The sequence below is a fragment of the Citrus clementina genome, unplaced genomic scaffold (genome assembly GCF_000493195.1).
Source record: "Citrus clementina cultivar Clemenules unplaced genomic scaffold, Citrus_clementina_v1.0 scaffold_6, whole genome shotgun sequence".
In the NCBI taxonomy this organism is placed as follows: Eukaryota; Viridiplantae; Streptophyta; class Magnoliopsida; order Sapindales; family Rutaceae; genus Citrus; species Citrus x clementina.
This window is the reverse complement of record NW_006262139.1, coordinates 13,983,500-14,052,263: the sequence shown is the minus strand read 5'-3', so window position 1 is coordinate 14,052,263 and position 68,764 is coordinate 13,983,500. Positions and strand designations below refer to the sequence as shown.

The 68,764-nt window shown below is 33.9% G+C and overlaps 1 non-coding gene across 1 annotated transcript; it reads right to left on the bottom strand.

The window, feature by feature from the left end:
• Nucleotides 1-35,093: 35,093 nt before the first annotated feature.
• On the bottom strand, nt 35,094-35,197 carry LOC112097558. The gene has a single exon (XR_002905089.1). It is a non-coding gene; the product is annotated as a small nucleolar RNA R71 (small nucleolar RNA).
• Between the last annotated feature and the right edge of the window lie 33,567 nt (nt 35,198-68,764).

Below are 68,764 nucleotides of genomic sequence, written 5' to 3'. Positions count from 1 at the left end.
GATGCTTCAGCACTCTTGAAAACATCACTTACTTTTAAAAAAAACAACTTAAGGTGTAAATAAGGATTTTCGGATGGTATTAGCCTAAAGGACTAAAGAGAACGTAATTTTGATGATAACAAACATATGTCTTAGGTGATTTGAAAAATATTGTATTTCACATTTAACTAATTCTTGAAGTATAACATCTATGATTAAGTGAATCACGTGAAATCAAGTTCAAGCTCTCAACAGACAATAGCATGATCAAGAATAAAGTTTAGAGCTCAACAGATTCATTATTACAACAATTCTTGTAAAGTTGGTAAGATTTAATATATGCATGGTTTAGCATTTGAGAAACTCAAGATTTTGATTAAATCACACTTTTCATAAACCAAAGGTTTAATAATTATAAGCCAAGTATTTTATGCAATTAATTTCTCTCTTCCATTTCAAGCCTTTTTTAGCTCACCTTTGATTAAATTACGACCATATATTGCATTAATTCATCTCTAGGATCAATTTTATTGGCTCAAACACTTCCATTTCACACAAAATCTTGAAAATTCAAATTTGGGTATTTAAGTTTGTTCTTGTTTTCAACAATGGTTTGTAGTGAAAAATCCAAGGGAAAAGATGTAGCCAAGAAGTGCAAGGAACATCATGGAGACAATCCAGAGTTCATATTAACCCATTTTCAACATCCACCTCTTCAGAAATGTTTTCATAAAAAGTTTATGTCGAGCCACCTTCACAGTGTCTTTTATCTCTTGTTTTATTTTGGTTCCCTGTTCTATTATGCACTACATTTTCATATGCATTGTTTTTTTAATTGTAGATTAAGAATGATTGCTGTTTGATATTTGGATGCTTTATATTTGGATGATGTTTTCTAGATTCTTTGAATGTTATAACTCTTTGGTTAATTACATGCTTAATTTTTTATATGTTTCTTGATTAATCATTGAGTGGTTATTTTTTGTCTAGGTATGAATTTATAGTAATTTTGATGATGAAGGGGGAGAAGTCATGCATTTTGGATCAGAGATAGGTAATATGTATTTTGATCTTGAAGTATTTGTGCATGGTTTTGAAACATTAAGGGGGAGTTTACAAATTGTTATAGACCATATATTCAAGGGGAGTTTGTTTTAAATTTGTTTTGTATATTGAGTCATGTATGCCATGTATTAAGGGAGAGTATAAATGTCAAAATACATGAGATGTTTGTCATTATAAAAAAAATGGAGATTATTAACCTAAAATGTTACAAATAATGTAATTTTGATGGTAACAAACATATGTCTTAAGTGATTTGAAAAATATTATATTTCACATTTCACTAGTTCTTGAAGGAAAATATTTATGATGAAGTGAATCTCGTGAAATCAAGTTCAAGACTCTCAACAGACAAAGACGCAATCAAGAATAAAGTTTAGAGCTCAACAGACTCATTATTGCAATAATTCTTCTAAAGCTAGTAAGGTTTAATATATGCATGATTTAGCATTTGAGAAGCTCAAGATTTTGTTTAATAAATCACATTTTTCATACATCAAAGGTTTAGCAATTAATTATAATTGCTAAACCTAAGTATTTTATGCAATTAGTTATTTTTCAAGATGTGGACTAAAATGAAAAAGTTTTGCAATCTTCGATTTTAATAAGTATTATTTTGAAATCTGGATTTAGACCTATTCACAAACCATTGAAATGTTTTGGGCCATATTTTAATTTATAAATATTTTGGGGCTAAAATGTAAATATTAAAAATAGACAAAGAGGTAGTGGCTAACTGCCTGAAGGCTAGCGGATAGCCGCCTAAGGAAAATTCATATTTTTAAATTTTGGACTAAATTGGAAAGGTTTTGAGAACTTTGAAATTTATAAGTATTATGTTAAATTTTGGAAAGGACTTCTTTGAAAAATATTATTAGCTTTGGGTCATATATAATTTTAGAAAATTTTGGAATAACAAGTATTATTTAAAAATTCTGAATTTGGGTATGGGTGAAAAATTTTATGACGTTTTAGACCATAGTACAATTATAGAAAGATTTGGGCAAAATTGTAATTTTATTAAACAGTGTTGCTTTACAAAATTCAAATTTTTATGATAACTTTCACTGAACTGAATCGGGGAGCCAGCTAATTAAGCGGCTAGCAGCTTGCTTGCTGGAATTTTCCTATAATGGCTAGTTTTTAGGCTAAATCTATATAAATTCAAATCAAACTTCAATTTTAACACTTTTGCTAGGAAAAACAAGTGTAAACAACATATTTTGAGCTTTTAATTAGCAAATCATCATAGATTAAATCTTCATTGAGCTATTATTTGTATATCCACTCTAAAAGAGAGTTGTTTGTTGTAATCTTCATTTCTTTATCAAATTTGTGAGAGTTTGAGTGTGAGAAACAATTAGGTTAAGAGATTGGGGGATAATCTCTTGTTGTAAAGGTCCATTGACACCTTGAAAGTCAATTGTAAACATTTGAAACCTTGGAAGGCTTGGATAGTGAAATCCTCAAGCTTGGTTGGCTTGTAGGCGAAGATTGCCGAACCATGCAAAAATCATTGTGTTTGCTCTCTTTTCCCTTACTCTTTTTATTATTGTGCTTTATTAAATTTATTATTTTTTATTTCATTAAGGCAATAAATTGAATTGTTGTGTGGTTTGTTTAGTTTAAGTTTTAAAATCTCAATTCACCCTCTCTTAGGTTGCGTAACTAGCATTTCAGATGGCAGCCCATTAAATTGCCCCACTGTTTGAATGATAACTCTATTAAATGAGAGTTATCATGACACTTTTAAACTTCAAATCAAGATTACTTAGAGAGTAAATGATGTGTTTTGTTGCATTTTAATAATAGTTTGCATCAACATCCATTTTAGTTTAATTTTAATGAAGTTTTTTTGAATTCGAATAATTATGTGCTTAAATCTTATGCATAATTGTAGGTAATTGGAAGCTCGAATTTCAAGGAAAGGATGCTGTTGCAATGAGCTTGCAAAAGGAACAAAAGAATATGGCTGCAGAATATTTAAAGCAAGTCTGGAACAGTGAAGATGTTGTAGTCATTGCTATAGCAACCTTGAAGCATTGATAGAAAAGATTTCGCGCGAGACACTTAATAGATTGCAATCTGGAGTTTCCTAATCTGGAAGATACGTGCCTTAGACTTTCGATTACTCTAATTTTCAACTATAAAAGAGGCACACACAAAAAGAAAAGAAGAGACCATCAACCAAGAACAAAAACCGAAAATAAATAAGAGAAAAAGAGAATTAAATTAAGTTCTAAACTAAGGGTTGCAACAAAGAGAATTTACAGAAATCAATCGGGAACTCAGTCCTTCTTATTCATCTTTTGTTTTCTTGTTTTTTATTTATTCACGGGGATATATTTGATGACTGAAACTCATTTAGTTATTGTTCTTTCGCAAATTATGAACTAATTTAATTGTGATTGAATGCTAAGCAATCTTAATAGTTCCTTGATTGAATTTATATGTGTTGCTGCATGTTTGCTATAACATTTTGTTTTGGTAATATTTATTTATATTCATTATTTCGGCTGTACACTCATTTAATGATACAAGTTAAGAAAGAGTCATAAAAGGGTATATTCTAGTGGAACATATCAGAGCAATACTTGGTTTTAGATTGGGTTTCCTGAGTTGAGTTTACCTTGTCTAAAAGGGTCATTCCTAATCTAGAATTAGTGATGAACTAGACATAGAGATTCACTTTATAGGGTAATTAGAAGCTAAGCATGTAATGTTATATCTTATGTTGGCATAACAATTGGTCACTGTTAAGTTACATATAGATATAAGACATCCAACATGCGACAGCTGAGGATATATAAGGATTTTACCCAGTACTGTAGCAATGCTGTAGCAACCGAGCCTAAGATTTGAAGAAATAGTTAAAACCATTAAGAGAGTTTAATAACTCAACCACTTCATTCCCATTAGTTTTACTCTTGTGTTTGACGTGAGAATTTTATTTATTGCATTTTAAAATTTAGTTAATTGTTTAGTTTCATCAATTTTTTTATTTTAATTTAGAACAACCACTGCACTATTATAGATTGTTGTAGCAAATTTGATAACATCAATCCCTATTGAGAGGATCTTAAATATTCATCATTATATTACTTGTTGTGACACTTGCACATTGACACCAATAGCATTTGAATTTACAATAACATTGAAGTATATGAAATATCACGAGTTTTAGCTCAAAATTATCAACTTGCACTTCCAGTCTAACTATTCCAGGGTTTATAGCTTGAGGAGTCAACAATGCATAATCTTTAATGGCTCTATCTCTATCATCCGTCATATGAATCATGTTGTTATTCCCTGATTGCCCATAAATAATTTGCCAATTTTGATCTTCTGACATCTTTGTGCATTAATTGGTTGTATTTCTTCTCGGGGGTTCAAATTCCCCATATCTTGTAAATCATCCATTGCTACGATAATTTTTTAATTTCATTGTTTTTTTCTTAATCTTCTTGCAGTTCTTTCAATTTCTGGATCAAACTGGAATTCAACAAGTTTATATTTGCGCATACAAGGGTTGCTGTCAACAAAATAAACAAATGAAAATTAACATTAAAACTTAACACCGTTTAAGATTAATTCCACAAATCACAATGAACAATCAATTCTTGACAACGGTGCTAAAAACTTGGTGTGTACATTTTCTATTACTATGGGTGTCAATATTCAAGTGTACACAACAAGTAATATACTCATGAGTATTCAGATCGTCTCCCTAGGGATTGATGTTATCAGATTTGCTACAACAATCTTTAACAATGTAGTTTTGTTCTAATTAAAATAAGACACCTTATGAGACTACTAAACTAATTAAAATAAAAATACAATAAATAAAATACAAATAAGAAAATTCTCATGCCAAACACAAGGATAAAACTAATAGGAAAGAAGTAGTTGAGTGAATAAATTCACTTAATGTCATTGACTATTTTCTCAATTATAGTACCGTTGCTACAACATCAACTACAGCACGGGGCATAATCCCTCATGTATCCTCAGTTATCTCCTGTTGGATATCTTATATCTAATGTAACCTAACAGTGACCAATTGTTACGCCAACACTAAATATAGCATTAAACGATCTACGTTTCATTTACCCTATAAGGTGAATCCTTATATCTAGTTCATTACTAATTTTAGATTAAGTATTGCCTTATTCAAGTTGAGATTAACTCAAATTGGGAAACTCAATCTAAAACCAAGTATTGTCTTAACTAGATCCACTAAGTCAGACATTTGTTATGCTTTTTCTTAGCTAGTATCCCTAAATGGGTGGTCAACTGAAATATAGAATTAAAATAAGCACAAAATGCTATAGCAAACACATAGCAATACTTGTATATCAGTCAAACGTCCATTAAGATCGTTTATCACTCAACTACAATAAAATTTACTTTATGATTTGTGAGAGAAAAACAAATAAAAGAGCTTCAGCCATTAAATATTTTCCCATGAATAAATAGAAAACAAGAAAAGAATAAGAAGAACTGATTGTCGATTGATCTTTGCGATTTCTCCTTTGATACAGCCTTTAATCTCTCTCTTGATTTCTATTTTCTTGTGTTTTCCTATCCGGTTTATTCATTTGGGTAACGACTATCTCTTTTTCTTTGTGTGTGTGCTACTTTTATAGCTTAGAATTAGAGCAACCAGAAGTCTAGGGCGTGTATCTTCCATTTTTGGAAACTCCATATCACAATCTTTTAGTTAATGCACGCGAAATCTTCTTTGTCGTTGCTTCAAGATTGCTATAGTAACGGTGTTACAGCAATGGTGCTACAACAATGGCTTTAGCATCTTCACTGTTTCTTACTTGTTTTAATTCTTCTGATTTTCAGTATAAAATACTTCTCGATCTTTTCAATTAACTTGAGCTACTTGTTGGTCTTTGTCTCATAATAGAACTGCATGGTCTTTGGCTCATAATAGAACTGCACATTAATTTGAAAACTTACAATAAGAATATTGGTGATAAAGAATATTATATCTATCGTAATTCATAATTTCTTTGTACCCCAACGTTTGTTGTGTTTAAGAATTCTAACATTTACGCACAAAGCTAGATGACGGCCAAGAAAATGTAATCACCACCCAAAGAAGAAAATTTGAAAAATACAAACACTGCCTTTGTGAACCACAACTGCACAATTAATGCAACAGTTGAATTTGGGCTGCACAAACTAACTGTGAATACAACTCTTGAGAGACCATGGAAACAAGTTAGAGTAGAGTCAAGTGGCCAGGCTACTATGTCCTCACTAATGCAGCTAAAGTTCATAACTTTACAGTTGAGAGTTTTATTCATGAAAAGAATGACATCCACAATTGGAGGTTTCATTCATTCGTGGCTTGATTGATGAATTTGTTTGTTTGTTCAATCTATATCTAAATAATTAAATAAATATATCAAATATCACATTTATTGATTTATAAATCATGCATCTCAATTATGTTTATTTAGTTGTAATATTTATGGGTAATGTCTTCGATCTATTAATTGTTAGTGTAAAGTTGCAAGTATTACCCCTCTAAATTTCTCAAAACACCTCCATTTGAAAAATAATTTAATAAATATTTCCAAAAGCACCTAACTTTTAAATATTCCCAGTCCATACAGATGGCCAATGGACATGGCAATAAGTGGCACGGCACAAGCACGAGCATTGCACGGCAAGCACACAGATTGGGCTGTATTGAGAATTTGAGTCATACAAATCAACTATGAATACCACTAATATGAGACCGTGGAAATAGCATAGTCGGACCATAATCATAGAGTCCTACTTGGGGGATCTCATTGATATTGAAGGATGGTTTGAACTCAATGGGACATTTACCCTGGATCGGGAGCTAAATACGCAAACCGAGGATCGGGAGCTTCCAAAAAGGGTAGAGTCAAGTGGCCAGGCTGCTATGTCCTCACTAATGCAGCTGAAGTTTGGAACTTTACAGTTGAGATTTTATTTATGGAAAGAGTGGAGTCCACAATTGGAGGTTTCATTCATTTTTGGCCTAATTGATGAATTTGTTTGTTTGTTCAATCTAGATCTAATTAAATAAATAAATACATCAAATATCACGTTTATTGATTTATAAATTATGCATCTCAATTATGTTTATTTAGTTGTAATATTTATGGGTAATGTGTTTGATATATTAATTGTTAATGTAAAGTTGCAAGTATCGCCCCTCTAAATTTCTCAAACCACCACTATTTGTCAAATAATTCAATAAATATTTCAAAAGGCACCTAACTTTTAAACATGCCCACTCCATACAGATGGCCAATGGACATGGCAATAAGTGGCATGGCACAGGCACGAGCATTGCACGGCAAGCACACAGGTTGGGCTATATTGAGAATTTGAGCAAAACAAATCAACTATAAATACCACTCATGGGAGACCATGGAAATAGTATGGTCGGAACATAATCATAGAGTCTTACTTGGGGGATCTCATTGATCTTGAGGGATGGTCAGAATTCAATGGGATGTTTACCTTGGACACTTTATACTACGCTAAATATGCAAACCGAGGATCAGGAGGTTCCGAAAAGGGTAGAGTCAAGTGGCCAGGCTGTTATGTCCTCACTAATGCAGCTGAAGTTCAGAGCTTTACAGTTGAGAGTTTTATTAATTAAAAGAGTGGCATCCACAGTTAGAGGTTTCATTCATTCGTGGCCTGATTGATGAATTTGTTTGTTTGTTCAATCTATATCTAAATAATTAAATAAATACATCAAATATCACGTTTATTGATTTATCAATTATGTATCTCAATTAAGTTTATTTAGTTGTAATATTTATGGGTAATGCCTTCTATATATTGATTGTTAATGTAAAGTTGCAGGCATCACCCTTCTAAATTTCTCAAACCACCCGTATTTGAAAAATAATTCAATAAATATTTCAAAAAGAACCTAACTTTTAAATATGCCCCCTATATACAGATGGCCAATGGACATGGCAATAAGTGGTACGGCATAAGCACGAGCATTGCACGGCAAGCACACAGGCTGGGCTGTATTGAGAATTTGAGCTATACAAATCAGCTATAAATACCACTCATGAGAGACCATGGAAATAGTATGGTCGGAACATAATCATAGAGTCGTTCTTGGGGGATCTCATCGATCTTGAGCGATAGTTTGAATTCAATGAGACATTTACCTTCAACATTCTGTACTAAGCTAAATACGCAAACCGAGGATCGGGAGCTTCCGAAAAGGGTTAAGTCAAGTGGCCAGACTGTTATGTCCTAATTAATGCAGCTGAAGTTCAGAGTTTTATAGTTGAGATTTTATTTATGGAAAGAGTGGAGTCCACAATTGGAGGTTTTATTCATTTGTGGCCTGATTGATGATTTGTTTGTTTGTTTGTTCAATCTATATCTAAATAATTAAATAAATACATCAAATATCACATTTATCGATTTATAAATTATGCATGTCAATTATGTTTATTTAGTTGTAAAATTTATGGGTAATACATTTGATATATTAATTTTAAATGTAAAGTTGCAAGTATTGCCCCTCTAAATTTCTCAAACCACCCCTATTTGTAAAATAATTCAATAAATATTTCAAAAAGCACCTAACTTTTAAATATGCCCACTCTGTACAAATGGCCAATGGACGGCAATAAGTGGCACGACACAGGCACGAGCATTACACGACAAGCACACAGGCTGGGCTGTATTGAGAATTTGAGCTATACAAATCAACTATGACTACCACTCGTGGGAGACCATGAAAATAGTGGTCGGAACATAATCATAGAGTCCTACTCGGGGGATCTCATTGATCTTGAGGGATGGTCTGAATTCAATGGAACATTTACCTTGAACACTCTGTACTAAGCTAAATACGTAAACTGAGGATCGGGAGCTTCCGAAAAGGGTATAGTCAACTAGCCATGCTGTTATGTCCCAACTAATGCAATTGAAGTTCAGAGCTTTACAGTTGAGAATTCTATTCATTGAAATTGTGGCATCTACAATTGGAGGTTTCATTCATTCGTGACCTGATTGATGAATTTGTTTGTTTGTTCAATCTATATCTAAATAATTAAGTAAATATGTCAAATATCATGTTTATTGATTTATAAATTATGCATCTCAATTATGTTTATTTAGTTGTAATGTTTATGGGTAATGTGTTGGATATATTGATTGTTAATATAAAGTTGCAAGTATCGCCCCTCTAAATTTCTCAAACCACTCCTATTTGTAAAATATTTCAATAAATATTTCAAAAAGCATCTAACGTTTAAATATGCCACTCTGTACAAATGGCCAATGGACATGGCAATAGGTGGCATGTCACAGGCACGAGTATTGCACGGCAAGCACACAGGCTGGGCTGTATTGAGAATTTGAGCCACACAAATCAACTATGAATACCACTCATGGGAGACCATAGAAATAGTATGGTCGGAACATAATGATAGAGTCCTACTTGGGGGATCTCATTGATCTTGAGGGATTGTCTGAATTCAATGAGACATCTAACTTGGACACTCTGTACTATGCTAAATACGCAAACTAAGGATGGGGAGCTTCCAAAAAGGGTAGAGTCAAGTGGCCATGTTGTTATGTCCTAACTAATGTAGCTGAAGTTCAGAGCTTCACAGTTGAGAATTTTATTCATTAAAGGTTTGGCATCTACAATTAGATGTTTTAATTCATTTGTGGCTTGATTGATGATTTGTTTATTTGTTTGTTCAATCTATATCTAAATAATTAAATAAATACATCAAATATCACATTTATCGATTTATAAATTATGCATGTCAATTATGTTTATTTATTTGTAAAATTTATGGGTAATGTGTTTGATATATTAATTTTTAATGTAAAGTTGCAAGTATCGCCCCTTTAATTTCTCAAACCACCCCTATTTGTAAAATAATTCAATAAATTTTTCAAAAAAACACCTAACTTTTAAGTATGCCCAATCTATACAAATGGCCAATGGACATGGCAATAAGTCGCACGACACAGGCACGAGCATTGCATGATAAGGACACAAGCTGGGCTGTATTGAGAATTTTAGCCACACAAATCAACTATGAATACCACTCATGGGAGACCATGGAAATAGTATGGTCGGAACATAATCATAGAGTCCTACTTGGGGGATCTCATTGATCTTGAGGGATGGTCTGAATTCAATGGGACATTTACCTTAGACACTTTGTACTAAGCTAAATATGCAAACCGAGGGTCGGGAGCTTCCGAAAAGGGTAGAGTCAACTAGCCATGCTGTTATGTCCCAACTAATGTAGCTGAAGTTCAGAGCATTACAGTTGAGAATTTTATTCATTGAAAGTGTGACATCTACAATTGGAGGTTTCATTCATTCGGGGCCTGATTAATGAATTTGTTTGTTTGTTCAATCTATATCTAAATAATCAAGTAAATACGTCAAATAACACGTTTATTGATTTATAAATTATGCATCTCAATTATTTTTATTTAGTTGTAATGTTTATGGGTAATGTGTTCGATATATTGATTGTTAATGTAAAGTTGCAAGGATCGCCCCTCTAAATTTCTCAAACCACCCATATTTGAAAAATAATTCAATAAATATTTCAAAAAACACCTAACTTTTAAATATGCCCACTCCATACAGGTTGCCAATGGACATGGCAATAAGTGGCACGGCACAGGCACGAGCATTGCATGGTAAGCATACAGGCTAGGCTGTATTGAGAATTTGAGCCATACAAATCAACGGTAAATACCACTCATGGGAGACCATGAAAATAGTATGGTCAGAACATAATGATAGAGTCCTACTTGGGGGATCTCATTGATCTTGAGGGATGGTCTGAATTCAATGGGACGTTTACCTTGGACACTCTGTGCTATGCTAAATTTGAAAACCGAGGATTGGGAGCTTCCAAAAAGGGTATAGTCAAGTGGCTAGTTACTATGTCCTCACTAATGCTGTTGATGTTCAAAGCTTTACAGTTGAGAGTTTTATTCATGGAAAGAGTGGCATCCACAATTAGAGGTTTCGTTCATTCGTGACCTAATTGATCAATGTGTTTGTTTATTCAATCTATATCGAAACAAGTAAAGAAATACATTAAATATCACGTTTATTGGTTGATGAATTTGTTTGTTTGTTCAATCTATATCTAAATAATTAAGTAAAATACGTCAAATATCACGTTTATTGATTTATAAATTATGCATCTCAATTATGTTTATTTAGTTGTAATATTTATGGGTAATGTGTTTGATATATTGATTGTTAATGTAAAGTTGCAAGTATCGCCCCTCTAAATTTCTCAAACCATCCCTATTTGAAAAATAATTCAATAAATATTTCAAAAAGTACCTAACTGTTAAATATGCCACTCCATACAAATGGCTAATGGACATGGCAATAATGGCATGTCACTTGCACGACAAGCATACAGGCTGGGCTGTATTGAATTTGAGACATACAAATCAACTGTAAATACCACTCATGGGAGACCATGGAAATAGTATGGTCGGAACATAATGATAGAGTCCTACTTGGGGGATCTCATTGATCTTGAGGGATGGTCTGAATTCAATGGGACGTTTACCTTGGACACTATGTGCTATGCTAAATTTGAAAATCGAGGATCGGGAGCTTCCAAAAAGGGTATAGTCAAGTGGCTAGTTACTATGTCCTCACTAATGCAGCTGAAGTTCAAAACTTTATAATTGAGAGTTTTATTCATGGAAAGAGTGGCATCCACAATTGGAGGTTTCGTTCTTTCGTGACCTAATTGATCAATGTGTTTTTTTATTCAATCTATATCGAAATAAGTAAAGAAATACATTAAATATCACGTTTATTGGTTGATGAATTTGTTTGTTTGTTCAATCTATATCTAAATAATTAAGTAAATATATCAAATATCACGTTTATTGATTTATAAATTATGAATCTCAATTATGTTTATTTAGTTGTAATATTTATGCGTAATGACTTTGATATATTAATTGTTAATATAAACTTACAAGTATCGCCCCTCTAAATTTCTCAAACCACCCCTATTTGAAAAATAATTCAATAAATATTTCAAAAAAACACATAACTTTTAAATATTTCCTTTCCATACAGATAGCCAATGGACATGACAATAAGTGGCAGGGTATAGGCACGAGCATTGCACGGCAAGCACACAGACTGGGCTGTATTGAGAATTTGAGCCATACAAATCAACTATGAATACCACTCATAGGAGACCGTGGAAATAGCATAGTCGGACCATAATCATAGAGTACTACTTGGGGGATCTCATTGATATTGAAGGATGGTCTGAATTCAATGGGATATTTACCCTGGATACTCCGTATTATGCTAAATACGCAAATCGAGGATCGTGAGTTTCCAAAAAGGGTAAAGTCAAGTGGTCAGGCTGTTATGTCCTCACTAATACAGTTGAAGTTCAAAACTTTACAGTTGAGATTTTATTTATGGAAAGAGTTGAGTCCACAATTGGAGGTTTCACTCATTTGTGGCCTGATTGATGACTTTGTTTGTTTGTTAAATCTATATCTAAATAATTAAATAAATACATCAATTGCCACGTTCATTGATTTATAAATTTTGCATCTCAATTATGTTTATTCAGTTGTAATATTTACGGGCGATATGTTTGATATATTAATTGTTAATGTAAAGTAGCCAGGCCCTCTAAATTTCTCAAACCACCCCTATTTGAAAAATAATTCAATAAATATTTCAAAAAAATTTTAAATATGCCTGCTTCATACAGATGGCCAATAGACATGGCAATAAGTGGCAGGACACAGGCACGAGCATTGCACGGCAAGCACACAGGCTGGGATGTATTGAGAATTTGAGCCAAACAAATCAACTATAAATACCACAAATACCACTCATGGGAGACCATGGAAATAGTATGGTCGGAATATAATTATAGAGTCATACTTGGGGGATCTCATTGATCTTGAGGGATGTTCTCAATTCAATGAAACATTTACCTTGGACACTCTGTACTAAGCTAAATACGCAAACCGAGGGTCGGGAGCTTCCGAAAAGGGTAGAGTCAACTAGCCATGCTGTTATGTCCCAACTAATGTAGCTGAAGTTAAGAGCTTTACAGTTGAGAATTTTATTCGTTGAAAGTGTGACATCTACAATTGGAGGTTTCATTCATTCGGGGCCTGATTAATGAATTTGTTTGTTTGTTCAATCTTTATCTAAATAATCAAGTAAATACGTCAAATAACACGTTTATTGATTTATAAATTATGCATCTCAATTATGTTTATTTAGTTGTAATATTTATGGGTAATGTGTTTGATATATTGATTGTTAATGTAAAGTTGCAAGTATCGCCCCTCTAAATTTATCAAACCGCCCCTATTTGAAAAATAATTCAATAAATATTTTTAAAAAGTACTTAAGTTTAAATATGCTTGCTCCATACAGATGGCCAATGGACATGGCAATAAGTGGCACGACACAAGCACAAGCATTGCACGACATGCACACAGGCTGGGCTGAATTGAGAATTTGAGCCATATAAATCAACTATGAATACCACTCATGGGAGACAATGGAAATAGTATAGTCGGAATATAATCATAGAGTCCTACTTGGGTGATCTCATTGATCTTGAGAGATGGTCTGAATTCAATAGGACATTTACCTTGGACACTATGTACTACGCTAAATTTGCAAACCGAGGATCGGGAGCTTCCAAAAAGGGTAGAGTCAAGTGGCTAGGCTACTATGTCCTCACTAATGCAGTTGAAGTTCAGAACTTTATAGTTAAGAGTTTTATTCATGGAAAGAATGACATCCACAATTGGAGGTTTCATTTATTCGTGGCCTGATTGATGAATTTATTTGTTTGTTCAATCTTTATCTAAATAATCAAATAAATACATCAAATATCACGTTTATTGATTTATAAATTATGCATCTCAATTATGTTTATTAGTTGTAATATTTATGGGTAATGTCTTCGATATAATAATTGTTAGTGAAAGGTTTCAAGTTGCCCCTCTAAATTTCTCACAACACCCCTATTTGAAAAATAAATATTTCAAAAAGAACCTAATTTTATATATGCCCACTCTATACAGATGCCCAATGGACCTGGCAGTAGGTGGTACGGCACAGGTACGAGTACTGCACGACATGCACACCGGCTGGGCTAAATTGAGAATTTGAGCCATACAAATCAACTATGAATACCACTCATGGGAGACCATCGAAATAATATAGTCGAACCAAAATCATAGAGTGCTACTAGGGGATCTCATTGATACTAAGTGATGATTTGAATTTAACGGGATATTTGCCTTAGACACTTTATATTGCGCCAAATATGTTGTAGGCCAAGAGCTTCCAAAAAGGGTAAAGTCCAATGCCCAGGGTCATCACTAATGCAATTGAAGTTCAGAATTTTGTAGTTGATAGTTTTATTTATCGAAGGAGTGACATCCACAATTGAAGGTTCCATTCATTCTTGGCTAGATTGGTTAATTTGTTTGTTTGTTCCATTTCTATGTAAATAATTAAATAAAGGCACCAAATATCACATTTATTAATTTATAAATTATAGATCTCAATTATGTTTATTTAGATATAATATTTATAGGTAATTGTTTTGATATATTAATTGTTAGTATAAAGCTGTAAGCAGTACCCCTCTAATTTTCTCACAACAACCTTATTTGAAAAATAATTAAATAAATATCTTCAAAAGCACCTAATTTTCAAATATGCCCACTCCATAAATATGGCTAATGGGCCTAGCAGCAAGTGGGACAGCACGTGCACACTACAAACATGGAATGATACATGTTTGTATAGCACAACATGGCACGACATGCATGCAGGCTAGGCTAGACCAAGAATTTTTCCTTAAAAGCATGACTCGATTAGAGATGGGTTAAAGTACAACACGTGAAAAAATACGCAATAAGCATGTTTCACTCGTGGGCTAGCATGCGGCCCATAGGCTATCAACATCATGCGGGGCAAAGTATATTAGAGTAAAACTTTTTAATGATGTAATCTTAAAATTTTATGATTTTATAAATAACATGAAATTGAATCTTTTAATTTATTTTATTAGCATGGCTTTTTCTAAATTCATTTAGGTAACATTTACTTTTTGGATTGGATTAGGAATCCTGGGGAGTGGGAATCCTAGGATTGGGAGTGTGGAGTGGGAGTGGGAGTAGGTTGTTTACTTACACTGGAATAGAAGCATGGAATGGAGATCAGAATCCAATTTATGTGTTTACTTTGTCTTGGATTGGGAGTAAATAGTTTCAAATTACAATTTTATCCTTATTTAAAGAATTATAATTTTTAATTACAAAACTAATAAAAAATATATTTAATGAATAATATTTATTTTATTATATTTGTAAATTTATTATAATTATTAATATTCTTAATTATGAACAATAAATTATTAATTGTAATTTTAATATAAAATGAAATGTTATTTTATTTTATTTTATATAATTATATTAAATTTATTATTATATAAAATAATAATATAATATTATTTAGTACAAAATTAATATTTTCTTAGAATAAAGTATTTATTATTATTATTAAATAAATATAGTACTATTATTTTTAAAATAAATATAATAATATTATATTTATTAATTCTCTATTAATATAATAATATTATTTTAAAATAATTTTAACTTAGAATCAATGTAAATTATTATTTAGTTAAATATAATATTATTTATTTTATTTTATTAATTATAAAACATAAAATAAAAAAAAAGGTAGAAATGGGAGAGGTGGGAGTGGATTCCCACTCCCACCTCCCCCAATGGGAGTCCCACTCCCACTCCCCACTCCAAAAATAAGTGGGGCCCACGGAGTGGGACTCCCAATCCCTCCCCATTTTAAGTAAGTAAACGCTGGAGTGAGAGGAATCCACACTCCTCACTCCCACTCCAGCAAGTAAACACAACATTAATTCTTAATTTAAAAAAAATGCTCTAATTGTTTTATGTTTATAATTTATTAAATGAATAAATGATATAATAATTTTAGTAAGGGATATTATCATTTTTCCACTTATGTTTTCTGACACATCAAGCCAGTACCACGATTCAGTTAAAAATATATTTTACCACCAAACGTTTATGTTGTTAGCACTTTACCACCATTTTGTTAATGCAGTTAAAAATTTACTGATGTCATAAGGAAATTTCAGGAATTTTATGTTAAAGCCAAAATGCACTGTTCAATTGTGAAAGAGATATTATCATTTGTCCACTGGAAGTTTTATAAATGTATGAATTCATTACTAAAGTTTCCTAAAATCTGTATTTTACCACCTAATGTCTAATTTGTTATCACTTTATCATTAAAACATTAATATGATAAAAAATTTACGATATCATAAGGGCATTTAAGGAATTTCACGTTGAAGGCAAAACATTAACACAATGATTGAATGATGAAGTGTCAAATTTAGAGTATTTAGTACCATTATAGTGCTTGAAATAGCTTAGGGTTGTTGTTGTTGAATGATAATTATCAAAATTAAAGTGTGGCTTATATTACTTAGAATTTGATATTTGAATGCACAATAGCATGTTTATATAGTAAAAGAAGTAGCCGTTTGGCTACCTTTTTAGGATAATTGCTTTTATGTAATTTCTTTCTTTCCAAATGACAAAATATCTTTTACACTCCAGGTCAAATTTTTAATTATCTTTAACATTTTGGTGACAAAGCGATAAAAACTTAAATATTAGGTGGTAAGAAGAGGGTTTTAGGAAATCTTGGTACTAAAATGATATTTTAAAAAAAATTTGGTGGACAAATGATAAATCTCTCTTTTTTGTAATTTCTTTCTTTTCAAAGGAAAAAATCGTCTTTTATGCTCCAGTGACAAAATCAACTTTTAACTCATATTCCATTAAATATTAACTTATTCTAATAGAATGGTGATAAAATGCTAACAGTGTAAACGTTTGGTAGTAAAATATAATTTTCATCAAATTATGGTACTGACTTAATGTGTCAGAAAAACTTTGATGGAAAAATGATAATATCCCTTTTAATAAATAAAATTATAAATATCATGATTCTAGAAATGTATGCATTAATGTTATTATGGATTATGATCTGTGATTTTATGTAAGTCTAAGTTAATAATTAAATTAACCCTTAAGAAAAATTTATTATTGTTGTTGTTATTGTTAAGTATTAAAAAAGAATTTTAATATCATAAGGTCCCATTTAGAAGCAAATAGTACAATCTCTTAATATTATTAGTTTATTATTATTGAATATGGACTTGAGTTTTAAACTTTTGATACAATTGAATTTGATTAAAGTTATGTGGACCTAAAAACAGTACATAGACCTAAAAAAAACATCAACATCTTGATATGCCCTTTAAAAAAAAAGAAAAAAATTTATTGTGATTTTCTTAGGCATGGCCCATTGTGGCATGTGTGAGAGGCCACACCTAAGTAAAAAATATTAGGCATGCACGGCGTAGCACAAATCATATGGTGGGTCATCTCGCGCCAGCCCACGAGCCTCATGAGTCTTCCTTTGATTGCTTGGGTTGTCACGACTTGCTGGCCACGTCTACCAATCCATGCTAAATTTTATTTCTTCTTCTTCTTATTATTATTATTACTATTATTATTATTATTATTATTATTTCTTTTGTCCAAAATATGGCTCTTCGGAAAATCTGACGGAACTTGTAACTGATCTAAAAGACTTAGAACTCCATTAAACAAAAGCTATCAAAGCTATCAACACCATATATATTAATAAGAGAAAATATAGTTTTAGAAAAAGAGTTGAGAAAAAAATGGTCATGATTCAACCATTCTTCCCTCTTCTTATAATGAGATCATGGGTCAAAACTCTATCCTATGCAAATAAATTATTTTTCTTTTTCTATTATTTTTTATTTTTAGAAGCAAATGAACTATTTTTCTTTTGTATTATTTTTTATATTTTTAGAAGAAAAGGATCGAAAAATAAATTTACAAGAACTAGATATGAATCCTAAATTCGTAAATTGCCCCTTTTTCATTCAATCGTTTGTTTCTCAATTCGCCCCAAATTAAGCTTAAAGGAGAAAGAGTTTGTACTTGTGGAAGCCGCTCAGTCTGTCATTATAACCCGAGAAGTAGGGAGAATTACAATCCCCATCAAAGGGATAGATTATATGAGGTTAATTGTCTATTTATGAAATTTCATAAACTTTTAAGATTATAAAATATTAAATAAGGGTTTTGTAAAGGCTTTCGAAGGGCTTTCGAGGGTGCCCATAGCAACACTAGTCACATAACTTCTAGGATTCACTACAACAAACAGCTTAATATACTTTTGATAATAAATAGTTTTTCCCAAGGTGTAAGATGGTCGTAAGGATGAAAATAATATAATAATAAATATGATAAAATTTTCCGAGTGTCGTTTGTCGTTGGTGATAATGACTATCTTCTTGAAAATACCTGCTGGGCTCAATTAAAAGCACTTTAAAATTTACACACTTTGGGCCCGATCTTTGTAATATAGTAAAACCCCAAGCCAACAACCATATCTTCCAATAATTTCACGCCAGTACTTGGCAATTTTTTTAAATTTAATTACACTTGGTAAAATTAGAAACCAAAAAGAATGAAATCTAAATAAAAAGTACGATAGCTACTTTTTAGAAATTAAACACTAACCACAACAATGTAAGTCAATGATATACAAAGCGATGGTCAACTTTGTACTTTGAACTTTGCAGCATGAATTCGGTATGTTGGGATTTTCATTTTGATAATAATACTTCGTTGTCTGAGTTACAAGAATTATTGTTCATGTTGAAAAGAAAAGCAATGGCAATTCGATTTTTGTGACAGTAAACTGAAATGCTTATTATGCCAGGTAAACTTTAAGTAAATTATTTTTATGCGTACCAAAAACTAAAAAGGAAGATAAAAACAGAGGAGTTACGAGGGGATAAAATTCAATCTGGAATGAACTAGTTATATTTCTTTTTTCTTCTTTTGCCGCCCTTTCAGTGTATCCTCATTTTAAATAGTTAGCATTATTGGCATTGGTTTTATCATATTAAAGTGATAAGAAAGTTTGCATCTACATAACTTGTGAGATGACTTTTGTGCTTAAGATTTTTTTTTTTTTTGAAAAGGGTGTATAAAATTTAATAGCAATATCAAGAACAAGTTTCCTTTCTTAAGCTTTGAACTGAATATATATTAAGCTTTTCAGCTTTTCCGAGCTTGCTGCAATGATTTCTTTTTAAGCGTTTCCAGCCTTTTTAAAGCACTTTTTCACATGTTTAAATTAATACTAATGCACGTGTTTCAGGTTTTGATTGTTGTACTACCATACGAAGTAGCTTCTGTGCTTTGTGGTGGCTATCTTTTATAGTCAAGTGGATACATATCAAATGTATTAATGGTTGGACAAACAAATCTTTTGTCGCATCATTGGAGGTTTTGAAGTATGCATGTCCTATGTGTGAAAAATTGTCGAAGAATTAGATCTCGTTTGATGCTATTTCTTTATTTGTCCAATTGTTTCTTAATTAAGATCATTATTTATATTTGCTAATCTTATGTGTAACAAGGAAGCTGAATTAATAATATCTAACTTATCCTTGTCATTTGGCTTATTATCCTTGTCATTTGACTGAGTTTCCTCTAACATCTCATCCACAGATTTCTTTAGTTTAAATCAATTTTACCGAAAGTCATTCGTTGAACATTCGAATTTGGATTTAGTAGTATATTTTTTAGCTTTCTAACTGTGAACTTTTGATGACCTAGGCTGAAATAGGAACTGTAGATACTCATGCCACAGCCTTGAAAAAAGAGTAACTAGAAGATGTGTGTCACTCTTTTGGCGCAGCATTATGGTTCCTCTTGAAAAGAAATTACGAAGTTTTGTATACCCTACAAAAGAATGGCAAAGTCTGCACCAATAGTCAAACAGGGAATCACTCTCTTTCTGTCTAGCTATTAATTAGCTTAGGCCAATTGATTATAATCACTATTCCTATTCTGCAGTCCTATTTTGCCAAAACCCTATTTCTCAAAGTAGTTGTTTTAGGAGTTGTGACTAATTTGCAACTTTAAAGACTAATGACTTAAGCTTAACATCTAATTGTTCGATTTTATCAAGCTTTTAAAGTCCCTTGCTCACCTCCATGGTTGTAAAATTGCAGGATAAAGTTGATAGACTGTATAAAAAAGGAAACTCTCCAACTATAAATAAAAGGAAGTCTTCAACAATTATAACAAAGGAAAGCCTCCAGCTACTAACAAAGGGAAAAGGACGGCTGAAGTTACAAGATCAAATGACATAATTGCTGGCAGAGGAAAGTCTCAAGCTAGCACAAACAACAAGGAAATTGAATCAGCTTCTATAGTTGGTGGTGAAGCTCCATGTTTTACTACTATAGACTCTAAAATTGATGAAGGTAATGTTGGGAAATTTATGGGTGAAGCAGATACGCAATTAAAGTGAAATTTAGAAATAATGGGACACAAAATCACACAGGGACACCAGAAATTACGTGGTTCGGCTTTTAACCTACACCTACGGGTGAAGATAGAAAAAAAATATTTTACTAGTGAAAGGAGTTACAAGTATTGTAGTATTTTAGCTCACTTCTCCAAACTCAATACACCAAAACTCTTAAATTACTAAACTCTTATCAAAATGGATCTGAAGAGGAAGAGAAAAACTTAATGCTAAGGACGAAAATGAAGCCCTCTATTTGTAACTTCATTTCTTGCCCTCTTTTCAATTAAAATAATTATATTATTATTTTTTTATTATTTTTTTCTTCACCTTAAGAGGTGCAGCACCTCTTTTTCTTCCTTTGTCCCATTTTTTTTCTTTTGTTCCAATCAAAGAAGGAAGCAACACTTCTTTCTTCAAAATGGGCGGGCCCGCCTTCTAGAAGGGTGGTACTCGCATGTCATTTTTGTCAGGCAATAATTTAATTTTTAATGCACAATTAAATTCAAATTAATGGCTAATTTACATCTTATTTGATTTTGTATCAGCTTCAAATAGTAAAAATAAGAAAACTAGTCGAGGAAAGGCCATAGGAGTTGCTCGAGGGTATGGTTTGACGTTAGAGATATATGATGGTAGGTAAAATCAACTTCCTATTTTGGTTTTGTATATAGTTTACAATCATTTCTTTTAATTCTATTGGCTTAAATCTTTGTTTTGTGTATAGCAACAGAGCTATCTAACCTTTAGTTTTTGTTTGAACCTTACATTATCGTCGAAATTTACTTAAATACTTCTTATAAAAAATTGTAAGGATTATAACACTAAGCTATACGTGAAAATCTTGCAACATCACAAATTTTCGAAGGCATGCATATTCGCTTTTGAGTCAGATTCTCAGAGCAAGCAGCAATAAATTAATGTTAAATAAGAAAAACCTTTGGTGAAACCATCACCTATAATCAGGAACATTCATGTTGTATCACCAAGAATCAATAACGAATTATATAGAAACATACCTGAATCTATAACGCTAAATTGCTCTCTAGAGTTGTATGGTTGGCCTTCCAGATCTGCAGGTTCTCTTAAAGAATTATTTAAGTTTCTCACTGCCCCCTCTCTAATGATGAGATGTCAGTAGAGAATAGAAAAGACACTCGTAACCTGAGGATCATAACCATTTATATAGATAATTTTTTTTTTCTGTTGTCATTAGGTATTCTTAATTTTACTCATCATAGAATTAGAATACCATTGGGTCTCTACGCATTAAAAGCTCACACCCTATTGATACATTCAAGCTCGTAATACCGAAAATGTTAATAGCTCACTTTTAATTGGACTTAACCTTATATGACAGTCCGCAACACATAATTATTCACATATAAGCCCAACATTGGATTAAAGATCCAACAATATTAGATTAAAAAAATCCAACAATCTCCTACTTGTGCTATATGTGTAACTTTATAATTATTCTTTGCAAAATAATTGTATACGCTCAACCTTACTGTTATTACCGAAATGTATCTATAACCAATCCAGTCCATCAATCATACTAACATAGGATCAAAACAACTTTCGCTACAATTATCGTAACTCGACCTATCAATGGTCATTATGCCAATACAACTCAAAAGACTTAGATCATGATGTGGACATGTAACATGGAAATTTCATGAAATATGATTTTAACATGTCTATTTCCAACTAATCTACCTAAAACCTTAATGAGATTAAACCACACGAAAATCATAGTGTGAATAAACTAAAACTTTATTTCAGTAGAAAATAACCATAAATATCCTTAAACTGAAATCACTAAAAATGTCTATAGCATAAGAGCATATAAAATCATACTCCCACTAAAATTGAATATCTTTTAATAACATGACACCTCATGAAACATTTTGGGTGACAATCCTTTAGTAAGCGAATCCACAATCATGGAGTCTCTACCAATGTGCTCAATAGATAACTGTCCACTCTGAACTCTTTCTTTAACAACGAGGAACTTGATGTCTATATACTTTGACTTCGTTGAGCTCCTGTTGTTATTGGAATACAACATTGTTGACTTATTGTCACAAAATAACTTGAGTGGTCTATTAACACCATATACTATATGCAGCCCCGTTACAAAATTTCGCAAACATATTCTGTGATTGGATGCTTTATAACATGCTATGAACTTTGTTGCCATAGTAGAGGAGGGTATGAGAGACTGTTCAGTACTCTTCGAGGAGACAACATCCATAGCTAGTAGATAGATGTAACCCAAAGTGGATTTCATACTATAGCAGCATCCAGTAAAATCAGAGTTAATATACCTAAGATCTCAAGCTAACCTGACCTTTGATATGTAAGCATGTAGTCTTTTGTCCTCTGTAAGTATTGTAAGACCCTTTGGCTGCTTTCCGATGGTCTACTCTTGAATTATCTAAATATCGACTTAACATCTCAGTAACGTATGCAATATTTAGTCGCATACAAACTTGAGCATACATTTGAATTCTTTTTGCCGATGCATAAGGGATTTTCTGCATTTTTTTTCTCAAAATCATTCTTAAGACACTAATTGAGACTAAACTTGTCTTTTTAGCAACATGGGTATGACCTAGTTTGCAATCTTGCATGCCATATCTCTTAAGAGTCATTTCGATATAGCTCTTTCGTGATAATCCAAGAATACCCCCGGAGTGATTCAGTGTATCTATATGCCTAATACAATAGAGGCATCACCAAGATCTTTCATTTTAAAATTCTTAGCTAGTAATCTCTTGGTGTCGTGCAATAAGCCTATATCGCTATTAGCAAGCACAATGTCATCGACATATAAAACTAGAAAAATATACTAGCTTCCACAAAACTTATAATATATGCAATTATTGACCAAATTTATCTCGAAACTGAATTAGTTGATCTCTTAATAAAACTTGAAATACCATTGTTAAGATGCTTATTTGAGCCCATAGATAGATTTATTAAATTTGCAAACTAAATTCTTTGGGTCTCTTGACACAAAGTTTTCTAGCTGCACCATATAGATTGTCTCATTAATGTCACCATTGAGAAACACCGTCTTTACATTCATCGGATGTAACTTAAGATCTAAATGCGCCACCAGTGCCATTATAATCCTGAAAGAGTCTTTGTAGTCAATGATTTCTTTCTGCGTAAAGCCCTTTGCAACAAGACGTGCCTTGTACCTTTTCACATTGTCTTTCGAATCCCTCTTGGTCTTAAATATCCATTTGTAGTTGATGCTTTCTTTCTGCATAAAGTCTTTTGTGGCAAGACGCGCCTGGTACCTCTCCATATTGCCTTTCGAATCCCTCTTGGTCTTAAATATCAATTTGCAACTAATAGGTTTCGCACCTTCTAGCAATGGGACAAGATCTCGTACATCATTGTCTTTTATGGACTTTATCTTCTCATTCATGGCATCAATCCACTTCTGAGAATTAGAACTTTCCATGGCTTGGAGGAAATTAATTGGATCATCTTTCATCACTTCAATGTTTGTCTCATGTTCTTGGAGAAATTCAATATAGTTATTTGGTACTGTACTTCTCATTTCTTTAGTTGATTTCCTTAATGGCATAGGTTCTTGAGGTGGTAGAATTTGTTCTTCTAGAATAACTTCTTGTATGGGGGTTTTCCAACATTATTTTGATCTGTTGTGTCTTGAATAAGGTCATGAATAAGACCTTAATCAATGCCCATAACACCTGTAGGAATATCAACATATTCTTCTTCAAGGACAAAGTCCCTAATTGTATCTCCCCTCGCAAACTCAACATTCTTAAATAACCGAGCATTTCCTGACTCGAAAATCTACATAGTCATGGGATCATAAAACTTATATCCCTTGGATCTTTCAGAGTATCCAATAAAATAGCAACTCACCATCCTTGAGTCGAGTTTCTTCTCATTAAGCCTATAAGGCCTTGCCTCAACTAGACATTCTTAAACATACAAGTACTTTAGACTAGACTTCTTACCTGTCCAAAGCTTGTTAGGAGTTTTGGCAGTCACTTTAGTTGGAATCTTATTAAATATGTAATCTACAACCTTAAGTGCTTCCCCCCAGAGTGATTCAGGTAAGGTCGAATGACAAATTATACTCTTCACCATGTCTTTAAGTGTCATGTTTCATCTTTCAACAGCATCATTCATAGTGGGTGAACCCAACATAGTGTACTGCCGGACGATACCGCATTCCTCTAGGAATTTAGCAAATCTTAGACGTTATTCACTTGAATCATCATATTTGTCATAGTATTCGCTGCCACGATCAGATTTGGCACTTTTAATTCTTTTGCCGAGTTGGTTATCAACTTTAGCCTTTAATTTTTTTAACATATCCAAGGACTGTGACTTTTCACGGAGGAGATATATGTAGCTATATCTAGAAAAATTGTCTATGAACATCATAAAATATTATTAACCATTCTAAGCCAGCGCAGGGAATGACTCACAAATGTGTGTATGTATGAGTTCTAAGATACCCAAAGTCATGTTGGCTTCAAATCTCCTTTTATTGGTTTGTTTCCCCTTAATACAATTAACACAGATATCAAAATCTGTGAAATCTAAGGGGTTGAGAATTTCTTCTAACAGAAGTTCCTCTATTCTCTATCTGAAGATATAACTTAATCTCCTGTGCCACAACGCAGCTGAATTCTCATTGGTTAATTTCTCTTCAAACCTTATGTACTTAATTGTAGGGATTTATTAAATGAAGCAATTGTATCAAGTAGATAAAGATTATCATTGGCTGACAAAGAACTAGAATCAAGTAGTTTTGAATCTTAAAACAAACAAAATTTTTCATTATCAAATGAACAAGAAAAACCAGATTTGTCCAAAGTAGAAATAGAAATCAAATTTCGTCTAAAAGATGGAATAACAAATGTTTCATCAAGATCTATATAAAATCTAGTCTTTAACAGTAATCTAAAATTTCCAATCGCTTATACTTTAACTGTCTTGCCATCGCTCACATGGATATATCTTTCACCATCACTGGGTTTTCAGCAACTTGGGAAACCTTGCATAGACAAACTGATGTGAGTGGTTGCACCATAATCTATCCATCACATGTGTCTAGATACCGAAGTTCAATTAGCCTAAGAACAAACCAAATTAAGAAGCATACCTTTCTTAGCACGCCATGTGTGACAATTAGTGCAATGATTTGATCTTCTTATGCCCTTCAGCCCCACAAAAGAAACAACTAGTAACTTTCTGATCACCTGGTCTCTTTTGTTGTTTCTTTTGAGGTGATGTATCTGCAGCTTCCTTATCCTTCTTCTTTTTCTTGCCCTTAGATGTAGAGGCTAGGTGAACACTTTTTGCCTTATATTTTTTCAACTTATCATCTTCTTGAACAAAGTGTGATATGAGCTTATTTAGAGACCAAGTCTCTTTCTGACAATTATAACTCACCTTAAACTGGTTAAATTGTGTTGGTAAAGATATTAAAACCAAATGCACTAGCAAGTTCTTGGAGAGTTTAAACTTAAGTGCTCATAATGTAGAAGCAAGATGAGACATCTCCATAATGTACTCCTGATATTGCTTTTATCAGTATACCTTATTGAAACTAGGCTTGTCAAGAGCGTACCAATTTCAACCTTTTCGTTCTTGACAAACTTCTGTTTAATTTGTGCAAGGAACTCTTTAATCATAGTTGCTTTTTCAATCATTGAGGCCCTAAATGCTTCTGGGAATGGCCTTATTCATGATCATGATACATATGCAATTTGATCTCTCCCATCTTTCTATTTCCCTTTTAGCATCAGGGTACTCTCGTCTGTAAGAGGTGAGAGAGAATCAACCCTGAACGTAAGGTCAAGATCGATGATTGCGAGAACTATTAAGAGGTTTTCTTGTCATGATTTGAAGTTAGAACCATTTAGTATATGAATATAATTGATGTTGACAATAATATTAGCAGCAAGCATAATTGAACAGAGAATAACAAACAAACAAAACAAGCTCATATTAGTCATAAAACAAAATGAATTCAAATAAAGGTAAACCCCATCTAAAGATACCAGACACTCTATTAATATTCTATTTTTGGACAAAATATTAACTTGTTAGTGATATCTCGGTGTAGTAATCAAACACTGATAATAAGAACATGTCAAATAATAAATCTTCATTTGGGTTGATTTATTGTTCACATGTAAAATCGAATAATCATCACGTGGTTATTACCACAGGTGCATATGCAATTATATTAAATATGGACCTTCCTTTCGGCTGATCCATATTTACAGAAATTACATGTACAATACTGTTTATATTTCAAAATAAATTAATTTCCACAAGGGTGGTCACTTTAGCGACATGTTGCTTCAATTAATTTATCTCAAAACATATATAAACCTACTAATATTTAAATTTAAATTGCACCAAAATTTACAAAAAAATTTAAAAATAAACATTAGGGTAAAAAATCGGTCAATGGTCAAAGTCAACAATCAATGGCTGACCATTGATCATTGGTTGACTGGTTCGACTGAACCAGTTCTGGTTGACCCGATCGGATTTGAACCAACCCTAATCCAAAAACCCTAATTTTTTTTTTATTTTCTTCCATAGCCACCGTTTCTTGTTTTTGGTTGCGCCTTTCTCGACCAAAAACGACCATGTCCTTTTTTTTTTTGTATGTGTCTTAAGGCCTCAGCTTAAATTCGATTAGCCACAACTTGGTGGCCACAGCTTGCTTGACAGCATGGCCATTTGGCTAGGTTGCCGCTGGCTTGAATCCTTTAAAACCGAATTTCTAAAATTATTTTCCTTAATTATGAATTTATGAATTTATGAATTTATTTAATTCTTAATTCTTAATTTCGAATTGCTGAAATTGAAAAACGACTTCTAAAATTTTGTAATCCTTAATTTGTTCTCAAACTCAATAATTTTAATAAATTGGAGAACACCAAAGATTTAATTATTAATAAAAAATAAATTTGATTCTCAATGATTCAACATGAAGAGGCTTTGATACCACTAGTTATAATAAGAAAATCCTTTGTGAAAACCATCACCTATAACCAGAAACATTCATGTTGTATCACCAATAATTAATAACAAATTATGCAGAAGTGTACCTGAATCTATAATGTTAAATCACTCTCTAGGGTTGTGTGGTTGGCCTTCTAGATCTATACGTTCTCCTAAAAAATCCGTTAAGTTTCTCACTGCACTCTATCTAATAATGAGATGTCAGTAGAGAATAGAAAAGACACGTGAGACCTACAGACTAAAATCACTTATGTAGATAATTTTTTTTCTTGTTGTCATTTTGTATTCCTAATTTTGCCCATCATAGGATTAGAATACCATTGGGTCTCTACATATTAAAAACTCACAGCCTATTAGATACATTAAAGCCCGTAATACCGAAAACTTTAACATATTACTTTTAATTGAACTTAACTTTATATGACAGTCCGCAACACATAATTTTTCACATATAAGCCCAACATTGGATTAACGATCCAATAATATTGGATTAAAAAATTCAACAATTAAACTTATTCAGCCTTGGCGGCGTTGGAATGAATATTTCATACGAAAAGATCAAAGAGGCAAAATCATACTTTCTTAAGGCACAAAAAAACGCAACAGATCACTGCAAAAAAAGGCATATATTCATGACTTCCTTGTTAATTACGACGCTGCTATATGGCGTATGGATACTCAAGGATTTCCTCGTTTTGACAAACGAATTATGAGGATGCAAGAGGGCACACTACAAGAAAAATGACCTACTATGACAGGTAAAACTGTCATAGTAGGAAATGGATGACAGTTGTTCATACCGTCATTATAGCCAGCGTCAAGAATTGATGACAGAACAATACCCGTCATAGCCTGTGATGGATATAACCAGTCGCACAACTATCATAATTTTATTTAGAGGGAAATATAATAATTTTAAATTTCCCTCTTTTTTTTTGAATTTCGCATGCTATATTTTGAATTTTTAGTGGGAAATCTTAAATTTGGCACGAAAATGGAAACTATAATTAATTGATTTTTTTCAATTAATTCAGAAACTGAAATTATAATTAATAAAAATGAGTATTTTGTTACTACCATGAAATCATTATTATTTTAATAAAAATCCTGAAATTGATTTAGAAATTAAAATTCATAATTTAGCTAATTCATTAGACTGTTAAAATGAATATTGCAATTAAAAATTCATTGACAAAGAAAATGAAATGAATAACACTGAATAATTATTGATAATTGTCAACAAACATAATTTATCCAAATACATGTGACAAGTCCAACATATATAGAAGGTATTGTAACAACATAAAAACCAAATTTCAGTACCATCTAGAAGACTAGCAGTTTTGAGATTAATGAACCATGATCAGTAATTTCCAGCAACACAACGAAGCCAACACTGATCAACCAAAAAAAAAAAGTCATCCTAGTAGTTTTGGTGAAACACACTATAAATTCCAATCTAAGAAGAAGCTAAACGTGCAAAGTTGCATCAATACTCAGGACTATTTTTGCATCAAAGGAAAAAGATAGCAAACTCCAGCAATACCCACCATCTTCATCAAATTCCAACATAGCAAGTGTAACAAGCTAGGTAACAGCACAAGTAAAATATAACTTCATCAAATTCAAAGTCTGTGACAACCCATATAGATTAGAATACTAAGCAATCGAATAATAGCTAGCTGATGATCAAATGAAATTTTTTTTAAATTTAGAAAATTTGATCTCAACCAATAAATTACCTGGGTGGATTCCCTTTTCAGGCCAATGTAGTGTATCTGAGTTGTCACCCCTCAAAATTGTCAAGGAAGTATGTTGTGATATTGGCCACCCTCTGAAATTTGTAATACCTAAAGCATGGATTAATATGACATTAAAAACAATTCATAACTGATGAAAAAACAATATGAAACAATAATTCTAAGAGCTTCTTACTCTGAAGAAAACAAAAACCTGATACAGCTCATCAATCCTCCGCTTCAACAACTCAAAATTATCTTTCGACAATGGATTCGTTTTACAAAAAAAGATATCAGTCTCATTGGTATACATCTTAAACCTGTAAGGGGAATTCTCAATCCTATCACCCATCAAAAGCTCACCACGATTCTCAGCATTATCTTTAACACCCTCCTGGGGCTTGCAAAACGACAAGCTATAGTAACTAAACAGCATTTTGGTGTCTATTGCAGTGATGGAATTCACCTTCACAGACAAAAGGTCACTAACAACATGTTTGTGAGGGTAGTTACCCCGCAAGTAAAATCCCAAACAAGAAGATTAAAAAAAGAAGAAAACGAACAAAACCCATATCCAGAAATTGCCCACTCTGTGATGAATTTGAGTCAGATCTGGGCAGCCCAGATCGTGAAATTAGTCTAAAAGCACAGATTTAATAGTTTTGCAATATGGGTATTGAGTTGTAACGAAGATTAAGAGATGAAATCACCATAATTGAACAAAGAATATGAGAGAACGGGAGCAATATTGAAGTAAAGATTATAGTATGAAAATGGATCTGACTGACCTCTAATATAGAATGTTAATGCATGAAGACGATAATTGACTAATTGAGGGAGTGGTGTGTGCGTCTCTGTGATTGTGACGAGGAAGAACAGAGTGGTGTGTGCTTCCTGTCACAAAGCAAACATGACATTCATTCACATGAAGCAGCCCTTCACTCTGGACCTGTAAAGGACTATAACCCAGCCTATCTACTGCAAAGTACGCTTAAAATGGTAGGGAAAATGATCTTAAAATAGCTCCCTTTCAATTTTTTTCAGCCGAGCAAAATTGATTCAGGCTTTTTATCAAACACTTGAAGGGAATACAAAAATACTAACTATATCCCCAATTCGAAGATAGTGAACATACGACTATAAACATGTGATTTGCCACACCCAAGAACAAAGCCTATGTCATTTTGTAGTTCTAAGGTTCGCTAATTTCAACAAATTAGTAAATTCAACCAATGAAAATGAAAAAAAAAACCTTTACATCACAGTGAATGAATTTGAGAACTACAACTCTAGGGTTTTTAATTTCTTTTCTAGGGTTCGAACAATAATTACCTGTAACAATTGAACAATCAGGTTCTAATATGCTCAATCAGTGGTGTGCTCTTAGCTTAGGTTCTGAAATTTGAGTGTGGCAGCACGCGTTCGGTGGGTTCTCCGTATGGTTCTCAGTGAGGGTTCGCCGATTTTGATAATTAAAGGGTTTGGGTTATCAAAATCAACGGTGTTTTAAAGGTGGTGCTAGGGTCTCAAGTGATGGGTTTGCTGTGAGAGTGAGAGAAGAGTGTGTTTGGGTTTTGCACTTTTGCTTTTTAACACTTGTAAAAACTAAAAATATCGATACGAAATGAACGAGGTCTGTTTCTTTTGTTTTATTTAATTTATTTTTCCCTAAACGCTGTCGTTGGAGAAGAATGTAAGAAACGACAGCATTTCACTTTATTATTTGGTAATAAAATATTTTTAAAAATAAAGTCAAACTCGCGTAATTAAAGTGAAAATAAAAAATTATTCATGCATTCTTGATAGCTAAATTAACTATCACCAGTCTATCATAAGTTCTTGATAGATTGTATTTCTATCACAAATATATCATAAACGCATGACAAAAAAATAATTTATCATGCGTCTATCATTATAAACCTTCAGGCCAAAAACCGTCACATGAAGGACTGTCATAATAGATGCTTTTTCTTGTAGTGGCAGCTTTTGTTTGTAATTATGCTGCCGGCTTTGTGCTGAAAATGGCGTACAATTTTATGTTCAAGAGAACAACGAACTGTTTAATTTTACCGGTGCTCTGTTTGAGATGTTATCGACCTTAGTTGATGAATGAAATATATTCATAAAGGGTAAGCAGCTATGCTGTTGATTAGTTGGTGGTCCAATTATGATCATGTTGTTGATTAGTTTCAGGTTTTAAGGGAACAAAAGAAGAATTGTCTAAATACAAATGCCTTTTCTTTGAATTAAACGTTTGTTTATTTTCATTGTTGTTCAGATGATATTACATAATTGTTTGCGGTTGAATTGGCTTTTAGTTGTGTTGATTTAATCTTCATTCATTGAACTCTAGAATCTTTTCTAATATTTGACAAATAATAGTTACCTTCCAGGTAAATATATGAAAAGCAAAAATGTTGTCTAAATTAATGTATGAAGTTTTACCGTATATGGCGAACTTTCTACGTGATTATTAAAGGTAGAAAGCAATTTAATTACTATAATTTATTATTTTTGTTATTATTTTTATTATCAAGGTTGAGCTATTTATACTTTAAAAATTATTCGGAAGACTCATACAAACACTAAGGTTATTTGAACCAATTAAAATATTCTTCACAGCCATTTTTTAATAAATTTTTCATTATTAAAATATTCATACCTCAAATTACTATTCTAGAGAAAATATTTTTATTTAAAATAATAATAATTATTTTACTCTCTTTGAATGCCAGTAATCATCTTTTTTTTTTTTTTTCTGAATTCCTTTTCTTGTGTAGGTTTGACTGTTTATCCCTTAATAATTGTTTGTACTTTTAGTGTATGATGATTATATATTATGAAGCCTCTCTTATGTTATAAATATATATATAAATAGAAGGCCCCAATTACATTATATCTCTTTAATTCGAAATATTTACAGCCGTTCTTAATTTTTCTTCTGGAAATTCTGCCTTCTTGATAAAATACTATTACAAGGATCTGAAATATTTATGATTCCCACCATGGAACTAGTCATATAGTCCGTAAAATTTTCAAGTAGTGAGTCTCTCAAGTAGTTGTGGGAATTTGTTTGCTTTGATGAGTGGTAATATTTGCCTAAATTTATGTCATCAGCTTCTACTTTTTAATTAATATTATTTATTTCAAAATTGCCCTTCTTAAAAAATAAATATGTTTTCTTCTCTCTCAATTCTCAATAGATTAACTTCTAATCTCTCACACCTTTCTTTTTTTTTTAAATTAAATTACAATTTGAATCAAATATTAACTCCTAATCTAATCCAACAATCCCGAATTGAAATTAAACAAAATTGTAGATTATCACACAAATCAAAGCCAATATCATTAAACAAAACCCACTACTTTTTCATAAAAAATTAAGAAAAGCTAACATTGAAATTCATCGTATGTTAGTGGAGGTGATGGATTGGTGTTGAAGAAGATAGGTGGTGGTGATGAACTTGTTGTTAATGAAAATAAGTGGTGGGGGTGATGGTTGTTGAGTGTTAGAAAATGCATATTTATAAAGGAGAAAACCGTCATTTTACATTTTAAGTCTTACTAACAACCCTTACTTTTATATATTTAACCTTCTTGTGATTTAATTACATGTGTTTTATTTTAATTAAGTATTTTATGTATTTTAGGGGCATTATAGTCATTTCACAATAAAGGAGAGATCAGACGGCAAAACGGACATCACTTTTGAACTCAGGACGGTCGAAAACCTTAGGAGGAGCATAAAAGGAAAAATGGCACTATTCACATGTACGGTACTATTCACGTGTATGGTACTGTATACGTTACTGTTCACGACACTGTTCACATAAACGGATGATGACGTGGCATTGACCGATGATGTGGCATTGACTGATGAGGTGTCACGATCCTGTTGGACTAAAATTCTTATGTACTGTTGATGGTGACGTGGCAGCATATCAGTGGACGAAAAATCTCGCGTACGGTGCATGCATCACACAGGATTATTTTCAACCAAATCGCGTTACTGTTCATCCGGGTCAAACCGTGTTACTGTTCATCCGCGTGGTCAAACCGTGGACTGTTGACTGATGACGTGGCGCAATCCTGAGCGTCCAAACTGTTTTTAATCCGATGGCCATGATTTACTCCATGTATCTATAAAAAGGGGGCCTCCCCCCCTGATTTGATATTTCTGAATCCATTTTTGGGATCCATTTTCTGTAATTCCCTCTCCATCTTGTATTTTCTTCGTATTTTAATAAATTCTCATTTTGCCCCTAGTTCAATTATGAGTGGCTAATTTTCTTTTAAGCTTGGGTTGAAGGTGAAGTCTCAACATGTGTCATGGGCTTAATTTGGTAAATTTATTTTCTCTTCCCCTCTAGTTTTTGTGGATGTTTTGACTTCTCGTCGACAAATAATACTAATCTTGTCTAGTACCGCCTTGGTTTCACCGGCCCTCTAGTACAAGGTTATTATTATTTGGCACGATAAGCCCTTAGCACCATATTGATTAGAGCGTGGTTCATGAGGTGTGGATTCCCCCCTCATGATTTAATTGGCATTAATAAGGAATATTTAGCCCATGATGCATGTTGATACGGATCCAGATACCCAAGTACGTCATTTCAATAGAATTCTCTTCAATTTATTCTCACCATTTCAATACCAATTTTAGAATTTATTCTCTCCATTTTAATTTAAGTTTTAGCATATTCCAATCATTTCCACCACAAATTCAATCACCCATTCACAAAATTAATTCTACACAATTAAAATCCACCTCCTCGTGGGATCGACACTCGTCACCATTAGTCTATACTACAATAGATTCGTGCGCTTGCGAGTACATTAAAATTTGCACAACAAGTTTTTGGCGCCGTTGCCGGGGAGGTAAGTAATTTTAATTCATAGAATTAATTTTTTTTGAATAATTTCTTTTATTTTTTTTCTTGTATTTTTTTTATTAAATTAAAAAAAAAAGAAAAAAAAAGTGAATCTACATTTAAAGGTTAGTATTTCTTTTCTTTTTCTCTTCTTTAAAATTTTGTAATTTAATTTTCCATTTATTTTTCTTTGTAATTTTTTTTTGTTTATCTTATTAATTTAATTTTTAGTTAATTTCTTTCACGTATTTATTTTTGTGTATTTTTATAGAAAGGTTGTAATAGCGCAATAAGGTTAGTATCGTAATTTCTCCCTCTTCTTTATTTTTATTTGTTTTGTTCCCATCTTTATTTTTTGTTTTGTTTGCATCTTTATTTTTATTTTATTTATTTTGCATGCATGGTCGTAGGTCATTATTACCTAATCTTGAACCTATAGACCTTGAATTAGAAAAAACACTTCGCACACACAAACACGTTAAAAATAAAATGGATTTACAAGCACCACAGGAGAGGCCATTTAAGGACTATTTTAGTCCCTTAGCTAATTTGAGCACGTCATGCATAAGATACCCAAATGTAGCTGCTAGGAGTTTTGAATTAAAACCTAGTGTGTTAAATTGTCTCCCTACATTTTATGGCCTAGAAAATGAGGATCCATATAATCATTTGAATGATTTTCATGCCATTTGTCAAATATTCAAATATGAGAATTTTTCAGATGATGATGTTAAACTTAGACTATTCCCATTTTCTTTAAAAGATAGAGCTCGTTCATGGCTTAATACATTGCCTGCTAATAGCATTGCATCATGGGAACAAATGGTTACAAAATTTTTAAATAAATATTTCCCAGTGCATAAAACCAATGCTATTCGCAGGGAAATCTCGGAGTTTACCCAGAAAGATGACGAGCAATTTTTCGAAACATGGGAGCGATTCAATGGGCTACTCTTGAAGTGTCCACATCATGGGTACGAGAAATGGCACCAATGCCAATACTTTTTGGAGGGATTATTGCCGAATGTGCAAGAATGGCTAATGGCAACAATTGAGAATGCTTTGTTGGATTTAGGAGCTAGTGTAAATCTGTTACCTTATTCAGTGTTTGTGAAACTTGGACTAGGAGAATTACACCCAACTCCAGTGGTGTTACAACTTGCAGATCGGTCCACAAAAATACCTCGTGGTATTGTGGAGGACGTGCTTATCCAGGTAGACAAATTTTATTTTCCTGTTGACTTCATTGTAATTGACACTCAACCAATACAGGATTCAAGGAAGCACATCCCCATTATTCTAGGCCGACCTTTCTTGGCAACTGCGGATGCTCACATTCAATGCAGGACTGGAAATATGCAGTTGTCCTTCGGCAACATGACTATGGAACTGAACATCTTCAACATTGCCAAACAACCTCACAGTGCAGATGATGGAATTGTTGATGTGGATTTAATAGAAACAATAGTTGATAATACTTTTCTTTCAAACCTTAGTGATGATCCTTTACAGACATGCTTAACTCACTTTGGTTTTGATTTTGATATTGACAGATCGGTTGATGAGGTCAATGCCCTGCTTGACTCAGCACCATCTATGGACACTAATAAATGGAAGTCAAGAGTTGAGCAACTAGCACCATCAGAGAAGCAACTCATTCCATCATCAGAATCACCACCGAAACTCGAGCTCAAACCATTGCCCAACACTTTGGAATATGCGTTTTTGGGAGAAGAAAGTACTCTACCGGTAATCATCTCAGCATCCCTCAATGACGAACAAAAAGGTAAGTTGTTGGATGTTTTGAAAGAGCACAAAGGGGCATTAGGATGGACCATAGCAGACATTAAAGGTATAAACCCAGTAGACTGCATGAATTACATTCACCTTGATGAAAATGCTAAAACTACTAGGGAGATGCAACGTCGGTTAAATCCTAACATGAAAGAAGTTGTTAGAACTGAGGTCCTTAAGCTATTAGATGCAGGTATCATTTACCCAATTTCTGATAGTTCATGGGTCAGTCCTGTACAAGTTGTCCCTAAAAAGTCAGGAGTCACAGTAGTTACCAATGCTGATAATGAATTGATACCCACTAGAGTAACTACAGGATGGCGTGTATGCATTGATTATAGAAAGTTGAATTCTGTCACACGTAAAGACCATTTTCCTTTACCATTTATTGATCAAATGCTTGATAGATTAGCAGGCCATGAATTTTATTGCTTTCTAGATGGCTACTCAGGATATAATCAGATTCCCATAGCACCAAAAGATCAAGAGAAAACTACTTTCACTTGCCCTTTTGGCACATTTGCATATAGGAGAATGCCATTTGGATTATGTAATGCACCTGCTACATTTCAACGATGCATGCTAAGCATTTTTTCTGATATGGTTGAACGATTTCTTGAAGTCTTTATGGATGACTTTTCTGTCTTTGGTGATTCATTTGATCAATGTTTACATCATCTAACACTAGTTCTGCAGAGATGTATCGAGAAGAACTTGGTCTTAAATTGGGAGAAATGCCATTTTATGGTAAAACAAGGTATTGTTCTCGGTCACATCATTTCGAGCAAAGGTATTGAGGTTGACAAAGCCAAGGTGGATCTCATTTCTAATCTTCCTCCACCCAAAACAGTCAGAGAAGTAAGATATTTCCTTGGGCATGCTGGTTTCTATAGACGTTTCATTAAAGATTTTAGCAAAGTTTCTAGACCCTTATGCAATTTACTTGCTAAGGATGTACCTTTTATCTTTAATGATTCATGTCTTATGGCGTTTGAAAAATTAAAACAGTTGTTGACATCATCACCCATCATTCAGGCCCCAAACTGGAACTTACCATTTGAACTAATGTGTGATGCATCTGATTATGCAGTAGGAGCAGTATTAGGACAAAGAGTTGATCGAATTCCCCATGTTATTTACTATGCTAGTATGACATTAAATGATGCACAGTTGAACTATTCAACTACTGAAAAAGAAATGCTAGCAGTAGTGTTTGCATTAGAAAAATTTCGATCTTATCTCATTGGTTGTAAAATAATTGTGTTCACAGATCATGCTGCTCTTAAATATCTTCTCACAAAGAAAGATGCAAAAGCTAGACTAATTCGTTGGGTGTTACTTTTGCAGGAATTTGACTTGGAATTCAAAGATAAGAAAGGGTCAGAAAATGTTGTGGCGGACCATCTCTCTCGTCTCCATTTTGACACAATAATAGAACAATTACCATTAAATGAGTCATTTCCAGATGAACAATTAATGAGTGTGGAAGTATTACCTTGGTATGCTGATATAGTTAATTATCTTGTTACAGGTAAACTTCCAGAGCATTGGACCAAGCAAGACAAGATCAAATTCTTTGCGGAAATAAAGAATTTCTTTTGGGATGACCCGTATTTGTTCAAGTATTGTGCAGACCAAATTGTTAGACGATGTGTCCCAGAAAATGAAATTCAGAATATCCTTTCATTCTGCCATGAACAAGCTTGTGGAGGCCATTTCAGTGCTAAGAAAACAGCGACTAAAGTTTTACAATGTGGTTTCTATTGGCCAATACTATTTCGAGACGCTTACACTTTTTGTTCTTCATGTGATAGGTGTCAACGAATGGAGAGCATTACACGAAGGAACATGATGCCACTAAATCCAATTTTAGTGGTTGAGATTTTTGACGTATGGGGTATCGACTTCATGGGACCCTTTCCCCCTTCTTTTGGCCATCAATACATATTGGTTGGTGTTGACTACGTCTCAAAATGGGTAGAAGCAATTCCATGTAGGACCAATGATCACAAGGTGGTGATAGGATTTTTGAAAAGCAACATTGTCTCGCGCTTTGGATTCCCTCGAGCAATAATCAGTGATGGTGGTGCCCACTTTTGTAACAAAGCATTCAAAGCTCTTTTGACAAAGTATTCAATCACACACAAAGTGGCGACCCCGTATCATCCGCAAACCAGTGGCCAAGTTGAGATCTCCAATCGAGAAATAAAGCACATATTAGAAAAAACGGTGAGGCCGGACAGAAAAGATTGGTCATTAAGACTTGATGATGCCTTATGGGCATATAGAACGGCTTTCAAGACCCCGATTGGGATGTCACCCTACAGGCTAGTGTATGGAAAAGCTTGCCACCTACCTGTGGAACTCGAGCATCGTGCATATTGGGCCATCAAGAAATTCAATTTTGACATGCAGCAAGCCAGCTCAGAAAGAAGATTACAGCTGGCAGAACTTGAAGAAATTCGCAATGACGCGTACGAAAATGCCAAGATTTACAAGCAACGAATGAAAGTCTTCCATGATAAGCAAATTATGAGAAAATCGTTCACTCCAGGTCAGAAAGTGCTTTTATTCAATTCTCGCTTGCACCTATTCCCAGGTAAGTTACGCTCTCGTTGGTCTGGCCCATTTATTGTTCATACTGTTTTTCCACATGGGGCAATTGAAATTAAAGACCCAAAGAACGGTGTCACGTTTAAAGTTAATGGTCAAAGATTAAAGCCATATCTAGAGTACCAACCACATGAAGAAGACACCGAAATAAATTTGAGTGACCCACCAAATTTAAATTGATTTTTTTTTCTTCTTTTCGTTGATTTGATTTTTCTTTCTTTCTTTGTATTATTATTCTTTTGCTAATTGAAATTGTTTTTGCATAAGTGTGTTTATTTTACCATTAAGTTTTCTCTTATCATTTTTAATCATGAGTCTCATACTTAGACCGTTCCTCCTGAACATTCTTAAACCACTTCAACGTGTCAAAACTCATCTCAAAAGACAGATTCAATTTTGTAAAACACATCGCATTTGGGCTCTACAACCACCAGAGTTAGTAGCCTATGTTGAGGGTTTAGAACACCAACTCAGAGACATTGAGAGAAGTGTTTACGACATCCAGTTGGAGCTTGAGGTAAATTCAATAAGAGGACGATTTTAATTTTCTTTGTGTGTTTTAATTTGTTTTTCTATTTGTGTGCTTTAGTTTGTTACCCCGGTGAAATGGCGGATAACGGTACTCCGTGACAATCAAGTCGGTTACTTCAGTTTCCCATAATAACTGATATTCTGAGGCGAAGGTATGGACAGAAACGAGATTCTAGCGAAGCTTCACAAGCGATTCCCTTCACTTCCTCAGAATGCCCTCCTTACGATCTATAAAGCTCGGTCCGAACGCATGCGATTACTCATGAGGAATAACATACCTGCTGACATCCGTTGGTTAATCGAGGCTAAAGTACGATCGGCAGGTGAGTTACCTCCAAAATTTATTGCATACATGCCTGGTTGTGGTAAAGGAAATTATGCAAGAAAACGACGAGCTCGAAGAATTTCTGTTGCTTGTCATAAGTGTGCCAGAATGAGTTGCAATAAAAACCCATGTTCTTTAGGAATGGTGTCTGATAACAGGGAAGATAAGATTCAATTCATTAGGGATGGCTTGAATAAGGAGTCATTGGATGATATCCTTTTGTCTCTTGAAACGCATCCCAGTGGATATGTGCAAGGAGCGATTCTCCAGTTATGGCCATTATTCCAGAAAGAGCATGCACGATATAGTCTCGAGAATCTGACTATAAACGACCATGTTTGCCAGTTTATAAGAAAACTGGATAGGAAGCCTATCCTCGACCCATAGAGGGCGTTCAAGCCGTTTCTGGACGTAAAACCAGAGGAAGATGTGAGCCACAGTCGCAACTACCTGTAAATATCCTTTTACTTTATTGTTATTTTATTTCACTATTGTCTTATTGTTTGCATTATTGTCTTTAATAATTTTATTACTGTTTGCTTTTTCCTTTTTACTGTTTTCTTTTTGACTTGCGAGCCACGTGCTTTACGCGTTATTTGATACTGACATATTACCTCATACACAATCATGACCCACTATCACCAAGACTCTTAAATGTGATTTCTTTTTTGTCAAGCACTCACAAATTGTTTTCGAGAAGTATCACAATGGCAGCTACTCCCAATAGACAATTCAAGAACATTTGTGTGCTTTCTGGATTTACCTTAAAGAGTTCGTTGAGGCAGCCATAGATCTTGGTCGAAGCATAGCAGGGAGAAAATTACACTTGGTGTATGGAGGAGGTAATCGAGGGTTATCAAAAATGGTCTCAGAAGCAGCTTTTATCAGAGGAAGTCAAGTGTTAGGCATCATCCCAAGAGTCCTAAAACCATTGGGCAGTTCGTCTGACTCATCAACTGGAGAAGAGTTAGTCGTCTCAGGTATGTAAGAAAGAATAACTGAAATGCTTAATTATGCTGATGCTTTTATTTTCCTTCCAGGAGATCTTGCAACACTAGAGGCACTTATCACACTAGCATCTTGGGCCCATCTGCACATCCACCAGAAACCCATCGGTTTGTTAAATGTCAATAACTTTTATGATGGCTTTATCGCATTTCTTAACCATGCAATAAAAAACTATTTCATTCCCGCTAATGTGAAAAAACTCTTTATTTGTGCTCACACTGCTAATGAGCTACTGGATCTATTACAAGCTTATAGACCGGAGCCAGACCCCTGGACCTTTGTGTTGGAGCGTCCAAATAATGATGGTAACAGTAGCAGCAGTAAGAAGTACAAATTAGATTTAACTCTCCGCCTGTAAATATTTTCTTCTGTGTTGCACCACCCAGGTGATGTCTTCTAAACTCTACTTCTTTCATTTCAAACATTGAGGACCATGTTTCGTTCTGGTTGGGGGGAGGGAATAGTCGACAATTATGAAATTTTGGTTAAGTTTTTACTAATTTTTTGTTGTAGAAACTAACTGTTGCTAACTTTTTGTGTTGAAGATGGCTGAATATGGAGTGTAGTGACTCTAGAAACGCATCTTCATCGTTTAAAAAAAAATTAAAAAAAAAAAACTTAAAAAAAAAAAATTAAGACATTTTCTTTTTTCTTTATTATGTGTTTATGTTTATTTTTCTTCTTTTTAATTTATCCTCTATAAAAATGCATTTTCCAACTTTTGAGTCGAAGATGGCTGAATATGGAGTGTAGTTCCTCTAGAAACGCATCTTCTTTAAAAAAAATAATAAAAAAATCATTTTCTTTTCTATCATTTTTGTAACTTTTCTAAATTAATTTTTCTACATCATTTTCACATTTCTGCATGCATATTTTTTTTTTTTTTTTATGTTTAGAATAGGTTGGGGGGTAGAATGTTGTTTAAAAAAAAAAATTTTGATTTGTTTTAACATTGGGTGACATGATTAATTTAAATTTTAGTATTTGTATTATCTTTGGTCTTAAGTGATGTTACATTATGTTTGCTACTCTACATGTTGATGTTGGAGACATATATGAGTTGCTTGAAGGAATGAACATGTCATAATAAGTACCAAGTGAGTTTTTGAGCCTATCATTTTTCTTGGAGAGTAACCCTTTTGCCCATTCTTTATACAGCTTAACAGTTTATTATTGTATACACGATCTCTAGATTTCTTTTGAGTTAACCCTTAATAAAAAAAAAAAAAAAGTGTGTTGCTACATTTGGAGGCCCATCTAACTAGTAGATATGGAAGGTTATTCAGAGCCCTAAAAGACGATGGAAAGGCCATCTTTGATCCGTTTGAGCCTTTCTAGCCATCCCTTTTATTAAATATCCATAGTTAACCCTTTTGAGCCTTTAAAAAAAAATATATATATTTTCTTTGTCAACTTATCATCTTGACCCACTCCGATTTGGAGTATTACCCGATGTCTTATAAGTTCCATCACCTATTTATGTTTGAGAAAATGTAAATAATTATTTTGTTCAGTGAAGTTATGCCAAATAAAAGCAAAAAAAAAAAAAACAAAAAAACAAAAACAAAAACAAAAGTTGTTTCAAAAGAATAAAAATAGGTGAAATCCACCTTGCAACTTCCAAAAAAAAAAAAGTCTCTGCATTTTTCTCAAACATAGACTTTGTTTTCCTTATTTCCCTTCTTTGTTAACCATGTCCCTAGCCTACGTTACGTCCTAATAAAAGTCATTCTTGATTTTAGGGAACTATAGTCCGAAGTAGAAGCTAGTTATATGGGCTAAAAAGATGTAGTGATGCATAATTAAAAAAAAAAAAAAAGATAAATAAAGTGGGTTGACTAACATTTTATTTGACTTGAGATCGTATTATTTCTAAGCTGAGGGCATATTTATTTCATCTTGGTGAGAGCATGTGATATCACTTCTTTATTATTTTCTCTCTCAATTACCATTCATTGGAGTGACTATTTTTATTGGGATTAATTTATTTGTGAGAGTGTCACTACTTCCAGTGAGATTTTGGGGTTTGACATGTCATTCTTGAGAGTAGCTAAAACAAAGTCTACTGGGCTAATTCATGTGGATGGTTGATGTGGGTGTGATGTTGCTTTAGACTGGAGATAATGCTTATACTTTTATTTGATTGCTATCATTAATCTGATGGAATAAATACGAGTGTTTCTATTAAAAAAAAATATATATTTTGAATTTGAATTTTGTTTTCGCTTTATTTGCTAGGGACTAGCAATAAGCTGGTTGGGGGGTGTGTTGAGTGTTAGAAAATGCATATTTATAAAGGAGAAAACCGTCATTTTACATTTTAAGTCTTACTAACAACCGTTACTTTTATATATTTAACCTTCTTGTGATTTAATTACATGTGTTTTATTTTAATTAAGTATTTTATGTATTTTAGGGGCATTATAGTCATTTCACAATAAAGGAGAGATCAGACGGCAAAACGGACATCACTTTTGAACTCAGGACGGTCGAAAACCTTAGGAGGAGCATAAAAGGAAAAATGGCACTATTCACATGTACGGTACTATTCACGTGTATGGTACTGTATACGTTACTGTTCACGACACTGTTCACATAAACGGATGATGACGTGGCATTGACCGATGATGTGGCATTGACTGATGAGGTGTCACGATCCTGTTGGACTAAAATTCTTATGTACTGTTGATGGTGACGTGGCAGCATATCAGTGGACGAAAAATCTCGCGTACGGTGCATGCATCACACAGGATTATTTTCAACCAAACCGCGTTACTGTTCATCCGGGTCAAACCATGTTACTGTTCATCCGCGTGGTCAAACCGTGGACTGTTGACTGATGACGTGGCGCAATCCTGAGCGTCCAAACTGTTTTTAATCCGATGGCCATGATTTACTCCATGTATCTATAAAAAGGGGGCCTCCCCCCCTAATTTGATATCTCTGAATCCATTTTTGGGATCCATTTTCTGTAATTCCCTCTCCATCTTGTATTTTCTTCGTATTTTAATAAATTCTCATTTTGCCCCTAGTTCAATTATGAGTGGCTAATTTTCTTTTAAGCTTGGGTTGAAGGTGAAGTCTCAACATGTGTCATGGGCTTAATTTGGTAAATTTATTTTCTCTTCCCCTCTAGTTTTTGTGGATGTTTTGACTTCTCGTTGACAAATAATACTAATCTTGTCTAGTACCGCCTTGGTTTCACCGGCCCTCTAGTACAAGGTTATTATTATTTGGCACGATAAGCCTTTAGCACCATATTGATTAGAGCGTGGTTCATGAGGTGTGGATTCCCCCCTCATGATTTAATTGGCATTAATAAGGAATATTTAGCCCATGATGCATGTTGATACGGATCCAGATACCCAAGTACGTCATTTCAATAGAATTCTCTTCAATTTATTCTCACCATTTCAATACCAATTTTAGAATTTATTCTCTCCATTTTAATTTAAGTTTTAGCATATTCCAATCATTTCCACCACAAATCCAATCACCCATTCACAAAATTAATTCTACACAATTAAAATCCACCTCCTCGTGGGATCGACACTCGTCACCATTAGTCTATACTACAATAGATTCGTGCGCTTGCGAGTACATTAAAATTTGCACAACAATGGTTATGGTAGAGAGAGAGAGATAAGGAGAGAGAGAATAAGATAAAATAAAATAAATAATTTTTATTTTTATTTTTAATGAGTATAATTCTAAAAAATAATAAAATAAATTAAAAAATGGAGGTTAGTGAGATGATTTGAGGGGGTTAAATATCATTATCCCTCATTGATTTCTACATTGGACTCTTTAGGCTTACTTATAAGGACATTAATTGTCTATTTTAATGGACTTATATGTAAATTGCATTGTATGTAATTTAAAAAAAAAAATCATGCGAACAGATTCTATCCCAAATTTTTTTTCTTCAAAAAACGGTTTATCAACAAAACTCGCAACATTTGATTAGTTAAAATATATTGATGATAGTATTTAAGAAACGTATGACTTTCAGGCAACAATCGTAATATATGTTTCCATTCGAACTTGTAGAATTATTGATATTATATTATCAAAATTAATCTACTACTAAACTTGCTTATCAGATCATCTTAACTGATTCACGCAACATTCAATCAATAGTTTAAGTCTTATATTTCCATAATCCATGTTCTTTTCGAAGTATTTCCTTTGACTATTCATTTATATCAAATATATAATTTAATACATTACGGAATCGGAGGGAAAATTTCCAGTTACATGTCTTAAAGAGCCAAATATTGAGTAGAACTCCAATTTTCACTTTAATAATCGAAAAAGATGAATGGCCTATTAACATTAACAAAATTGAACATATTCACAAATAAAGTGACAATGGGTGCACCAAAAAAGTTTATCTTATCACAACAAAAATACTAATAAAGTTATGATATAAAATTTATATTTTAATATGGCACATCCTTGTAGCAATCGAGAGTTGCTCAATCTTCACTTTGTTTCAATCTCACATGTCTCATCAATCATCAGATTCATTGAAAATCTAAAATTAATGCTATATTTAGTCGAGGTTGATTAACATCATCATTATTTAGATTATTTGAAAATCTAACGCAAACTGTACTTCAATAAATGGCTGTGGCTTGTATTTGGGCGTGCATTTGCACAGTGAAGAAGAAGAACACCGATGACAAGTTTTAGCGATCTACCTTAAGTAGAAGACATTCTTACGTTCCAAATGCGTACAAAAATCATAGTATTCCATCATTGCAAATTCAAGATTCATAGTTAAGCAACTGCGCAACCAGATGCGTTCCAACGACACTTGTTCATTTTTACCGCCTCCTTACTGCTCCTAAAACGGATGAAGATGTGCCTTGTACTTCCTTTCTTTTGATAATGAAAAAGAAACCTCACCTGCAGGTCAAGATAGCTACTATGAAGATAAATAGTAAAGTTGTGTTATAATTTCAGTAGTCATGATACTACTAATAGCTCGAATCAAATATCAATGCTACATATAAATCTCCATTACAACTATTTATGGACACTATTGTGACTTATAAATAATGAATAAATGTAATCATAAAAATTATATGGGTGGGGATAGTTTTTTCCCACTTTTTGTATAATGGCATCCAACATAAAAATATTCACTACACCCAATTTCTCATTACACCCATGTTCATATCTAAAAAATCAAAATTATTCTTTGCAAAACCTAAAAATATTATATATACTCCCATTTTCTTCTGCTTTATTAATTTTTACCATCTTCTAAGTGTTATTATGTGTGCCATTGGACATTGATAATTGATCAATGTAGTAAGTTATAATTTTTATGTTGGATCTTTAATCCAACATTGTTGGATTCTTAATCCAATTATAAGTTCTTATAGTGCTCCTACTTGCTCTTTCAATGTCTACTCATCTTTTTCAAAGGGATACAAATTGAAGTATTCTGCATTAGAGCTAAAATCACATTCTCCTTCTTTATAAAAAATTACATCTTGGCTAATCATAATCTTTCCATTGTTTGGATTGTATAGTTTCTATCCTTTAGAATTGTTATCATAGTCGATGAAGATGAACTTCTCACCTTTATCATCCAGGTTGGCTCTTCTCTCATATGGTATATGTACATGAGCTATGCTTCTAAAAACTATTAGATGAGAGATGCCCAACTTTACCACACCATGCTTTTTGTGTGCCTTGCCCTAAACATTTTTTGCTGGAGATCTACTAGATAGGTAGACAACACATGTAATAGCTTCTACCCAAAACTTTTTGGGCAATCTCTTACTTTTGAGCATGCTTCTTACCATGTTGAGGATGGTTATATTCTTCCTTTCTACTATACCATTTTTTTTTTTTTTTGGATTGTAGAACAGTCAAAGGACATCGAATTCCATTTGCTTCACAAAACTCTTGGAATTCTTTAGAAGTGAATTCTAATCTTTAATTAGATCTCATGGCTTTAATATGGTGTCCGCTTTCTTTCATTATTACAACTTTGAACTTCTTGAAAGCTTCAAAAGCTCCTGACTTCTGCATCAAAAAGTACACCTAAGTGTTTCTTAAAAAATCATCTATGAATAGAAGGAAGTGATTACTTTTACTAAGGAAGCTTGTCTTGATTGGTCCATATACATTAATATGAATAAGCTCAAGTAGTCAAGTTGCTTATGAGCTTTTGAGTTTGACTCCTTTGAAAAGCTCTTCCTAAACCACTTGCCAAGTAAACATCCTTCAAAAAGTTTATTAAGATGATTAATTAAAGGTACGTCTTTTATCATGTTCTTCTTTAATAGTAATTCTAGTTCTCCAAAGTTGAGATGTCTATATCAAAGAAGCTAAATCCAGGTTAGATCTTTATAACAAGCTTTGAGACACTTTGCAACATCATTTTGGATATTTAAAGGAATCATTTTATTCTTCGATACTTTGACCTTTGTATTTAAGTTTCTTTTCTCGTCTTTTAGAAAAAAACTATAATCTTTTAAGTGAATACCATAGTCTTTTTCTAAGAGAAACTAAGGATGTTGCTTTTTATATTAGGCATATAGTAAACATTTGAAATTAATTGGTAGTTATCATCTTTTACACGAAGAAGAATGTTACATATGCCCTTCGCTGGTACTTTTGAATCATCTCCAAAAACAACATTGCCATTCACAACTTTATTTAACTCAACGAATATGCTTCCATTTCCGCTCATGTGATTGCCAGTACCTCTGTCTAGAGGCCATGTGTTTTCTTGTCCTCTACTAGTGTCATCACATGTTAATAAAAGTGTATCATCTTCACCATTCTTCTTTTTAATATAATTCACTATCTCATCAATTAGTACAATCATACTATACTTGAGATTTATCGTACCTTGATCTTGGATTGTCTCTATGTTGTCCTCTGGTTGAGCTTTCTCTTTTTCTATAATTGCAATTGTTGTTATTGAAATTCCAATCTCATCTATGATCATGACCTATTCTTCGTTCTCGATCTCTATCTCGAACATATTGTCTTCTGTCATTGTCAGAGCTTTTTTATTTTTTCTTTAGATTAACATCCATCTTGAGGAGTTTTTTTTTTTATCTCATACTCCTTTTTTTTTTTGTTTTTCTTCATAGGCTTGCAACCTTCCGTGGAGTTACTTTATCGTCACATCCTCTAAATTTTTTGTTTCCTCATTTGTCATGATATTATGGTCAAACTTCGAATCCATCGAAGGGAGTATCTTTTAATGATCCTTACTTTATTTATCACTTCACTATTTCTTTTTTATTTATTACTAATAGTCAAAACTCGAGTAAAATAATCTGAAATAGATTCAGATGCCTTCATATTTAAGGATTCAAATTCTCCTCTTAATGCTCGATGACGAATCTTTTTAACCTATTATACTGCTTTGTAAGTGGTCTTTACCTTCTCCAATGCCTCCTTTGAGGAGGTTGCGCCAACCTTTTTTTCAAAAGCATCTCATCTAATGATTGAAAGATGAGATATCACCTTTAAATCTTTCAAATTCACTTTTTTTTTATTGCAGTTAAAGTTGTTTCATTTTCCGGCATACTAAAGCCTTTTTCCACGACTATCCATACATAATGTGCACCCAACAAAGCTTTCATTTTGATACTCTAGTTGTCAAGCTTACTTTCCTTTAATTATAGAACTTGAAATGACATTATAACACTATTTACCATAATTTACAATTTGATTAAGAATTTGGAGATTCTAAATGTACGGATGAATCTGAAACATCAAAAAATCTTAGGAGAGACTTGGACAAAAAATTGAACTTTTTTTGTTAAAGTCAATAGTCAAACTTTGTCTTAGTTAACAGTCAATGGCTCGACAACACGGTTAACTGGATGTGGCTCAGCGGCTAGTCAAACTAACTTTGGCTTGATCAACAGAAATTGGCTTGGCTTGCTTAACTCAGCTCTGGCTTGCTCAACTCGGTGAGTTGACTCAAATTAACTGCAAAAGCTTCTGACAGCAATTAACGGCACATTTGGACTCCGATCAGGCTGATTTTTACAGCGTCATGGTCCTCTTGTCAAGCTCTTTGATTTGATATGCTACTTTGTTATATGGAGCACCAATTACTAACTCTGATACTATTTTGTTGGTAAATTTTAGAAAATCAAATACTTAAAAATAAACAATCTTCTATTTTTTCAAGAGCACTCCTCAATTACTGCCACTCTTATTTTTTCATTCTTTGTAACTTAAAGATTTTGTTAATTTTCTTGATGGTTAAACTAAATGCATGAGGGGGTATTATACATATTACAAATTTATCACAACTATTCATTTACTCAATTGCCACACAATCCTCATCATTCATCAAAACTTACCACTCAACTACTTCAACAACCACACTAACTTTACCTACTCTGCCACAAGAAGCTTCTATGAATTAGAAGTTTTGATTTCTTCAAGTTGAATCAAGTTTATGATCCAACATAAATTAGTAGTAATTTTTTATTAAATGTTTAAATTATTTTTAAAAAAAATGCTAAAACAATGATGCCATTCAAATTAGATGACACCGGTTTTATAAAACCTAAAAGGTATCAACATCAAAATTTTCTAACTATTGAAGAAATCAACAAATCCCTATCTCTTTCAAATGAATCCCTCTTTATAACGCTATATGGAACCCTAACCATGAGCCTCACGTCCACTGCCAATGAAGTCGAGAAGGTTCATTGTAAATCAAAATCACCATCTCACTCATTCAAACATACACTTTGTCGTTTCACTTCTGAAACCCTCATTGTTGCTCTTACTTAAGCCTTCATTTAACTGAGTCGTAGTCTTAGAACAAAGGTTACAAACAAAAACCCTAAACTCGAAAATGAAACTTTCCACTAGAGCCTAATTCCTACTACCTCACTAGCTACCAAGTGTATTAATCAAACTTCCAAGAGCCACAGGTCATTCCTCAATAATCTTTGTCACTGAAAAAAGACCAAAGCCCATTGTACGAAACAAAAAGGTCACGACAATTGCTGCCACTGATTGATGTTGATTTTGCCAGATTTGTGACATGTTGTCGCCTGAGTTCTATCCCTCATAACACCCTTTTTGAAACTTGACCAGTAACCGTTGCCAAAAATAGCCAAATCGCACCGATCAACCATTAAAGTTTCACAAATGTCGAAGCTCGATTCGTCATCGTGGCCATGTGACGAACCACAAAACCATTACTATTGGATTCAGCGCGGCTTGAAGCTTCTGCCCCGACATTCCCAGTCATTGTCACACAAATTCCGATCATCGTTGGTCTGCGAGGGCATTTTAATAAATTTGGACTTCGAGTGTAAATTCGACCTTCATCATTTTTTAATATTTCTTAATACTTAGTTTGATGGATATATTTCAATAGATTATCATTAATAATGTGCATTTGAATTTCAATTCAGTATAATTTCTTTGTGTTGAAATTTAAAGGATATACAAATCTTAATTAAGTGCATATTCTATTGGGATTTTTCAGCAATTAAAATTTGTTTTTCCTTCTTCTAAGGAGTTTGTGTCCAATTACATATTGAAACACAATTCAATTTGTATCTTAGCATTTGAAAGCACTTAATGAATGCTATTGTTATATAGCTGACATTTTCACTTTTGTTACTGTTATTACATGGGAAAACTTGGTACCTTGTTTTACTAATTTGTTGGATAATAGTTGTTGCATATTCGACATGATAAAGGCTTACAAATAGGGAGTACAACAATATTTGCTAGATTTCTAGTATAATACGATCATACACTAATTATGCGAATTTACAATTTTCTTGTTTTTGTTGTATCTAAGCGGCAGCAAAAAATATTCACACAGTAATTGGTGTTTTGTGCTCTATAGAGCTCATTTTTTATTTTTTTTTATCATGGAATTTCTAGGAGTTTATGTGAATATGTATGTGATTTGAAAGTAAAGTGACTTATTATTTGTCTTGTTTTGATTGAAATTTAAGGTAAAATTATTTGGTTGTAATTCTTTTTAATCTAATTAAAAGTGACGAGTTAAGTACCTATGAAATCTGTTGATGCGAGGAGTGGCTTTTAGCTATAATCAGGTGTAGGTTTCGGTTGTTTGGAAATACAAGATATTGAAAGTGCAAAAACCTTATCTGAATTTTTCTTGTGAATTTTTTTAATATTTGTTTTCTCTATATTGAAGAGATGAGACATCATATGTGCTTAGGTGAAATAGCTTATCACTTTAGCACTATATAATGAAAACTACTTTTAAAAGTTGAATAGAGGTAAAGGTTAATCACAAAATAGCTTAGCCTTTTGCTTGATTAATAAGTTGCTAGGCTTATATTTGTTACTGGTTTCAAAATTTGTATACTTTTTGCTTAATTTGGTTTGGAAAGATGTTGTTGTGTTAATGAGTTGTTTACTTATTAGATTGATTGAGTTTCACGAAGTTTGAGTTTATATTTCATGAATATTTTACTTTTTGTTAACTGTTTTATGCACTTTTATCGAGGACTTAGTAATGATTGAGTTATATGAGTTGTAATTGTTGAAGTTGTGATATGATTGAGTTGCAAGAGTTAAGTACCTACCATTTTTTTTTTTTTACAAGTGTTGGTAATCATTTTTTTGAGTTTTTGGGTTCACTGAGTTGCTGGACATGATTTGCTTGTGTTGATTGAGTTGCAGGACATGATTCTAGGTGTTCATGTTGTTGACTAGCTAGATAGATTCGAAGAACTATAGTAGTTGCTACTTTTTTATATTTTTGGATTGATTGCTCGGTTAAGTAGTTATGACCAATGATCATAACTATATTTTTTTAATTGATACATTGTATGATGAGATGAATGTATCATGATATTACTTGGATCTTGATGATAATTGTCTATACTTGTTAGCCAATTGTAGTTCTTTTTATCATATTATATATATTAGCTACATATAATATAATATAATATAATATTTATTCCCACCAAAATTAAGAAGAATAATAATAAATTGATGACGGGTATTACCCGTCATCTAATAGGGTGCATGACAGTAAAAAAGCATCATTATTTAACTTTTTTCTAGTAATGTTGTGGAATTGAGATGTCAGGGAAATCATGAGAATTTTCTTCATGACTAGAGGAGGCATCACTGTGGTATTATTTGATGATTCACTCGCTATGGATTTGTTTTGATTATCTGTTAAGACTCTCAGTTTCATTGGATTGCTGATCAAGGAGCTTGTTATCATTCTGCTCGTGAGACAATTAACGATTCACTGGTTCGTCGTTCATTGCAAGGATCAGGAAGTTCAGTATGGCTTTCTGGCATAGAAAAAATATTCTAACTTGGTGGATCAATTTCAGCGAAGTTCAATTCTTTGGCAGCTATCCAGTCATCACAGGTAGGAAAAGTTGTTAGAACACTTTGTTCCTGCAATGTTGTTGATGAGGTAGCTGTATTAGAAAAGGGAAAGGTGTTCTCACCAAACACAGCATGCCCAGAAATACAAATTCTATTAGTTTTAGGATTCAAGCATCTATAACCCTTGTGTGAGGAACTATAAACAATGAAGACATAAGTATATGTCTTCATGTCAAACTTGTTTTTGTTATTGTCTCTTAGATAAGGGAAACATTTACATCCTAAGACTTTTAATCCTCTATAATTTGGCATTCTATTAAAAAGCTTTTGATAAAGACTGTTCATCCCAAGTGTCAGTACTAGAAAAAAAAAAGCTCTTTATGACGGGTATTACCCGTCATCTTCGGCATGGCATGACGGTTGAGCAACCGTCATTGATTCCGGTGTCAAGAAAAAATCATGACAGTTTTTATATGTCATGGAAAGAATGACGTATTATCCATCACGATTCTGTCATCGTTGGTTTGATGAAAAATTTTCACGCATGACTAATGTCTGTCAATAACATTTCCCATTCATTACTATTCTCTGTCACGTAACCATGACATATTTAATTAAAATAATCAAATTTCTTATACATTTAATTAAATATTAATTCCTAAATTTTGGTGGTAAATGAAATATATTTTAAATGTTTTGTGAGAATTTATGAAATTGGCGCCAAATTTATAATTTTTTTTTGCGGGAAACAATGAAATTAGCGGCAATTTTTTTGTATTATATTTTGGCAGGAATTAATGAAATTGGCGCCATTTTTTTTGGTAGAAATTAAAATATATCCTTTAAATTATTATATAAATAAAAAAAAACGTCACACACACACGCGCGCGCGCGCGCACATATATATATATATATATATATAATTCATATACAATAATTCTCAAATCCATATCAACAAATTTCATAAATTATAATCTTGTTATGAAATAAAATAGCTACAATAACTATAGTTACATAAATACTTTAGCAGTTATTAATTTGTTTCCTAAAATAACGACTACAGTTTCTTAAATGAACAATCTTGAATCAGAGTTTATAAGCCACCAACAACACAACTAAAACCAACAACACTGTTTGATGAAACCATCCCAATAAACTAGCAATAATTAGCTGAATGAAGCACCAAACTGCCATCTCAATAAACCCTGCTTGAATTAACATCAGCACGTCAAGAAAAATCTTGAATTAACATGAAGAACAAAACCAACTACCATTAAATGCCACACAGTCTCATACTTCCATCAAATGCAAGTAACATATTTAATAAAACCAAATGCAAGTGATCAGTTGCTGGAAAACATGAAATAAACTAAACGTAGTTTGATACTGACATTACAATGAAAATTCCAAATAGGCAGGTTTCCATCCGAGAAGCATCAAAACCACACCAATGTAATCCAACATAATTACAAGCTCAACCCAAAACTATACATTATATTTACATATCAAAACTGGCTCTCTAACCAGGCTAATACAGCCAAGTAAATGAACATGAGAATGCAAAACAGGCTATAACATGTAGTTAATTAAAATGATAGGAAAAAGTATATTGTATTACCTGTACAATTTTGAATTCAGGGTGCACTCTTTTTTTACCGCTCGTTGCTGCGAATATGTTGATCCCACTAGGAGTTTAAAACTTATTGTATTTTTTTTTTGAAAAGGAATACTAACTTTCATTCAAACAAAAGAGTTGAATGCATTCATAATTTCGATTGGGTAAGAATCCAACCAAACAACAGCTTCTAAGTGATCAAAAGCTAAACTAGCCAATGAGTGGGCAATCGCGTTACAAGATCTTGGTGTATAATGTCACTTAACATTGTGGAGATCCTTAAACTTGTTTTGAATCTCTGAAGTAACCCAGTAAATCTCATTTTTGCTGCCCTTTCTGTTGTTAATTAAATCAGCCACCATTTGCGAATCAGTTTCGATAATTAAAGAGGTTAAACCCGCATCCACAGCTACTTGCAAACCCCACCTTACTGCTTCAGCTTCTGCATACGAAACATTCCCATGAAACCTTGTAGTCTTGACTGCAGCAGCTATGATATTCCCCGTTGCATCTCTGATCACGGCTCCCAACCCTGATAAATTTTTCTCCTTCCTTATGGCTGCATCAACATTCACCTTGAACCAGCTTTGTGGCGGAGGAAGCCAAGCTTTGGCTGTTTTCTTCTCTTTGTCAGCTCCACAAATCAGTCCTGAAGGCTTTACTCTCTGATAAGCTTCTAACAATGCTTCTGCAGTTGCTACTGACATTTGATAACCAGGCTTCTTTGCTTCAAATATAAGTTTATTTCTTGCTGTCCAAATTGTCCAGCAAGTGACAGCCAGCAGCTCGAAATCTGTTTTGCTCATCTTCTTTGCTAATTCTTGGAAAACCGTAAGCATATCTGGGCCTACCATATCCTTAAAACTTTCTGCAAATTTGGTGTGCTCCCAGGTTTTCTGAGCTGCCTTACATTCTACCAAAGCATGAAAAATGTTCTCAGACCTGTTACCACAAATTTGACAGAAAGGCTCATACATCACCTTTTTCCTCCATAAGTTCACTGCAGTTGGAAGCAAATTTCGAATAGCTCTCCATAGAAAGATCTTGATTTTTTCTGGGATGTTGAGAGTCCAAATGACTTTCCACTGATTGTTGTTGTTCACTGAACTGCTTGGTGTGTCCGGAACCTTCATCTTGAGGGCTATTTGGTATCCACTTTTGACAGAGTATTCTCCCTTCCTGTCATAATGCCATATTACTTGGTCTCTGCTGTGATTTCTGGGCAGGGGGATATTCATGATTGCATCTGTATCTTCCTGCACAAATTGGTCAAAAAGCAAAGCTTCTTTTCATCGGTTATCATTTGTTATTAGCTCAGAGACTGTAGTATCACTTGGAAGTGTTTTCACTGAGATTGGTTTAAAAGTAAGAGGTCGGGGAATCCAATTGTCTTTGTAGACCAGCACCTGATCACCCCCACCAATCCTCCATCTGTAGCCTTTGAGGATAACTTCTCTACCCCATAAAATACTCCTCCAGATATAGGAAGGTTTTGAGCCTACGGTTGCTTTCAAAAAATTTCCATGCTTGAAGTATTTGGCTTGTAAAACTTTAGCCACCAGTGAATTAGAATTTTGAATAATCCGCCACCCTTGCTTCGCTACCAATGCTTGATTAAAGCTGGATAAGTCCCTGAATCCCAAGCCACCACGACTTTTTGCTTGACTTAACTTATGCCAGCTAGCCCAATGTATGGCTCGCTTGTCCTCTTTACTTCCCCACCAGTACCTAGCAATTACTTTCTGGATGTCATTACATGTGCCCACTGGTAATTTGAACACACTCATGGCATAGGCTGGCACCGCTTGCGCTACTGCTTTGATGAGCACTTCTTTACCTCCACTTGAAAAACATTTATGCTCCCAACTTGATATTTTGCTCAGGATCTTGAGCTTTATCTCATTGAAGAAGGATTTCTTTTTTCGCCTAATCATAGAAGGCAGCCCCAAGTACCTCTCATGCTTCGAAACCACCTTGAGCTTGAATAAATTCTTTATGGTCGAAATTTGATCTGCTTTCACATTGTGGCTGAAAAAAATTGATGACTTGTCGAAATTGAAAATTTGCCCGGATGCCGTAGCATAGCAATCAAAAATTCCTTTGAGATGCACACAATCCTCCTTCGAGGCTCTTGCAAAAATTAGACTATCATCGGCGAATAACAGATGAGAAATGGTGATATTGTTGCCGAATTTCAGCCCATGTATCAGCCTCTGACTTTCAGCTTGCATCAGGAGATTTGAAAAAACCTCTGCACACAAAATGAACAAATATGGAGAAAGAGGACATCCTTGTCTTAACCCTCTTTGAGACTGAATCAAACCCTTCGGCACTCCATTAATGAGGACTGAGAAGGATGTTGTGGTTATGCAGCCCATTATCAGCTCTACCCACTTATTAGAAAAACCTAGCTTCAGCATTGCTTTTTCTAAAAAATGCCACTCCACCCGATCATAGGCTTTGCTTATATCAAGCTTTAAAGCCACTAACCCATTCTTTTTCCCCTTACTATGTCTGATTTTACGCAAGCATTCATACCCAATAATGATATTGTCAGTGATTAATCTATTGGGAATAAAAGCACTTTGTGCTAGGGAAATAACATGCTGAAGAATATATTTCAACCGATTAGCTATGGCTTTTGTAATGATCCTATAAATGACATTGCATAGACTAATGGGTCTGAAATCAGCAACTTTCCTAGGCTTTCCGATTTTTGGAATTAAAGCAATGTAGGTGTGATTTAAAGGAGCAATGGTACCTTTCTCGTTAAGGATGTGCAGACAGGTACTAACGACTCCCGTTTTAACTGACTGCCAATGCCTTTGGAAAAAAACAGCATGTAATCCGTCCGGACCCGAAGCTTTGGTTGGGCACATCTGAGCTAAAGCCTCTGTTACTTCCTCCTCGGTAAAAGGTTGATCAAGCTCCTCATTCATTGCATTATTGACTTTTGGATTTAACCCTTTTAAAACAGCTTCTAATTGATCTTGAGTTGGATTCGAGGTAGAAAATAAATTTGCGAAGTATCCGCAGATTTGTTTTTCCACTTCTTCATCGTCTTCAGTCCAATTCCCTTGATCATTTTCAATGCCCCATATCTTGTTCTTTCGTTTCCTAGATGATGCTTTCGAATGAAAAAACTTGGTATTTTTATCTCCTTGCTTAAGCCAATCTGCTCTCGAGCGGTGCTTCCAATAAATTTCTTTCTCAGCCAAGAATCTGTGAATTTGCCTTTCAGTCATTTTGATTTCATCCCCACTGTCTTCCTACTTCTGATCCTCCGTTAGCTTTCCAAGCTTATCAATCAGCCTTTGAAGCTTCTTTTCCCTACCACCAAATTCTTCTCTGCTCCAATTTTTTAGCTGAGCTAAAGAGTCTCTTGCTGTTTTGGCAAACGTTTGCACCACCGAATCCCCCAACCAGCTGCCTTTACAAGACCATTCCGCTTTGATAATTTCCTTGCATGCTTCGTAAGAACTCCACATATCTTCGTAATAGGCTCTTGAAAAATTTTCCCTCTTATAGTTCACCTTATTACTTCTTTCCTGAACTTCCATTAAGATGGGATTATGGTCGGAGCTCCAGCTTACAAGGTTTGTTGCCATTGCATCGTGGAAGTGATCTGTCCAGTCTTTACTACAAAAAAATCTATCTAATTTCTCCTTAATGAAACCTGATCCGAATCTCCTATTGGACCAAGTGTAAGAACATCCATTACTTCCCATATCAATTAGCTTACTGTCCTAGATAGCCTTTCGAAATTCGCTGACAGCATTTGAGTCTCTGTCATTGCCTCCATTCTTTTCATGCAAGTGAAGGATTTCATTAAAGTCACCAAAGCAAAGCCAAGTAGTGGAAGATAAGCCTGCGAGCCTTCTAAGTAAAGTCCAAGTATGCCTTTTTTTATCCGCCTCCGGATGTCCGTAAATTCCCGTACACCTCACCCATTTCCCTCGTTCGGTTTGCACTTCAGCATCTATATGGTGGCTGCTGAAAGATGTAATGTTGACTGAGATTTCTGAGTTCCACATCATGGCTATTCCTCCGCTTCTCCCTTTACTGCTAACTGCAAAACATCCATCAAACTTCAGTAATTTGCCAATTTTTCTCATTTGCACAGACATCAATTTGGTTTCACACAAGAAAACAACTTGAGGTTTGTGCATTTGGAGAATGGTTTTGAGTGCTAAGAACGTCCGGTCATTCCCCATTCCCCGGACATTCCAGCTGAGGATCCTCATGGTTCTCGGCGGGGCTGGTCACCAGCCTCCACCGATAAGTTCTTTGTTAAAGCTGTAGCATCTTGCTTTTCTGGGTTTGTATTTTCCCAGCTCAATTTGATCTTTGCCGAAGGAGAGCTGCAGTGCAAGTGTATGGTTGTTGCTGCCCTTGGGCTATTTAATCTTTTCTTCTTACGATCTGGGCTTCTCCATGAAATTGTTTCTCCTTTCCGTTTAGTAGCTCCCAATCCCTTTTGTGCCTTACTGCTGCTGCTTATTTCCCTAGCCTGTAGTTTCCACTTCTTGCGTTTGGGCTTACTTTGGCTCGCTACTGGCCCATTCTCCACTTCCTCTTCCGCACTTGCTTGGCAAGTGTTGTTTTCTTTAAATGAGTTTTCAGCTTCTTTTTCCCGCTCTTTTTCTTTTCCTTATTTTGTGATTAATTTCCCGCTTTGCTCTGTTGTGTCAGCTTCTGCAACTTCTACAGCTGGTAGCTTGAGCTGTCTCCTCGAATTTCCAGCTTTTTGCATTAAATGTTCTCCATCTACTTTGCCATTCTTTCCATGGACCATTGGGTCTAAAGGTTCACCTGATTTGAGAGGACTGGATTCAGATCCATATTCAGTTTCCGGGTCCCGTTGACTGTTTTGCATTTTCTATTGACTTTGGTTATCCGAAGCACCATCTCCTTTCTTGAATTGATTCTGTTCTTGCTGCCATTTATCTCGGCGGTTCTGCTTTAGTCTTCCAAATCGTATTGTAGCTTTCATCCAGTAGCCGTAAGGGAGGTCTTCCTTGGGTTGCCCTTTATACTCTATGCACTCCTTATGTTGATGCCCTATAAGCCCACAACAAAAACAAAAATCAGGTAGTCTTTCATATAGAATTGGAATTGGGATGCTGCCTTCATCTTCTGTTTCCACTTCCAGAAATTTTCGAAGGGGTTTAGTGATATCCACCGAGATTCGGAGTCTTGCAATCTCCCCAATACAGTTCCCCTCTTCATCTGTGTCTATCTCTTCCACTAAACCAATGTACTCTCCCAACTCTTGGACCATATCTCTGTGCATCCATGTAATCGGCATATTACGAAGATGAACCCAAAAAAGTGTGTGAGTGAATGACTGGTTTGCTATGTCTCCAATGCCTTTTGGTTCCGTTAACACCATTAGCGCCCCATCAAAATGCCAGGGCCCTCCTCCCATGACTTTCTTTTTATCAGCCTCCACAGCAAACTTAAACATAAATATGTTACTGCCCAAGCTCTCTATTCTCACTTCTTTATTTGTTCTCCATATCTGTAGCATAGCAGATCTGAGACCTTCTAGATTCACTCCTCTTTGGTGCATAATCTTGCCCACCAGACAGCATGCTGCTATTTGCTCCCCCCTAGCACTCTTTCTACCCATGAATGATATCTTATTCGGCTGCTCTCCTTTGATTGAAATAGCTTTGCATTTACAAATTAACTCCTCTGTATCCATACCTTGCTAGTTCTCAACTACTTCAATAAAGAACTTCTAAAAGTTTTCCTGCAACAATCCCCGTGTTTAATGAACTCCGCCTGTTTTATGACTTTCACTGCCAACCTCAGAAGGTTGGGGACAATACTATGAGAACTAAACTAGCCGCCACTATCAAAGAGTGGCTATATGAGCCATAAAGACTCTTTGTTTCTCTCCTTCAAGGTTTTCTCACGAAGAGGAGAGCACCTGTTAAGAGAGACTGAAAACTGTTTAAAACTTATTGTTAGAACTACTAAAATGTTTATAATGGATGTAACATTCTATGATGATTTAACTTTGATATACCTACTTTATTACCAACTCTTTAATGTCTTCCGCTGGACTATTTCCTTCCAGATCCATGAAATATCCAGTCTTTGTAGCCACATCAATCACAACAAGAATCCAATGAGCGCTATAATTAAGCGACAACTTGTAAGTAAGAAGAAATGAAAATTAACAACCTGCTTACTAATGAAAATGAATATAAATGAAAATGAATGTACCCAAGATTGTAAGGAATGAATATGAATTGAGAGGGGCGAGCTTTGGCCAAACGATTAGCAATTGCTTGTGTCCTTGTTATGCGCGTTTTAAGCGCATTTTCAACTCTGCTAGGGCTAACGTGACCAGGATTCATGAAGCCAAATGGCTTGCCCATTTTATCAGTTGGAATCTTGTCATATAAGCAAATGATATTCACACAAAAAACAAGAACTAAATATTTATATAATCTTTTAATAGATTTTGATAATTAAAAAAGGAAAAAGAAATAACTTATGCCATATAGATATGCATGTGATTAATGCCTAATGGTAGACAATGCATAACAATCATCCCTCCCAATATTAGCCAGACATTCACTTTCAAATACCTCATTATCAAGTGGATGAGGAGGTAATTTCCACTAGTAGGCAACTTCATATTACATAAGCCTAAAAAGAATTTAAATCTTGGATTCACTGTGGCGTTCTGTAGGTGTTGAGCAGTTGCTTGCCTTGTCTTTCTTCTTCGAACTACAGGGCTAGCATCACTACAATCTTCAAGTTTAGTCTTCCGAACCAGTACTTTATCAGGTTTGTCCATTGCTTTTTTTTCCATTGCTGTCTGTGGACTTTTCTTTTTGGGGCTGGCTTGTCTCTTGTTTGGAGTTTCAATGAGATTGTCTAAATCTCCTAGCTCATTTGCTGTTTTGGGTGTTTTTTTATTGGGGCTGCCCTTTCTTTTCTTTGGAGTCTTGGGGAATTTGCCAAAGTCTTCCAATATCTTCATTGCTGTTTTCTGCTTTTTATTATTGGGGCTGTCGTTTTTCCTTTTTAGATCCCCACCATTCTTTCTTGAAGATGTTGCTATTGATTTGAAGTTATGTTTTGAAACCTATATGGCCATTTCTATGATTAAAAAACAAGAAATTTAGGGTAATTATCCTTTATCATTATATAGAACAAAATAGTTTGTGCAGTACCTCTTGTTCATCAACTGCATTGGCTTTAGCATTCATCTCGAGATCTCCATCGTGCCTGTAATCACTCTTCATTAGTGTATTAGAGCTGCCGATGTCAGAGTGCCTAGATTTCCTTCTAATTTTCTTCCACAACTCCTCAATAGCTGCATCGTACTTTGCCAACCAATCTTCCAACTTCGATTTATCCTTTTCCATCGGATCATAATTACGTGGAGTGTCAAAATATTGAGATGGGATTACAAACTTGCCAGTCCCTTGCATATGGCCATTTTTTGGGGCTTTCCCCAAAGCTTTTGCAAGCAAATCATTTTTTCCATCTGAACTTGAAGATACTTTTTTTGCATTCCATCCAGCCTTCATCTAGGTATTATCCAATAACACATTTTATCAAATTTTGATATAAAAACATAATTGTTGCTGTAACATACATACAAACCAGCACTTACAAGGCTATCAACGATAACTTGAACATCAGGATGATATCCCCCATTTTTTTTTCTCCTACCTCTGATCCAAGCTACACTCATGTCTATCTGATCCTCACTAAGACCAGTTTCAGCACTCTAAAAAATTAAAGTTGGGTAGTAAATTTAAGAATGCAACCAAACATATATATTTAAGAACCTACTGTAACTTTCAAATGCAAGCAACCAGAATATAAACATACTTACAATTTCTTCCAACTGTCCAGCATATCCTCTTCGACTCAAGCAATGGTTATCCATTTCATCCAGTTCACTGACATTAATCACCGTCGCACATATAGAATTAAAGAAAAAGCATAATCTAATTATTGCAACTCGTACATGGTCAGGTAATATTGTCCGTAATGCAACAGCAATAAGCTGTTGCATAAACACATGACAATCATGTGATTTAAGACCCTGCAGCTTGCATTCCTTTAAAGATACCAAATTTTTCATATTAGAAGAATATCCATCAGGCACCTTAATGCTTCTCAAACATTCACAAAACCTTTTCTTCTCCTCTCTAGTTAAGGTAAAAGAAGCTGGAAGAAGCTTAATATGGTTCTTGTTTGAGAAATCAGGTGCCAATTTATCTCTAATTTTCAATGGTCCAAGACCCATTCTTGATTTAAGGCCATCCTTTGTTTTTTCCGGAATATTCAACAATGTGTCATAGATGCTTTCGCACACATTGTTTTCAATATGAATAACATCTAATTGATGTTAAACAAGCAAGTATATCCAGTACTCTAATTCAAAGAATATTGACTTTTTCTTCCAACAGTTGCTCGTATTACTATCATCAACACTTTTTCGCTTCTTGCTTGTTCTTTTTCCCCATTTGTTATTGATATCTTTAACTTGTTCCCACACATCGTAGCCTATCAATAGTTTTGGTGGGTCTCGTTCTTCCACCTCATTGTTGAAGGCCTTTCTTTGAAATCGAAATTCATGGTTTTTAAGAAGAAAACGCTTATGGCCCATATAAGCATTTTTCTTACAATGTGACAATCTACAGGGAGTTATATCTTCCCCACAAGCTGGACAAGCATAATACCCTTTTGTCATACATCCAGACAAAATTCTATAAGTTGGAAAGTCATTGATCGTCTATAGTAAGATAGCTGGCAAGTTAAAGAATTCTTTTCTATAGGCATCATATGCCTCAACACCAACAGCCCATAAAGACTGCAAGTCCTCAATTAATGGTGCTAGGAACACATCAATGTCATTCCCTGGTTGTTGTGGTCCGGAAATCAATAATGACAACATCATGAATTTCCTTTTCATACACAACCATAGAGGAAGATTATAAGTTATAAGGACAATTGGCCAGCAACTGTATGTACTGCTTAGGGAGCTATGTGGATTGATTCCGTCAGTTGAAAGGGCAAGACAGAGATTTCTAGATTCAGATGCAAAGGAAGGCCATTTATCATCCACTAACTTCCAAGCTGGTGAGTCAGCTGGATGACGAAGCTTGCCATCAACTTCGCTTTCATTTGCATGCCAAGTTAAGTCCTTGGCAGTTTGTGGTGATTGTAACAACTGCTTAAATCTAGGGATGAGTGGGAAATACTATAAAACTTTTGCAGGAATCCCTTTCCTATATTTTTCCTTAGAACCATCTTTTTTTCTGCCACTATGATACTCTACAAGTAGGACATTCAGAAAGGTTCACACAATCGTTTGGGCAAGCATGTATTTTTTTATACTGCAAGCCCAAGGCAGACATAGCTTTTTTTGCCTCATATATACACCTAGGTAGTGTATTGTTCTCTGGTAACATGTCAACAAGGAGACTCAATAAATCTGAAAAAGTTAGTATTAGACCAACCATATTTTCCCTTCAAGTTGTATAGCTTAACCAATGCACCTAACCTAGTATATTTTTGCAAACTGGGGTACAAAGGTTTCTCGGCGTCTTCTAATAAGGATTTAAAGGCCTTAGGATCATCATCAAAATGCTTGTAAGCATCATTAATCATGTTTACAGCCTCACCCTGATTAAGGTACATGTTTTGTGGGTCAACTTGGTCAACTGCGTCAATTTTTGGCATACAAGGTTCAGTTTCTCCATGCCAAGTCCAAATAGTATAACTGTCTTAGAAGGATAAAATGCTAGGTTTTTACATTTGATGCAAGGACACCTTATAAAATCACCATTATCAAAATTTTCAATTGCAAAATCCATGAACATATCCATACCAACAATATATTCTGCAGACAATCTATGACATGTTATCCAAGACTTTTCCATTTTATAAACCAAAAACAGTTCCTGATACAAAAGTAAAAATGTAATAAAATATTAGAAAAAAAAATGACAGAATACATGCAAAGTCTTATCCTTTTTTAAAGTTCTAGGACAAATACTATAAAAGCAATAGCCAATAATTTATCAATAACTTGAATTAAAATAAAGAAAATGCCTATCAACACCCATTATTATCATAGAATAAAATGCCAGTATAAAATTTTTATCATAGAATAAAATGCCAGTATAAAATTTTTATTTATATCAGTATAACAAAACCAAATATGCTACTAATCATGTTATGTATTTAATTACATATGACCAATAGGAGTTTAATTTTGGCTACTGATCATGTATATCTTTAATTGCATATGATCAAATTTAATATTTTAATAAAAAAACAAAATAGACTTTACTTTCATTAGTTTAATGAAATAGGCAATGTCATGCGAGGAAAATGGAATAAAAAATAGATCTATAGTACTCAAGTAACCAAAAGGTAGCATTATCTAGGGCCAGAAAAGCAGTTATATATCTATTTACCTGTTTGATTATCCAGCTTAAATGCCTTTCTTTTATCAAGTATTTTACAGCCACATGTCTCTATGTGCTTTGGCTCTTCTGGTGCTGTAGCACCTCTAGAGGTTTGTGCCCCTTTGCGTTTGCTGGATACCTTGGGAGCTGTGGCAGGAGATTTGGTTGGAGCTTGTTATGTTGCAGCTGGAGCAAGTTTTGTTGCAGCAGGTTCCTCAGTAGTGATACTGGCAATGAGGTCTCTCATATTGCTTCTTGCTTCTTCTGTTATAGTAACTTTACTAATAGCTTGCTTTATAATTGCATTTACATCCTCTTCCTAATCTGATTCTAACTCCTCGTCTTCTGAAATTTTATCTTTTTCTTTACTTGAAGGAGTCTCATTTGAGAGTTCTGCCTCTCTTTCTTCCTCGTCTGTATCTCCTTCTTCTTCCTCTTTCCTTTCTGAGTTTTCTATTTCTGCTTCAGCATCCTCTGTTTCTTTTTGCTCTGGTTGGTAATCTTTCTCAAACTCTCATTCCCTCTCATTTCCTACTGCAGCATCTTTACCCTTGTCTGCTAAGCTTCTTCCTCAACTTCTTTAAATTTAAATTGTTGCAACAGTGAATCTGGAAAATCTGCATTCTTACTCTTCATGTACATAACAAATTGGTGCTTTTGGGCTTCTAAATGCTTAAGTAAGTCCAGAACCTTTGATTTTCTTCTATCTAGGCTTGGACATATGCTTGCACTGCCTCACTAAGTGCTTGAATAATCTCTTTAAGCTCAGGAGCCTATTTTACTTTTGTTGGAGCAGAGCATTCTAGAGTTGCTACAGTAGGGTGCTCTAGAGTTATTGTAGTTGTAGTCTCTCTAGCAATTCTCTCTATTGTTCGGGCTATAATGGCCCCTTCATTCATTATTCTTTCATCACCTATCTTAAACTTCATCCCTGAAACCTCATGTATACCCGTGATCAAGGAAGGGAATACCAAGGTTCCTGATTTTTGTTTCTTATCGCACAGTCTCGATTTTTTTTCTATTATTTTGGCGACATCTATGGTTACCCTTTCACTATGGCATAAAGGAGTACGAGTTGGTCTTGTGAAACCATAGTGGTGTGGGTAGTAGGCATTAACCTAGATTTTATGAATTTTATCTAAACCTTAGCTATGGGTTTCAAATCGATTCTGTTAGCTATCCGTACTTCTTCATTCATCCACTCACTACCTAGGATAGTTAATGGTTTGAAAAGTTCCCCTCATTTCTTAACAGTCATATTTGCAGCAAATTAGGTATATTCATATTCAATAACAATGGGTAAATCATAAAAGACATTAATAACCTCATAGTCTAAAGGGACTTGGACTTGCCTTATGAAAATATTTCATTGGTCCTGCTACAGCATGTTAGAATAGAATTCTTTGACAACCAAACAATTTGTTCTTGAGGGTGAGAGCAAAATTTAACTCATCATCGCCTTGCTACAGCAGTATGGATGTTGTTCATTACACATGTGGGTTGCATGTGACAAGCTTGAAAGGTCCTGACCATCTAGATTTTAATGTTTCAAGAAAAACCTTAATCTTGAATTATAAATCAAAACTTGAGTGCATGGAATAAGTTCTCTCTGTTTGATTCTTTAGTCATGCCATTGTTTGGTCTTCTCCTTAAAATTCTTGCATTTTCATAAGAGAATAACCTAAACTCCTCTAGCTCACAAAGTTTTAATTTTCGTTGCTCTACTACACCAATCATGTCCATATTCAATTGCTTGACTACCTGATTTGCTTTGTGCTTTAACTCTAATGGCAAGTGACATGCTTTTCTATAAATAATTATGTATAGTGAAATGCCAATCGAATTTTTATAGATTGTTCTATAAGCCCATAAGGAGTCATTAAATCTAAGTGACCAACTTTCTGTTAAGACTTACAACTTTCTCCAAAATCTTCTTTATCTCTTTCTTGGATACCTTTGTCTGTCCACTTGTTTGTGGATGATATGTTGTAGCAACCTTATGCTTGATTTCATATTTAGCCAATGCTGAACTAAATGTTCGGTTGTAAAAATGTGTTTCTTCATCACAAATAATGGCTCTTGAAGTGCCAAATCTTGAGAAGATGTTCTTCTGAAAGAACTTCACCACCGCCTTAGCATCATTAGTTGGTAATTGTTGTGCAAATTTTATTGAACTCGCAAGCGCACGAATCTATTGTAGAATAAACTAATGGTAACGAGTGTCGATCCCATGAGGAGGTGGATTTTAATTGTGTGTAGAATTAATTTTGTAAATGGGTGGTTGGATTTGTAGAGAAAATGATTTGGATTATCCTAAAATTGGAATTGAAATGACGAGAATAGATTCTAAAATTGGAATTGAAATGGCGAGAATAAATTGAAGAGAAATCTATTGAGATGACGTACTTGGGTATCTGGATCCGTATCAACATGCATCATCGGCTAAATAATCCTTATTAATACCAATTAAATCATGAGGGGGGAATCCACACCTCATAAACCACGCTCTAATCAATATGGTGCTAAGGGCTTATCGTGCCAAATAATAATAACATTGTACTAGGGAATCGGTGTAACCAGGGCGGTATCTAGACAAGCTTATTATTATTTGTCGACGAGAAGTCAAAACATCCACAAAAACTAGAGGGGAAGAGAAAATAAATTTACCAAATAAAGCCCATGACACATGTTGAGACTTCACCTTTAACCCAAGCTTGAAAGAAAATTAGCTACTCATAATTGAACTAGGGGCAAAATAGGAATTTATTAAAATACGTAGAAAATACAAGATGGAGAAGGAATTACAGAAAATGGATCCCAAAAATAGATTCAGAGCTATCAAATTAAGGGGGCGAGGCCCCCTTTTTATAGATACATTGAGTAAGTTATGGCCATCAAATTAAAAACAGTTTGGACGCTCAGGATTGCGCCACGTCATCAGTCAACAGTACGCGGTTGGACCACGCGGATGAACAGTAACACGGTTTGACCCGAATTAAACAGTGACGCGGTTTGGTTGAAAATAATCCTGTGTAATGCATGTACCGTACGCGAGATTTTTGGTCCACTGATACCCAATAAAAATAGTCACTCCAATGAATGGTAATTGAGAGAAAATAATAAAGAAGTGATATCACATGCTCTCACCAAGATGAAATAAATATGCCCTCAGCTTAGAAATAATACGATCTCAAGTCAAATAAAAATGCTAGTCAATCTAATTTATTTATTTATTTTTATGCACCACTACATCGTTTTAACCCATATAACTAGCTTCTACTTCAGACTATAGTTCCTTAAAATCAAGAACTTTTATTAGGACGTAACGTAGGTTAGGGACATGGCTAACAAAGAAGGAAAATAAGGAAAACAAAGTGTATGTTTGAAAAAAATGCAGAGGATTTTTTTTTTTTTTTGGAAGTTGCAAGGTGGATTTCACTTATTATTATTTTTTTTTCTTCTTTTTTTTTCTTTTTTTCTGTAAACAACAAATTTTTTTTCTTTTGCTTTTGTTGGGCATAACTTCACTATATAAAATAATTATTTACATTTTTCTCAAACATAAATAGGTGATGGAACTTGTAAGATATTGGGTAATACTCCAAATCAGAGTGGGTCAAGTTGATAAATTTGACAAAGAAATTTTTTTTTTAAAGGCTGAAAAAGGTTAACTATGGATATTTGATAAAAAGGTTGGCTAGAAAGGCTCAAACGGATCAAAGATGGCCTTTCCATCGTCTTTTAAGGCTCTAAATAACCTTCCATATCTACTAATTAGATGGGCCTCCAAATGTAGCAACACACAATTTTTTTTTTTTAAGGGTTAACTCAAAAAAAATCTAAAGATTGTGTATACAATAATAAACTGCTAAGCTGTATAAAGAATGGGCAAAAGGGTTACTCTCCAAGAAAAATAATAGGCTCAAAAACTTACTTGGTACTTATTATGACATGTTCATTCCTTCAAGCAACTCATATTTGTCTCTGACATCAACATGTAGAGTAGCAAACATAGGGTAACATCACTTAAGACCAAAGATAATACAAATACTAAAATTTGAAATTAATCATGTCATCCAATGTTAAAACAAATCACAAAGTTTTTTTTTAAACAACATTCTACCCCCCAACCTATTCTAAACATGAAAGGAAAATATGCATGAAGAAATGTGAAAATGATGCAGAAAAATTAATTAGAAAAAGAAATGTTTTTATTTTTTTTATTTTTAACTAAGAAGATGCGTTTATGGAGGCACTACACTCCATATTCAGCCATCTTCGACTCAAATATTTGAAAATGTATATTTATAAAGGAGAAATTAAAAAGAAGAAGAAAAATGAACATCAAAACTTAATAAAGAAAAAAAGAAAATGTCTGAATTTTTTTTTGAATTTTTTTTTTCAAACGATGAAGATGCGTTTCTAGAGTCACTACACTCCATATTCAGCCATCTTCAACACAAAAAGTTAGCAACAGTTAGTTTCTACAACAAAAAATTAGTAAAAACTTAACCAAGATTCCACAATTGTCGACTATTCCCTCCCCCCAACCAGAACGAAATATTGTCCTCAATGTTTTAAAGGAAAGAAGTAGAGTTTAGAAGACATCACCTGGGTGGTGCAACATAGAAGAAAATATTTACAAGCGGAGAGTTAAATCTAATTTGTACTTCTTACTGCGGCTACTATTACCATCATTATTTAGACGCTCCAACACAAAGGTCCAGGGGTCTGGCTCCGGTCTATAAGCTTGTAACATATGAAGTAGCTCATTAGCAGTGTGAGCACAAATAAAAAACTTTTTTGCATTGGAAGGAACGAAATAGTTTTTTATTGCATGGTTAAGAAATGCGATAAAGCCATCATA